Raw genomic sequence first — 60,948 nt, 5'->3', positions numbered from 1 at the left:
AACAGCCCAAGGGCAATTAGTTCGTGAATGCATCTAGGTATAACTTATGTAAATGTCATGTTGGATTCTTCGACGAGAGTACGCCACAGTGAGCGTAGATCTTGATAGGATTTCATTACAGACCATATCGAACATTTAGCCATTTTTTTTTATTAATTCCCATTATATGTCTACTTTTAATCTGGCTGCCGTTTTATAGGCTAACTTACAACCCTTTAGATTCGTTGCTGAATATGCAAGGTTTTTTTGTAAGGTTCAATAACCAGGATAACTTTTACTTACTAGAGCATAACATTACTTACAATTATGTGAAGGATGCCTCTTGTAGCTAAGCAAGTCTATACTTTTATCACATTTCTGCTTTGCACATTCGCAATTCTGCTTTTGACTATTATACAGTGGTGCTGTATGTGAATATTGGCAGAGTCAATCTTCTATATATCCAGATCAGAGTTTAATAGTGAATGCATGCAATGCCCTTTATTCAATTTTCATCGATGATTTTGATCTCTGGCTTCGAGGCTATGTTCCTTTTGCGGGTCCAGGTTGACGATTGATCAAAGTTAACCAAAAACTGTCTATGATTTTACGGTGAAGGGAGGAGGGACGATTTCGCTTCGTTGTCGCCCAATATTTAATTTTGTGGTGATTTGTGTAAAAAATTTATAGTTGAACTAAAATTTGTGAAGTTATCTGGTGCATCTATGTATGAAAGTTACTTTATTCGGTTACCTTTTGCTCGTTTACCGTGAAAGATAACATACCGACCGCTCCCTAGGCGTAGATTTGTACGTCAGTCGCGTATTATTTTCCATGCCTGTTTGTACTGTCTACTAGCATTAGTAGGGGCCGTGATGGTAAAAGCTATTGGAAAGTGTACCCATTAATGAAACTTCGCGAAAATCGTATCCCACGTTCCGTTTTATGTGATTCTCGTGTTTAGTAGTTTAGAAGATTGTGGCCATTACGGTGAGTGCCTTCTACGTTGTGATATTTACGTGTCGTTTTACGATATTACATGTTGATGATTACTCGTCAGTTCAACAATAACATGAAATGAAATGCGAGTTTTCATAAATAACAAAACATGGCATATATCGCTCATGTGATAATCAGTGCAACAACTTAGTGGCTTGATCACTTATTTGAAACAATAATCATGGATTTTTTCTATTATCTTTTGATTTAAGTGCTCGAATTTATATAAAAATAAGATAACTTGTTTCCCTGTATCTTAAGATGGTTTTGCCTTTAAAACTCTGTCTAAAAATAATAAAAAAGAAATGTGTTACATAGTTATAGAACTCTTAGTAAAAATGTGTATAGTTCATAAAATTAACATTTTAATCTTTATTAAATTATTTTGAATATAAAACTAATATAATATATTAATTTGAATAATTGAAATTTGACTTTAAAATTGATGCACATAAAATTTTATTTTTTAATAGTATTAGGTAGCTTGTCCTACTGATATTGATGGACTGTAAGTACTGATATCTCATAGGCTTCATACAACAAAATACTTCAATTCAATCTTGTTTGGTGTCTTATCTCATAGTTTGACATTTCTAACCTTTTACAGTAGGTGTGATAATGAAAGATTGACCGAGGACTATTAGCTTTTGAGAGTTAGATTTTAGTTGTATCAAACAATTGTCCATTCTATATATCCCTGAGCTGCAACAGTTCTATTGAGAATAATAAATAGGTCACAGTCAAGATTAAGGCTCTTTCTTCATGGTATTTTTTATGCGCAAATTACACAGTCTGTCCTGGTTTTTCTATGTACATTTTAGCTCTGTCACTAGAATAAGCTTGTCTTGCTGTATTATTGAATAGAAATTTGAAGTACATATAATAACCAAAATTCAACCCACAAAATTAATGAAAAAGTTAGAGAAATTCATTTCTATAAGTTAAAATAAAAAAAATACACTTCATTCTTATTATCCAAGATTGATAGAACAGATAGCAAGCATTGACTGAGAAGTTTTATAGAAATATAATTCCTGATTTAGGAAAACTTTGAATAGAATGAAATGTTAAAAATTCATTGAATATGAAAGTGTGACTGCTATGTACATCACATATTTGTTTCAGATTAATTAAAAATAACTAAAATAAAATAAAGAAATTAATAATTAAAGTTAAAGGTGAATTAATTTATTTACATCTAAGCAGCCGCAAACTCAAATATTGAAATATTATGTTTATGTTGCAATCTTATTAATTTATGCTCTTTACAATACAAAGAAGTTTTTTTTTTCCAAATAATAAAATATTGGTTCTATAGATTCCCTTTCATAATATTTTTTTTCTGACAATTTCCAAGCAATTAGGAATCGAAAATATATTTTTTATTCTTAACAGTGTTTATTCTACAATATTTCAAAATGATATCTCAAGAACTATAACTATAACCTATAGAACTATAAATATATATAATACTTTGCTCAAAGAAATATTCATTAGATGTTTTTTCTAAATTAAATTTACATGATGGAACTGTCACCTTTGAAAAACAACTTTGTAGAAACCACTCAACTTTGAAATTTCATCTATATGAATGGTGCCAATGGATTCCAAGTAAAATTATTGGGACATTCAGGTGGAGGGACAGATATAATGAAATTATGAGGCGTTTTTTATTTACTAAATTTGTTACAGAACTATGGAGACCGAACCCAAAAATAGTTGATGAAAGCAAGTTCTGGCGAAAATAAATTTATTTAGGCTGTTGTTTAGTTCAATTATGTTTTTTATTTTGGTTCAAAAAAGTACGAAAAGAACGCGGTTTTTGTGTCTTTTAAGGTCATAAATTTGGCTATAGGAGAGTTGAGGAAAGATAATTTTGGTTAAAAATTTTAATAGTGGACTATCTCAGTAATGTCAATGCCAGGGTATAAGGTTTAGTATAATAGAGGGCATAGATAATATGTATGCGTACCCACAATAAATACATATAATATGTACTGATTGTAGACATATTTTATTTTTCCAATCACAGCTATCTCAAAACATACATTATGTTGTACTAAACTAATTACCGTCGCAGTTAACCGCGATAAGATGCATCGTTGTGAACGAAAGCCACTCGTTCCTTGAGTAAAGATGAAATAATACACAAGCATTGATTTGTTAGCCCAATTTTTATTTATTTATAAACAGACAAACTATAGAAGTCGTCGTGGCTTGAATGTCAAGACGCCTGGGGTTCTCGTATCAAACGATGCGAATTAACCGATGTTCGAATCCCGCAGGCAGACACCAATTTTTCAAGTGAAATACGTACTTAGCACACGTTCACATGAATTATTACTATGAAGAAATAACATCAATAGAGAGAGAGAGAGATCAATACTCGGTGTAATAAAAATCATACTCGAAAATTTACATTTAGCGTAATTACTATGAAATTGAGTCATTGACCTCAAGTCTTAAAACGGGTGGCGGCAATTAACGTTGGTGTTAAGTGGTTACCAGGCCCTGTAGTGATCAGAACTCAGAACGATAATGTTGCCATTCATCTTGAGATATAGCTTTACGGGTCTCAGTTGTAAAGTAACGCCTCTCCCACTCTTCGAACCAGAACGCATGGATCACGGTGTAAAGGCAATTATTTTTACAAATATCGACGATATTAGGCATTGACCAACGCGGGAACGCCATCCTGAACTCGAGACATTAAATTATAACTTGATTACAAAAGGAATACGTTTTTAAATGCACGTGAATTCAAAAATAGACAACCAAAACTTATTAGTGGTAAAAAACATGGTCTTCATCAGGTCTTTCATATCCATTAATCCATAGACACCCCACTGAGTTTCTCGCGAACCTTTTTAGTGGGTCGCGATTCCGATCTGGTGGTAGATTCGACGAAGCACTGCTCTTATTAGGGCTAGTATTAGCAAATTATCTCAGGTTGAGCCCGTGAGCTCACCTACCCGTCCGGACGTAACTGGAATAGCCTCTTAGGCTACCAGTGAATAGGTAGGGAAAAAAAAATGATTAGGTAAATTCTGGTGAGCTTAAAACTGGCGAGTTCACAGTTCTGGTTACAAATTCACTGAAATGAAAAATTTCCGACAAAGGGAAGAAATTTGTTTGACAATTGATGGCTAGTGACCCCGTAGCTCATAGACAACTGAAATATTCAGTTTTGACGAATAAAAAAATCGTTAACGAACGCACTCATCTTTTGAAAACCCGATCCTTTTTCTACTCACATATCAATAATTTCAAAGGTTACCAATTTGTGATATATATTTGTTTTAATAATTATATTATTACTAATTAACGTATTACAGCTTTGTAATTTATAGTCTGGTTGCTAATATCAATAAACGTATTGGCCTTTGAATTACTAACTCAAAATCCACTACGTTGATTTACTGACGACTTTAAAAATATTGTAAACGAGACAGATTGTTTTTGATTAATTCTTCTTTTACGCAGTAGCGGGTCTCACATTTTTTGCGATTCTTTGTGCTTCTGATAGTGACATTGGCAACTTTTTATCGTGAAAAAATGTCACGAGTTTCATTATATTTTATTTAAAAATATGTGCCGCATCTTGAGACAAGAAAATTGAGTACCCATACTTATTGTATCTTTGTTTAAATGCATCTGCAATGCAGAAGAAATATCTAAATTTCAGTGGAAACTGGTGGTAAGACTTCTTGTAAGTCCGCGCGGGAGCCTATAGATATCCACAACGTAAATGCGCCACCCACCCCGAGACAAGCTCTAAGGTCTCAAGTATAGTTACATACTCGTGTAATAAAAGTGAAACCCGCAAAATTATAATTTGCGTAATTACTGGTGGTAGGACCTGTTGTGAGTCCGCGCGGATAGGTACCACCACCCTGCCTATTTCCGCCGTGAAACAGTAATGCGTTTCGGTTTGAAGGGTGGGGCAGCCGTTGTAATTATACTTGAGACCTTAGAACTTATATCTCAAGGTGGGTGGCGCGTTTACGTCGTAGACGTCTATGGGCTCCAGTAACCACTTAACACCAGGTGGGCTGTGAGCTCGTCCACCCATCTAAGCAATAAAGAAAAAAAAAATAGAAACAAAATTCAAATGTTTTTTATAATTGAATATAGTACAAAAATTCGTTGAGTAATCATAAACGTTTTCAGGTGTCGGCTTGTCAGCGTTACTGTGCTATCGGGTTTGAAGCATAAAATGCCCTTATCGTTCAGTACACAAGCCGACTTTTAGACGGGCCGGTTGCCTAGTCATGATAATCATACCACATCAGAAATGGAAGGCGTGAAGAAAATACATTCGGGTACACTGTATCGGTGAGTTTTCATTATTTATCTTCTACTTCATTTGTCAAGAAATGGACAAAAACATTTTTAATTTTTTTTAAAAGTTTACTTGCATTATCTTTCTGTCGTTTAACATAACTCCCAAGAATAATCATTACTCAGAGATTTTTATTCATAACTAGTGGACCCAGCGAACTTCGTTCCGCCACACGGTTTGTTTCAAACACATCAACCGGTCAACTTCAAAATTCTACTATAATTAACCATAGAATATATTATGTTTAGCTGTCAGTTGCATTTTATTATTCCATATCAGTTGCGTTTTGTTATGCCACGTTTTATGTCACGTCCCATGGGAACGTGATAAAGTATCCTAGGGCCTTCTCCTGGTTCTAAGCTACCTCCTCACCAATTTTCAGCCAAATCAGTTCAGCCGTTCTTGAGTTATAAATAGTGTAACAAACACGACTTTCTTTTATATATATAGCTAGTCAGGTCATAAATTCTGTCACATGTTTAATGTAAAATAATTGAAACAAGTTTATTCATTATGTAACCATTCATATACCAAAATGAACTTAACAAAACCTAGATTCTTATGACACTAAAGTTTATTCAAAATGACCTCCGTGATTTTGAATACAGGCCTTCAATCTGCGCGGCCAGTCGTCTATCGCAGCACGAACGAGGTCCATGTCAATATCGGCGGCTGCCTTAATCAAGGATGTCTTGAGTGACTCCAAATTGGGATGAGGCTTTGAGCACGCCTTTTCCTCCAAGTGTTGCCATATTTTGTAATCTAACGAATTCAAATCTGGACTGGAGGAGGGCCAGTCTTCGTGCCGGATGAAGTCGATTTCACGCGCCTCCAGCCAGTCTTGTGTGCTCTTCGCTCTATGAGCTGGCGCCGAATCTTGTTGGAATACCCAGTGCCTGTTATTGAACATGGTATGAGAAACAGGTTCCACAAGGTTCGTCAGGACTGTATTTTGATACACAACTGCATTCGTTTTTACACCTTTCTCACAAAAATGTACCTCTGTTAAGCCCCAATAAGAAACTCCCAACCATACCATGAGCGATCTTCCGCCGCCGGATCTTCTCAGCGGGTCGCGATTCCGATCCGGTAGTAGATTCATTCGCGAAACAATTGCTCTTGAGTTGTTAGGTCTCCTTCGGAGGCGCTCGGGCAGTTGTTAGCAAATCCCACCCCTCTTGGCTGAGCCTTTGCTCGCCCACCTGTCCTGGTGAAACTGGAAAGGCCTTCGGGCCACCAGTAAACTTTCAATCATAAAAAAAAAAAAAAAAAACCATGAGCGAGGATGGAAAATAACCGCGTTGGACACGCGGAATACGGTTGCTCGCTTCTTCACTACTGTGTGCGTACACCTTATCATTTTGTTTGTTGTAGCTCTCTTCTACGGTAAAAATTTTTTCATCCGAAAAAATAATTTCCCGATATTTTTTTCCCGCGTACCGCTACAACAAAGCGCGGCATCTCTTCAGTCTCAGGTCCATTAGACGAGCATTCAAACGATGTCCTGTTTTTCTTCGATATGCCCGAAGCCCTAAGTCTTCATTTAACACCCTTTTCACCGTGGTTCTGCTTAACCCCATCTGAAGGGCCAACAGCTTCTGCTTACGTTTGGCATTTCTTTGAATTCGCGCCTTCACAGCTTTTATCACTGCTGGAGTCCTAACAGACCGAGGGCGACCACTTCTTGACCTGTCATCTACACTAGAGTCTTCATTGTATCGTTTGATGGTACGATAAACGAATCTTTTGATTACATTCAAATTTTTCAGTATGTTAAAAATTTGAATTGGCGCGTAACCGCAACGATGCAACGCAATAACTGCAACACGGTCTTCTTTAAGCGTCCACTCCATATTTAGGAAATGAGTAAAATTCTAAAAGTATACATTTTTATTTTCATGAACAATTCGAAATTCGAATTCAATAAACTTTTTTGTGGCCAGCATTCTAAAAGAAAAGTTTTTACTGTGTGACAATACTTATGACCTGACTAGGTAGATAATAATGATAATAAATTAAACAACGTAACCAGTACAACTGTCATTCGCCGTTTCCACGACTCATGCCGAAGGACATTCGGCCAAATGATACAGGTCAATCGTCTCAGAGGTCCTTTGAGGACGTATAATGAAGTAGTTAGTAAATCCTTTGTTATATATAGACCCCCTGTATGTATTAATGTATTTAAAAAAAACTAATTGAACAAAATCATTAATGAAAAAAGAAATGGCTTGATTATTATTGAACAAATAAAATGTGTATTTTTAATTCGATAATTGAATACTTGTTCTCATTTAGTTATCAAGAAAATTAACTAGAATTTATATTGTGTACAATAATGTATTTATTAATCACAAGCGGCCCGCTCCGGCTCCGCTCGGGTTTTTAACAAAAATTTCAACGATATTTGACTTTTTTTACATAAAAGAACACTTATTGCGGCATAACTATTATTAGTTAGACATATGCTGTTGCGAAACTTTTTGTAAATAATAATGTGTTCTACAAAGTCATCTACATTATTTTATTCTATCATCAATAGTTTTCACAGGGCACGCGATGTAAAGAATATTTTAACTAATTTTTTTACACCTTGGGTTACATTATTGGAGTTTTAGTAAGGATCCCTAATTTTTTTCAAAAAAGATAGCCTATGTCTTATAATATATATATAATAATATTAGTATAGATGTATATATTATACTACTTGCAAAAAGTAGAAAGTAAATGTATTGGGAACCGTGGTTGCCAAACTGATCTGCTATATTATCATCATGATGGTGATATCAATCGTTGTAGCTTTCTACCATACGTCCGATAAATAATTTATCTCTAGTCTTCAATACATATATGTATCTCAGTTGGAATAAATAAAAATAAAAACTACAAACCATTGATTTTTAGGTATTTTTATATGACAAAAAATATTTTTTCACGACAACGACGGAAGCTAGAGATTTTTTTTTCCACAAAAAATACAAGCACCTGTGTTATAAATAACGCCAACTTCGTACAGTGGAATAACAAACCGGTCGTCGATGTATCGCGATCCGACCTGGAGGGCTGGTTCTGACTAAGTGGGGTATCCTGGGACACCAGCGGAACCGTACCGCGGAGACCGGTGTCGTTGATTGTTGATGATCGCCTCGACGATCCGTCGATCGGTCGTCCTCGGGATGGCGCCGTGAGTCTGGTTGTAGTGTTGACAGCGGAAACCCTCCTCCTCTGTCCGGGTTCTGACCCCGGCCGGAAATCGGTCGTCAAATGAGAGAGTGCAAAGAAAGTCATTTGGTGGGTAATACCCTCTATACCCGATTATGTGGACCGAATGCTAAACAGTCGACGTCGCCCTAAGGACGTCATTACGGAACCGCCCGATCTATTAACGGTGCTTTTAGGTACCACAAGCACCGGTCACCGTCCGTTAATTCACTCGTCGAACCCGTCGCTTGCGACGAAGGGCTCGACGAGTGAATTAACCGACAGACAAAGCCCACTGAGTTTCTCGCCGGATTTTCTCAGTGGCTCGGCTTTCCGATCCGGTGGTATGTTCTGCGAAGCACTGCTCTTGCTAGGGCCAGTGTTAGCAACACTCCCGGTTTGAGCCCCGTGAGCTCACCTATACGTTAAGGAGGATCTGAAATAGCCTCTCAAGGCTATCAGCATAGGTAGGATAAAAAAAACACCCTAAAATATTCTTGGTTCCGCGGTCTGCTCTCAATATCTGCAGATAGTAAAGAACCATATATCCCGCACGCCCCCTAGGCGCGCAAACCTCGAGGTTGGCCCGACCTCTGCTCGAAAAACAAGTCTTCTCACACCTGGGGGACGAGTAGGCAAATGTTGGAGTGTGCAATTGGGACGAGGAACTTTCAGCATTGGACTTTAAATCAGCTTTCATGATGATATATTGGTGAAAGAGCGCCCTTGAAACACTTCAAACTACTCGCTACTCGCTGTTCACACCAAACAGATAGAGTCTACAAACTACACAAAGCCGGCGGGGTGGGGTACTCCACGGTGGTAACCCAAACCATCAGCGACACAAGTCTAATCTACTATTACTACTAAGTATGAATTCCGTATTAAAAAAAAACACTCAACATTTTGTTCGTTTGAGAACGATTTCTAAATTAAATTCCTATTAGTTTGATCCGAAGCTGCGAAGGTAAGGTTTTTTTTTTTTTTATTGCCCTTGTAGGCAGACGAGCATACGGCCCGGCCCACCTGATGGTGAGTGGTTACCGTCACCCATGGACTTCAGCAATGCTAGGGGTAGAGCCAAGCCGCTGCCTACTGCTAATTTAATACATATGAATTTGATTATGGATAGGTGAATTATAACACTTATGATATCTTTGTAGGGAATTAATGAACGCTTACCATGAATAATGAAAGTTATATTTAAAAGTAGAATTGTCGCAGGCGCGTTGAGTTTTCTTGTTGAGTAGCGCGGTCCACAGCTATTTGCTATAAAATCAGCAATTCTAATGCAATTGAGAATACGTGTCTCATGGCAGATATTTTCAATGGGCTGCGTTAAACGCTAACACAATTGATTCGCAGGTTCATGTACAGAGCTTTGCAAATAAACATGTCGTTCTACTCACACATTAAATTAATTGCTTGAAGCATCATTATTAAATTGTAACATAGTTGGTTCTCGGTTTTGCGTTTACCCATTTCTAAGAATATTTGCTTTGGGTCTAAAAGTCTAAATCCGGACAGAAAAATCGGTCAGTGATTTTAGAAACGAATGCCCTGTGTCAACTTTACCCGTAATCATATAAGTTATGAATTTCGGTGAGTTTCATTATTGGAAACGGACGAAAACTTTCGATGGCTTGGATGGATGATCTCTTCAACATAATTCAGTATGTACGAAGTATTTTATGCGAGTTATATATTCGCATTTCTACCAATATTTTTTCGTGAATTTCTTCAATATTAGACTCACAAGATAGATGAACTTCAAATTTGGTGCTAGAGAAAAATGCTCGGGATGATTTCGAATTCCGCACCGATAAGTCCGTTTTTCAAAGCTGAAAATAATCGAGCGCTTCTCGTGCACAGGGTGGTCTTGTGGCCTAACATTTTCTTGGATTTATGCCACGCATTGTGGATCATTTGTGCCTGGTAGTACAGGGCAAAGTAGAGGGTGCCAGACCGCGAGGAAGACCTCCGGTAAAGCCGACTGACCAAGCTATAACGAATTGTCCTACATCTAAGCAACAAGATTGGAGCTTGAAAAGAGCAGTTGTGTTGGATTGTAGAATTATTAACTAAACACATGACGACCATGATGACTGTCAAGAGTGTAAAGACAAAGAAGAAGAAGCCTTAAACACTTTGCTTTCAGTTTTATATTAAATTAAAGCTATTATAATAATTGATACCTGAAAACGGTACGGTACGAGAGGTATACTCTAGCGACTTATTAGCGTTGCATTAGTATTCTTAATGGCACGGGCGGCGTTTGCAATTAATACTCGGAAAGGTAGCTTCCTCTTCTAGCACCGCCTAAGTTAATAAATAACAAAAAAATCGTTTTTTTTTTCATTGCAGAATTTTAAGTAGTTCTTTCGTTTTATCAACGACTGAAATGTGTATTTTATCAACTTTTCTGACACAATCACCAGTGAGTTATTATTACCTGTCCTCGGATATAACAGAACGTTGTCTTCGGACATTGCGATACTTTAAGATTTATCGTGTTGTCAAATCGGGGCAGATTTAACGCGAGGCGAATAAACAAAAAAATACCCGACAGTTCAAAAATAATTTGATACAACATTAACGAGACAGTTTCAGTGGAAGTTTGTGAGGTGGCGCCCCAGTTGTGTTCATTCCGTACAATGGACACCGAATCTATTCAGGCGACGTGGGAGCGTCAGAAGTTGTCTCCACAATAGGAAATTGACTCTAGCTTGTGACAATCGCCATTCTGCATTGCATCAAACTAGTTTGCAGTTGTTTCTAGTAAAGCTGTGAATTTTATTAAACGAAAACTGTCGTGAATTTATATGTTAATTGAGAATTCAAACTACCAGTACACTGTCAAAGTTAAATGCTGATTAAATATCTATACTAATATTATAAAGCTGAAGGGTTTGTTTGTTTGTTTGTTTGATTGGTTTTTTTTTTTTTGGTTTGTTTGTTTATTTGTTTGAATGCGCCCATTTATCGAGGAAGGCTATATAGGCTATATAACAGCACGCTAAGACCAGCAATTTGGAACGCCTTGTGGTGACCGGTAAAATAGAGGGAAAAAGGCCTAGGGGTAGAGGTCCCAAACGATGGTCGGACCAAATAGCGGAGGAACTGGGGATACCTATCAGCGACGCACTCCACCGGGCTGCAGGGCGGGATCGATGGAGACAGTTGGTTGACGAAATCGGACGGAGTCACGATCCTCAGCAGTGAGGAACCGATCGAAGAGAGAGAGAGAAGACCAATACAAGCGGAGCACCAATAAAGAATGTTTCAAAATCGGGTTTTTTTTCCTTTTGAGAGCTTCCGCTGCGTGCGCTGCAGAAACGGTTAAAGTTTCGCTAAAATAATATATGACAGAATTGTTTCCCTTTAAAAGATCTAAAGAAAAGTCCGCGACACGACAGGTTTTTTTTTTACATTTTCTTGGGCCTGATGATATCCTCATGGATTCTCAAAGGCCCGGGCCAAAGGGCATGCCCAACTCCACTCCAAAAACATTATTTGTGAACTATTCTAGGCGGACGAAGTCGCGGGCAAAAGCTAGTAATAATAATAAACGAAAGACAATAAATGTTTGATTGTAAAGCATTGTGAGCTGAAATGACGTTAATGATCTTCATCATGATGATCAATGACGTTTGACGTAAATTAATTATTGATCCCCTTTTGAAATTGAGATACTCACCTATCTGATATAACATATACCAATATTCTATTAAATACCCCAGATGTTGTTTCGAATGAGAAACGTAGACGGGACAAGATTTAAACCCACTCTGATTTTTCATTACGAATTTTCACGGTAATTTTAACGCGCATTCCCTCCTCAAAGCATCCGGAGCGTTTGAAGTTCGCAAACCAAACACGACAATGGACCATTATGTGCTGTGCGGGTTGAAGTTAGATTCCCGTACATAAAAACAATAACTGTGCGCTGAGATAGACGTTCCATTTACCAACCACACCCCATCTCGTTGTTCGATCATTGAACATACAATAACATTCTATGCTTTGGGCTCGGAATATTGATCTTATAATACGAATAGGTGGCAAATGGTTTTGATTAGATTTTTTTTTTATTGCTTATATGGGTGGACGAGCTCACAGCCCTGGTGTTAAGTGGTTACCGGAGCCCATAGACATCCACAACGTAAATGCACCACACCCACCTTGAGATATAAGTTCTAAGGTCTCAAGTATAGTTACAACGGCTGCCCCACTCTTCAAACCGAAACGCATTACTGCTTCACGGCAGAAATAGGCAGGGTGGTGGTACCCACCCGCGCGGACACATAAGAGGTCCTACCACGAGTAAAATTTTATTTATGTATTAAAGGAAATTGTAATAAAAACAGCTGAAGTCTCAGTAATTGTCTTTTAGAAATAACTAATTGTGCTAGCCACCTAGTGAAGGTCAGAAATTCTACGACCATTTGAATTTAATCTTATATTTACGTTTTTTTTCTATTACGCTCGTTTTAATAACAGAACTACCTGTAGTAACGTTCTAAAATTAATTTCTTTCTACGTTAAAAGTTCGCAATGAATTCTCGGAAGCCCTACAAGTCTGCAAGTAATCGAGTCCGAAAATAAACCAATCGTGTGGTTTATCGCATTGCGGAACGAACGTTCGACGGATCAAGAAAGAAAGAAAAAAAAAAACGTTTCATGCCAGAATTGGCATAAATTAGCATCGATATGACGTAAAATGGCATAAAGACTTCAAGGTTGCGAAAACATATTGTTATTCAGGAGAAAAAGTTCGATTTTCAAATTAATTTAAGTAGAACATGCTGACTAGTATCGTCCTTAGTAGCTTCAGAATTGGAAATTGGAACTAGTTAAAAAAACAAGAGTATTTTTAAAGCGAAAACTTCACTGGAAATCTTTGTTTATAAAGAATCTGAATTGCTACCAGTGAATTTATTGTACATTTAATATATTTTTCGACTTTCTATTTTTGTTTTATAGAACTCGATTTTAAGAGATACGTAAGAGCAATGATTTCACCACTGATTTGCAACTCACATACTAAACAGTGCTAATTACCACGCAATTTGCTGTTTCCTTTTAATTAAAGCAGTAGGCTCAATTTAAACTCTCGAGCCTCGTATCAGTATTTAAAATATTCCCTTTTACTAACAAGTTTACTTGACGTACGTTCTTTGCGATGGTAAACAAATAATTTGCATTAAAAGGCCCTTACGTGTTTGTGTAGGTACATTGTTTTATCACGTTTGTTTGAGATCGCATTTAATGCGATTCGACTATTGAGGGATTTGGTAAGCGACCTACGCACATACCAGGGACGCAGGGATTAAAGTTGTTCGTTTTCTGCTTTGATTGGCTGTTTGTTTTTCTATCATCCAAAACCGGGGGACATGTGTTGGGTACGTAAATTTTTCGCACGATCATAATGTCTATTATTGTTGAAGACTGTGAGCGTTTATGGTCGTATTTTTTATAAATATACATTACGCTGTTTACGTTAGGTTCATGGTTCTTTACCCGGTTTTTTTCCCCGACCTATTTGCTGGTAGCCTAAGGAGCCATTTCAGCTACGCCCGGATAGGTAAGTGGGCTTACGGGCTCAACCTTATAGAATTTGCTAGCACTAGCCCCTACCAAGAACAGTGCTTCGCAGAATCTACCACCGGATCGGAACCGCGGCCCACTGGTAAGATCCGGCGATAAACTCAGTGGGGCCGGGAAATGAACGCCATATTGTCATTTCTGAACAATATTTATTTTCTTAGTCCTAAGTAATGCTAAGGGTTTGTATTTTTTAAATGAAATCTAAAATCGTAGCTGTTTTCATATTCGTATTGGTTTCTATTTGGCGAACACAGATTTTTGTGCTTTTTTTCTTGTACAAAGGGAATTTTATAGATCTGTGCTGTATCGAGATTGTATCGTATATTTGGAGGTGCACGGAAAAAAACGCGTTTACAAATAATATATTGTGTTCGCGACCTGCCCTGCTATCGGTTAATTAGACCGTAGTTACGCAAACCGCAATATTGTGGATGTCTGTCATGCACGTGATAAGATTAGATTGTAAGGTGTAGTGGAATGTATTTATAGAAGGTTTTGTAATACCTGCATCTGTTGGACATTGGATCGTATGATTTCGGTTTGATTTTCGCGTATTGTTCATACAAAAAAGCACCACACTCTAAGGCATAAATTGGTTTATATATTTTAACTAGCGAAAAAAACTAACTTATTGTAAGTGTGTAAGGATGTGATAAATGAGTGAAAGAGGCATGTAGCGCTGTGATCTGTGAGGCAATATAAAAATAACAAAACCTCATTCAACGACATAATGCCTCATTATAACAATTTATTTTTGTGAAAAAATAAAAAAATAATGTTAGGGGTGGACAACCCTAATCACTTAGGGGTATGAAAAATAGATTGTAGGCGATTTTCAGACCTATTGAACATGCATATATTTCATAAAAATCGGTCAAACCGTTTTAGAGGAGTATGGTAACTAACATTGTGACACTAGAATTTCATATATAAGATAACGTTTTTTATTATTATCGTAGTAGGCTGATGAGCATACGGCTAATCTGGTGGAAAGTAGTCACTGTCGGTCATGTTCGTCACAAACGCCTGGAGCACTCAGCCAAGCCGCTGCTAAAATACTTCTAGTTTGGCTACGGTACCCTATACCTTAATGAGGCACGTATTCAAGAGTTAGAAAAGTGTTTTGCGAGAAGCAACGAGTGAGCAATTATTATCCGCAACTCCCTTGGTTTAAACGTAAACGGAAACAGGTATAAAATAACCTACAGAACTTACGATACGGTCATGTCGTACAACATTTACCATAAATTTTATAAATAACTAGCTGTAGCCGTCCGCTTTGCTAGGCATTTAAAATTAACATTATTATTTCTCACCCCCAGAAAGATTCTCATCATTAACGCCCCCGCAACTGGTGTAGGGAGTCCAACACTCATATAAATATTACCCTATCCATTAAGTACATGTATTTTCTACAGGGATACCAAGTTTCAAGTCAATCGGATGCATGGTTCAGTAGTTATAACGGAACATCCGTAAAAACCACTGCAGATATATATATTAGTATAGATTATATTACACCAAATGAAAAATAGTGCGTAATATATAGGCTGAGTACAAGAAGTTGTAATGAAGTTTTATCGTAGCTCTACAATAATCTTATCTCTTCGGTTATAAGGCGGAGTTCTAACTGTTTATCCTTCATTCATAGTTGCAAACTTTCTTTCGAAATTAGATTTGTACTGGCATGCAGGAAACTGGATAGTACAATTTCTGAACTGGATTTTATTTAGTTTAAATCAGATCGTCTAGTCTAATAGAAGAAAACGTGTTTCCGAGCATGTCTTCATTGGGAATTCTGCGATCTGGTGTGAAATATATCAAATTAAATAGACGGATCGGATGGACTCAGGCAAAATACGAGTTACGGTTTCCTTCATTGTAAGAGATGATTGGGGTTGGTAGACACCAAAACAGAGATGCTAGAGCAGGTGTTCTGCCAAATCGTAACGCGATAAAATTAGACTTGCATACCTTAAAGAGAATTGCATCCCAGCTCACAATACCTTCCACCAAGGGTAAAAATCCATTTCCTGAAATGGAATAACTTCGTCAGTGGTCGCAAATTCACTAAAATCGGACGATGGCTGTAAATGAACACGAAAGCTAAAAAATATGCTCTGTTTCTTGTTGCAATGCTATAATAGTCTTTATTGTATATGGAGGTTTTTTTGTTAATGTTTGCGACCAAAATGTTGAAGCAAAAAATTTAGGCATCATTGGCAAAGGCATCATTGGCTTACGTCGCTTGGACGGTTTTACGTGGTCTAAAAGCATAATTCTCTAATTCGTGTTGTTATTTTGCTTTTCCTCAGCCTCACCCAGACTATAGGTCAGAATATAGGTAAAGCTTATTGAAGTAACTTGTTGTTACGAGTTCACAACCGCTCCTATCGGCTTTGACCTTTGCCGCCACGATTAACTCAAGTGATTCATGTATTCGCTACAATTGTCAATTAGAGCATCATAGGTCAGTGTTTCCGTTTAGCAATCACAAAACACGTGTGTTAGTATCCATTATTTTCAATATTTGTGGACGATGGATTCATTATACATATCGACGCTTGAAAGGCAAACGTGACTAAGCGACAAAGCATGAACTTTACCGTAGTCTAATTTAAAGTTGAAATACCTGAAAACAAAATTTATTTTAACGAATGTAGCTGTTGTAGAATCTAGCTAGTAGCTGTAGGATTGAAATTATTTTAATAGACCTAGAAATGTATATTTTTTGCGCATCGAATATGGTTATTGCCTATAATTAATGTACAAAGCAGTTATTGTCGCTTAGTCATGTTTGCCTTTCAAGCGTCGATATATACAAATGTATTTTCCAAGTTTTACACAGACGATTTGTTGAGTCTTCCGAGTAAGTAATCTAATAGATAGTTTGGAATTGCTACTTACTTATCTTAACTACATAATTTACAATTTCAATTTATGAATGAATTTTGTCCGATCGAAATGCATTTTTTTTAATAATTGGAGCATTACTGGTGATCCGGAGGCCTTGCCAGTTTCTCCAGGACAAGTGGGCGAGCAAAGGCCCAGCCCATGTGTAGTGCATCTGCATGTGTGGGTGCGCGTTCGTGTGGTTGGTAAATGATTGTTCAAATCTTAAATAAGTGGTTATCAAACAGCACAAGGAATTTGATACTGCATTTCACCGTCTCGGATCCAGAAGACCGAGTGAGAAAACGTAGTGCTGAAAGTCATGAGTGAATTAAAAGTTTCCCAAGACGATGTTGATGATAGAGCTAAGGGGAGAACTGGAATATTGCTCAGTTTTACATCATGTTTAGTCAGCTTTTTTTTCCCCTTTGCCCAAAATAATCCATGTGAAGTAAAAACAATGATAAGAAACATCGAACGTGTTTTATTTGTGGTGTATGTGTTAACGGAGAATTCGTGATTTGGAATTTGTATCGTATGTCCTGTCGTTTGGTTTAAGAAGATTGGCTTTTGTTTTTCCTTTAACTTGTCCTAACTATTTAGTCTATAGTAGGACCGTTTATTTTTCATTTCGTTAAGAAATACCCGAGATCATATATGTCTAGTGCAGTGATTCTCAACCTTTTTTTTGTTGCGGCACATATTTAACGATTCAAAATTTGGCGGCACACAAAAAAAAAAAGAAAAATTATTTACTTACAACACACTGCATAAATAGTTTATCAAAAAATTTTAATATACGAAATAAACTAAAGTATACTATAATTTTTTTTCTGTGGATTTCAATATATATTCATGTTTAAAATATTTTATTTTCAAATGATATAATTTAATAATATTAACATTATTATATATTCGCAAAATTTGGCGGCACACTTTTGAAATTTGGCGGCACACAAAAGTGTCGCGGAACAGTGGTTGAGAATCACTGGTCTAGTGGATACACAGATATTGACATAATCAAGTTCAACCTTCGCAACCATTTATCGTTTGACGTACAAAGGAAATCAGAACAGTTCAGAAAAGTTTTTAGAACTTATTGAAGTTTATCTACCATGAAGTAATTATGCCTTCCGGTTTCAAGGATACGACGGAAAATTCTAACAAGAAAATACAATGCCCGTCAAAAGCGATCATTTCCAGGAAATCGTTTGATAGATAAGAATCATTGCAGAATGTAGTATAATTTGAAATAATATATTTAAAGGAATGAGATGAATTAGTAAGCATCTGAGTTTATCATGTGTCGGGTGAAAAAAACGCTATTCTGTTAATACAATAAATATATTCAAAAAAGGAATTTCACCTCGTAACCCCGAACGCAACAACACAATTCTACAAGTTATAAAAACAATTTAGTATCTATAAACTGTTTTTTTTTTAATGCGCTTAATTAAAGCAATGTTCAAAAGTATACTGCATTACCGGTAACATTCATTTTATATTCGAAGCAAGATTCACCGTTGACAGTAACGGCCAGAACGATATAATCGCTCATTGATTAAATATCTGAGGCAACTATATACATCGCATATGAGTGCATACAAAATTATCTATTAATAACAAATAGGATAAATATATTATGTATAATGCGCTCTATTAATTATTCAGCAGAATGTACTTAAGGAGCGAATTTCACCAAAATCTGATTATTTGGATTATTTACTAGTGTTTTTTACTGTAAATAAAAAATTTTGTTCGGCTGTTGTAGCATTGACTTATTTCACTGGTGCTAGGACCTCTTGTGAGTCCGCGCGGGTAGGTACCACCACCCTGCCTATTTCTGCCGTGAAGCACTAATGCGTTTCGGATTGAAGGGTGGAACCATACTTGAGACCTTAGAGCTTATAACTCAAGGTGGGTGGCGCATTTACGTCGTAGATGTCTATGGGCTCCAGTAACCACTTAACACCAGGTGGGCTGTGAGCTCGTCCACCCATCTAAGTAATAAAAAAAACATTAGAACAAATTTTTAATACACATTACAAATTACAATTTTCCTATAATATCAATTAAAAGGAAATCTGTTAACTTTGCCGCAGAGGGAGGAATTACGCAATTAGATTTCGCTTCGGAATGAAGGCATATCCAAAGTTTGTCCCGTTTCAAATCAGACGGAAGACGGACAAAGATTTCCTTCTACAGATTTACTATAATTGAGAAGAGTGAAGTTTTGTTTGAAATTCCGAATCTTATCTCATAATGGTCTACCTATACCAAGACGTTTGCACTTTCTGCATTAATTGTTTTAACTTCTGCTTTTGAGATTTTCGTATAAAGTATTCTGTAGAATATTTCTATTTCTATATATTTTGGCTTAATTTCGTAATAAGCTAACGCTAGCGTGATTGACCAAATACATGATCAATTTGTAACTTTGATACAAAAATATGTTTCAATTATTGTTGATTGCTTTGTTTATATTTCTTGACAACATTCGGCCATTAATTTGAATTTACGGAATTCATTAAAATCAAATGCACATTTGAAGTTGCATGTATTCTATTAAATTAACATTGACAAATAATCGTCGTTTCTGTTTTCATTCAACTAATTAGGTTATCAAACTTGAATTGTTTATTTCATTAATCCCTGTTGTCACTGTTGGTATGTTATGTTTTTAATTGGCCTTTTAATTATGTTGGAGTACCAATACGACTTGTTACAGCATTTGTTCCTTCAGTACCATCGTTACTTGAAAAGGATAGCCGTTTTTACACGCCTTATATTAAGCTTCACTTGTTTGTATGTTTGTAACTGACTCCTTTAAACGCGATTTTGACCCACTTTAAACGGTCAGATTTCATTTAAACTTTGTAGATTTATCGAGGACCGATGACAATACTACTAATTTGATAAGATTATTCCATTATTCAATTTGCAAAAAAAATTAACTAAAAATGAAAAATAAATAATAGTTTAAAAAACTAAAAATCATGCTTTAAGTATATAAAATTCAACTAAAAATAGAAAATAAATTTTAATAAATTTAAATTGAAGATAGTGTAAAAAAATATATAATTTATTGTAAAAAAAGCGTGGGGTGCATGTGGTTATTAGTTATAAATATTTTTCTGACAGATATGAGTAGAAGAATTATTATTTCAATAATATCTTAAAAAAGCACCCCTATTTTTTAGTTAATTTTATATAAAGCGTGTTTTTCAGTTTTTTTAACTTTTTTTTTTTAAGATTAACTAAAATATTTCTTATGAAACCGTTATAAATTCTAACTCCATTTCAAACATAAAAGTATTTCGAAGGCCACGTTCACCACAAATTTTCATCCAATATTCCGGAACAAGATTTTGTCTCGTGAATTTTTATTCCGTTCGTGCGTCTGCTATCTTTTTGAGGATGGGAATGCAGCGTGCATTTTAAACTTGGCTCTTACGACGAAAATAAAATCATGAACTGTCTGGCCAGAGTAGTAGTACTACGGTATAAATTCGTACAAACTGGAATCGATACTACGGACGTAGTCTAGATATTAATATCTCGAACTGGGTATGTGTTTTTTTTTAAATAGCATTTCGTTTCTTCTAACTCTAGTTATTTTTAATAGCATTAACTCCAAAAGTGATAAAGTATATTTCGGAATAGTGATTATAAATTATGGATTTGTAACATAATTACTATTTGGAATCCCCTCCTGGCTGAGCCTTTGCTCGCCCACCTGTCCTGGTGAAACTGGAAAGGCCTTCGGGCCAACAGTAATCCTTCAATCATAAAAAAAAAACTATTTGGAATTTATGTCTCTAGTTGTCTCAAATCTTTAAAGTCGTCGTGGCCTAAAGGATAAGACGTCCGGTGCATTCGAATTCAGCGATGCACCGGTGTTCAAATCCCGCAGGTGGGTACCAATTTCTCTAATGAAATACGTACTTAACAAATGTTCACGATTGACTACCACGGTGAAAGAATAACATCGTGTAGTAAAAATCAAACCCGCAAAATTATAATTTGCGTAATTACTGGTGGTAGGACCTCTTGTGAGTCCGCACGGGTAGGTACCACCACCCTGCCTATTTCTGCCGTGAAGCAGTAATGCGTTTCGGTTTGAAGGGTGGGGTAGCCGTTGTAACTATACTGAGGCTTTAGAACTTATATCTCAAGATAGGTGGCGGCATTTACGTTGTAGATGTCTATGGGCTCCGGTAACTGCCTAACACCAGGCTGGCTATGAGTTAGTCCACCCGAGTAAGCAATAAAAAAAAAAAGGGGGTTTACGTTGTGATATCTACATCCCCGATAACCAGCCATCACGTAGTACCTTAGGCCGCGAGTTCATTCGTATGTCTATGCGTTAAAAAATGATTAAACGATAAACCTCCGCATAAATAAATGTCCTTGGGAAATTATAGTAAAGACTCTCCGAATTATAGTGAATTTTTTTGATCGTTTTACCACTTACGAGTTTGCTGATTATGCAGGGTTGGATTCGATGAATTTTCGCACTTTCGAACCTACACGCACTAAGATAAAGCATGTATTGTATTAATTTTTGGTCTTTGCCCAAATCAGGCACGAAATCTTCCAACCTTAAAATATATTATGTACGTGTATTTGTTAAAGCCACAAACACTACTTTATGTTATTAGGACACTGGCTGTTCCCATTTGATAGAGACTTGCTGTTTGAATTGTCGGGTATACCGAATTTTTTGGGGAAGATTGGAGCTTTTGGGGCTACACTTTAGTACCTACAGACATACGGAAGCGTTTAGGGTCTCTGCATAATTCTGGATGAACTTTGAAATGGCAACGACCTGGCTTTTTATCGTCGCATCAATCACTAAGGGAATCAAATTCGTACCTTTTCTTTGTTATTAAATTTTGTGGCGAAAAGCGGCTCCTTCTTCTTTTAACAATACATGCTCTTGCTCGGGTCCTTAGGTGACCGTAATAATTTGCCATTTGATATTTTGATTTGGTAATTATTATTGTTTACTGTCTACGTCGTATATTGGTATAAAAATTAAAAAAGTTTTATGCCGAGAGGTTTAAGTGTGATTCGATGACGTCATAGGACGAAGAATGCGACTGACCGCAGATTGTTCGCTTGATGGCACGTATTTGGCTTTTTAATTTTATTGTGTTTCCGTTTTGTGTTGTTAACTTTTGAACAACGCATGTGGTGTCTGTGCATTTAAAATACTTGTAACTTTTAAAGACACCATTTATATTGTGGTTAATAATTGAACTAATTCATATGAATAATTTTACTCGTGGTAGGACCAATTGTGAGTCCGCACGGGTAGGTACCACCACCCTGCCTATTTCTGCCTTGAAGCAGTATTGCGTTTCGGTTTGAAGGGTGGGGCAGCTGTTGTAATTAAACTGAGACCTTAGAACTCATATCTGAAGGTGGGTGGAGTCATTTACGTTGTAAATGTGTATGGGCTCCGGTAACCACTTAACATCAGGTGGGCCGTGAGCTCGTCCACCCATCTAAGCAATAAAAAAAAAAATTGATGATTTATAGTATTCATTGCTTAGTAGTTTCTCATCGCGGAGTATATAAAGTCACGGTAGGTAACACACGGTCTAGTCTGAAAACGTCAGATTATATCTATATCTATACTAATATATAAATCTACAGTGGTTTTTACGGATGTTCCGTTATAACTACTGAACCATTCATCCGATTGACTTGAAACTTGGTATCCATGTAGAAAATACATGTACTTAATGGATAGGCTAATATTTATATGAGTGTTGAACTCCCTACACCAGTTGCGGGGGCGTTAATGATGAGAATCTTAGTGGGGGTGAGAAATAATAATGTAAATTTTAAATGCCCAGCGAAGCGGACGGGTACAGCTAGTAAGGAAATAAAACGCACAAATGTTTTACACACAGTGTTTTACAACAGAAGTTTAATTGTCTATGTTGAACGACGGTAGCTAGGTTTGTCTCAGGTGAACCGTATTCTCGTCTTGCTACGCGAGCATAAAAAAAAAGTTTAACTCTTACCTTATCCGACTTGTAAACTGCGAGATTCCCCTTGAGTGACGTCACGGTTTATTCGTCGAAAAAAAAGAATAATCCAAACTTTTTGCATGGAATTCGAATTGGTTATTCCAGCGGATGCTTGGAGCTTATGGATTTATTAAAAAAAAGAAAACCGGTTTCGATTCTTAGAATTTTTGTTAATTGAGTTGAAAGAGTATTAGGCTTTTTATGGACCGAGAGGGCTGGTGGTCGTGGCGCCGACGACCGCCGGTCCGGCGTCCTGAGGGGGAGGGTGATGGGAGAGATGTGCTCCGCATTAAACGCTTCACTCTCCCTCCTTTTCCTATTCATGAGTTCTGTCTCATACGAGGGTCGGACGTGGGTTGTTGAGCGACAGGAGGTTTTAGTCGGTTCGATTCCGACATACCCCGCCCGCCAACCCCAGTGGACGGTAGGAGACCGACGCTTTCCTCCTGACAAAAAAAAAGGCTTTTTATGTCTTACATAAACATAACATGCCTAAAATGGACGCATGTTAACATTAGTAGTAGCACACAATGTCGCCGTTTTATAGCGGTGTGTTACGTCTATTAAACACTAATCTGAATTACAATAGAGCGTAGTAGGCAATTAATTCAACAACCGTGAATGTCTAATTTCCAGTTAGTATTTGCGGTACCTTGCAGTAATTATAAAAGTATTATAGTTTGTGTACCCACAGATTATAACACGAACGATAAATATAGGTACATATCTGGGTTCATAATCCTTAAAATATGGTCTAAAATTATATTTGGCTAAAAAAAAAGTATGTTTAATCTTTTTCAGTGAAAATTTTTCGTCAAATTTTTCTTGTTATTATACGAACAAAATTATGGTCTAAGCTCTTCTCGAACTATACAAGATTAATATCAAGCGGTGATCGGATAACAATTAATATATTAATCGCTTCCAAAAGTAGTCTTCATTCAAATTCAACATGCATTTCATCTATACTAATATTATAAAGAGGAAAGATTTGTTTGTTTGTTTGTTTCGAATAGGCTCCGAAACTACTGGACCGATTTGAAAAAATCTTTTTCCATTAGAAGCCGACATTGTCCCTGATGAACATAGGCTACTTTTTAAAAAAAAAAAAAAAAAATATTTTTTTGGTTTCATGTGTGTTTTAATGTTTCCGAAGCGAAGCGAGGGCGGGTCGCTAGTATGTTAATAACTTTATAAAAAATATTAGAAGTATTTATTTCAGTCTTCTTTGTTTTTAGAAATGGTAGCTCATATATAATCAGGCAGCGCAGGACCGGTCTTTGTGGCGAGGCTTGGGGGAGGGCTATGTCCAGCAGTGAACGTCTGTGAGCTGATAAGAAGATATAATTTCAGTTGTAATCATCTTTCCATAAACCTTTTCAAAAGAAATCATAGATCTTTAAACGAGCAATTCTGAATCTGAATCTGAATCTCTTCTGAATCTCGAAAACGGCTCCAACGATTTTCATAAAATTTAGTATACAGGGGTTTTCGGGGGCGATAAATCGATCTAGCTACGATTTATTTTCAGAAAATGTTGTTTTATTCGTGTTTTCAATAATCAACTTTATCGATAATTTTGATTTTTTCTTTAAATAACCAGTTCATATTTTTTTTTGTGAGTAAGATCGAAAAATACTATTCATATTTCATCATTTTATGAACACGTTATTGGTATTCAAATATAATTTCTGAAAACACCAGGTCATTTAGTTACTGATAATTGAGGTTTCCAATAGAACTTATCAATATTACGTTCGTAAAGGTAATTCTAAATTACCACTGCACGATTGAGGACTTCGTCTCTTATAGATAGATTCTCGTAAAATATTTTAAGGATTCGTTGTACGTAACGTTGGAAGCACCGGGTAAGCAAGAGTCTGAAACGACGCTAGTACGTTACTTTAGATAAATATTAAATTAGCATGGGAAAAGTTTGTGCGTTCGTCGGCGCGGATATGCCGATGTATGCAGATTAGACGGTTCCGGTTCAGCTGTGAATATAATTAAATTATTGATTTATTCTTGTACGAAGTTTTGATCGCTCCTCTTTGCGTTTGTTCGGTGTTCAGATGTACCTCGTGTCTTGGCTGGTTACCCTGAAAACAGTCTTTTAAGGTTTAGAGGTTGCTATTTGATGACAGAAATGGGCCAAACATGTCACATGTCCTTCTTCAAACGAGGCTTGTGGAGAGTATTAAGCGGTAGGCAGCGGCTTGGCTCTGCTCTTGGCATTGCTGAAGTCCATTGGCGACGGTAACCACTCACCATCAGGTGGGCCGTGTGCTCGTCTGCCCACAAAGGCAATAAAAAAGACGTCGGTTGTAGTAAAGGTGCAATTATACATTCATTAAAATTCCACGATTCCAATTTCTGTATCGTGAAATGATGGTTTTTTTCAGCGGCAATGTACGGGCTATTTCATGTGTACTTGGTGCTATACTCTTAATGTAGTCCACAAAAATGGCAATGTGATGGTAAAACTCACGTTGCGCCAACTGGTTAGAAATTAACGTGAGAGAATTTGCTAACACTAGTCCTGCGAAGCACTAGGTACTCTTGCTAGGGCTAGTGTTAGAAAATTCTCTAAGGTTGAGCCCGTGAGCTCATCTACCCGTCCGCGCGTAGCTGGTATAGCCTCTTAGCCTACCAGGGAATCGGTAGGAGAAAAAAAATTCAGTCGAAGTCTCAGTTGCAATGTGAGCGGATAGGAACCAATGACTTTAACGGCAGATACATTTAAATATGATATGTGGAAAGGTTTAAGCATAGTGAAGTCGTCATAGCGTAAAGGATAAGGCGCCCGGTGTATTCGTATGAAGCGATGCGACTATGCCACTGCTCAAATCTCGCAAAACGGTACCAGTTATTCTAATCAACTATACGTAGTTAGGTACTCCTTACTCATGTTCTTGAACAACTAATGAGTAAAATTTTATAATTTACTTTTTTTTTCTTGCAAGATGGGTGGACGACCTTACAGCCCACCTGGTGTTAAGTGGTTACCGGAGCCCATAGATATCTACAACGTAAATGCCGCCACCCACCTTGAGATATGAGTTCTAAGGTCTCAGTATGGTTACAACGGCTGCCCCACCCTTCAAACCGAAACGCATTACTGCTTCAAGGCAGAAATACGCAGGGTGGTAGTACTTATCCGTGCGGACTCACAAAACTTCCTACCACCAGTCATTACGATATAATTACGTAATAGATATCAAGTTTCGAGGTGGCATTGGCTATGGTGGCAGTGGTTAAGGGCTTCAGTTACCACTTAATAGCGGGTTTCCGTGAGCTCGTGCTTATCCAATGTTACAAAAAAGTACCTTCCAACGTTATAACTACAATTGAACTTTTCAGTAAAAGACATTGGTCAAACGCTAATGAAAGCTCATCTAAATCGTTTCAAAAGTTTTCGTTGGTTAATTTTAATGGTTTCATCAATGAGTTTAAGATTGACCTTTAGATTGGAAATAGGCGTTAGCTTTCCACTTTTCACAAAAAAAAAAAAAATTAAAGTCAGTATGGTTGGTAAGCTAGATTGTCAATGTTGTTTTTTTCGTTGTCGGCTTAATAATGTTTCGGTCCTCGTTTTCCAAGTTGTATAAACGTTGAAGCTTATGTGTGACGCGCGCTTCCTACTTATTATTTTGGCAGTTAACCCGTCTGCCCTGCCCGGGGCCAATAAAAGCAGAACGTTAACGGCCCAAAAATGCGGAGGTGCCTTTTATTTTATGCGTTTCCGTGTTTATATTGCAGGGTTTGCATTAGTCGTTATCGATTGATTAAACTTTGGGAGTTGTTCGGTAGCTGCGACGGAGATGTTTTCTTTCAAGATTGTGACGTCATGCGTCATTGGTATTCGGGGCCTTGTATTTGGTGTTCTAGGAATAGGTAGTTCAAGTTGAGTCTCACAATAATGCAAATTAGTTTTTCCTCAAAGTATTACCGAATAATTTTACTGCGCGAAGGTCAGTAGTTTTAAGTATTTTTCGGTTCTTTGACAGTGACGATTTTATAATTATTATTATGTTTAGTTATTTCGGTTTTAATTTTAAAATAGGGCGCGCTGACGTAAATCAGTAAAATATGTAAGAACAAATTACCTATTCTATTAAATGCCAATTGTTTGCTTATTGTCTGTGAGCGTCAATTTCTCAAATGATTCTCACATAAAATATTACTTATTGTCGTCGAGGCAAAAACTCACATTCACTCAGCCTACTTTCGAGCGAAGTTTCATATTACATAAGCGTCCAACTTGTTGTGTTCATCAAAAAGTACTTTAGAAACACGAATCTTATCGTATACAATTCATAAATACACGACAAGTACATAGTCCGTACAATCTAATGAAATTGGGAGTGGCTGTGAATTTAAAATGAGTTATTCGCGCGCATCCGAAACAAAATCTTCCTTTTTTTTATTATATCTCAGATTTTTTGTACGAAATTGAACCTATGATGTGACGAGGCTCGGCAGGTAGACTTCCGAATAGCTTAGACTGCTTTTTGTTCCAGAACTATTTAAGGTTCCTGCGTGAAATTGAGAAATCTTTATAAATTAGAATCGATGGTTCTAAAATTAATTATATTTTTATTTTTTTATTGCTTAGATGGGTGGAGTTCATAGCCCACCTGGTGTTAAGTGGTTACTGGAGCCCATAGACATCTACAACGTAAATGCGCCACCCACCTTGAGATATAAGTTCTAAGGTCTCAAGTATAGTTACAACGGCTGCCCCACCCTTCAAACCGAAACGCATTACTGCTTCACGGCAGAAATAAGCAGGGCGGTGGTACCTACCCGCGCGGACTCACAAGAGGTCGTACCACCAGTAACCTTCGAGCTCTATCCATAAAATTCGCAAAAAACTGCCAATATAACTTAGGTAACAGTACGGTTTATTTGAACTAATCGAGGTCTTAGTAGGCTTAGCATTATCGATAATGAGAACAATATTGATTCGTTTATTTTAAGCCTTCAACCTATCTATGAATGTGAATGACATTTGAATTGTTAAGTAATGTATCGTGTTTGCCGACATAATAATCTATCTATATATATAAAAATGAATTGCTGTTCGTTAGTCTCGCTAAAACTCGAGAACGGCTGGACCGATTTGGCTAACTTTGGTCTTGAATCATTTGTGGAAGTCCAGGGAAGGTTTAAAAGGTAGATAAAGATGAAAATGCTCGGAATTAAATAAAAATAACAATTTTGTTTTCCCTTTGATGTGTCTCCCGTCGGACGGATTCCTTTTGTTTGTTTTATGTTTATTTTATACAAAAGTTTAAGTCTTTTATTTATCGATTGAGGCACTACGAAGTCTGCCGGGTCAGCTAGTACTGTATATAATTTGTGTTAGTTTCATGTATTTTATGCATTTTATATATATTTTGTACTTTCTGTACTTGCCTTAATAACAAGCACTTTTTATTTCCGTAAATCTAAGAATCAGCTCATGGCTCATATTGTGTTGTGTGATTGCGGAATCCCATAGACATAACAACATTATTGTCGTCATCCATCTTGAGACGTGATGCGGGAGTTTAAAATTGTATTTCATAAAGTCTGTCTAGCCCCTTCAAAACGGAGCGAATGATTGTTTATTGGCAGGAATACATAGGATTGATAGAACAGTTTTTTTATTGCATGTAAATCCGTTGCTAAACTGTCGGTGGGCATGTGTTAGGAAGTTATTAAGGAAATAAGATTTGAACTCCAACTATCTCGCATCATTCGATACGAGTACCACTATTCTACGGAAGTTTCATTTCTAATATCGATACTAGAACTCTCATTAACCGTCGGCCATATAACAGTTTACGGGTCATTCGATCTTAAGTTGTTGCCATCGGAAATAACAAGCTTCAATGTCTACTAAAGCTCTCCTTATCTAAGTTTGAAAGAGCCCATTCAATATGAGAACTAAAAAAAAACTCGAGTTCGACTTGCGATAAACAGAGCAAAGTTATTATCTTGATCGGGAAATATCCTCTGAGAATATCTCGAACGCTTAGCCTTTTTGCCGCGTTTGAAAAGCCATTGTTTCCTCATATTTTGCTTCGAGCGCCCTCAGTTCGAAAGGTACTCGAAACTGCTTATTTAGCCCTCCAGCATATACCCTTTTGGGGTTAAAGAGCTGATCAAGTTTCCAGGTTTTTGCCGTAGACGTTTGCTTGTTATTTGTTTATTTTCTATCGAACTAGTCGAAGGGTTCTAAACGAAAATCGGTCGAGCAAATAACATGTACAGTTAGATAATTTTCTGAGAAATAACTTTGTTTAGTTTTTCGTTCGAAGCATCTGTATGTATTCGAACTTATACACACATAATTGTTTATATAAATTTGTCGTAAGCAAATAAGCCTGGTTTATTTATCTATGTGTTGTATATAATAGATTGTGTTGTAAAAAACTGTAGTACTTTGTGATCATTACCAAAGTCGCCTAAATGAGAAGGAAAGTTGTGGTTTTCGATTCTCCTTTTTTTCCCCTACCTAATCTGAGAGCCTTGAGAGGCTATTTCAGCGTAACCTTAACTAGTAGGTGGGCTCACGGGGCTCAAACCTGACGACGTTGCTAACACGAACCCTAGCAAGAGCCGTGCTTCGCAGAATCTATCACCGGATCGGAAACGCGACCCACTGAGAAGATCCGGCGAGTAATTCAGTGGGCTGTGTGTGAGGGTTAATTTACTCGTCGAGCCCTTCGTCGCAAGCGACGGGTTCGACGAGAACGATGACCAGTGCTTGAGCTGTGCTGAAATATACTATTATTTAAAATGAAATGTATTGTTACAGGAACGGTCCCGTGGAGGGTGCGTACGGTTCGCAACACAGTCCCGTGTCGCGATCGGACGCCTCCACAGAGGACGCAGAGCTGTCAGCGGCGTTAGCGCATCAACACCATCTAGCTATGCAGGTAAGTTTACGTAATTGCTTGTCGACACAGTGTGCTCAGTGCCAGTTTTTTTAACTTTTAACTTTTCGATCGCGTAAAAGTAAACTCGAATTTGTACGGGGCTGGAACAGCGCCCCTAGCGGCAAACGCAGCGAAGATGTTACAGCTCTATACAAATTTGACTTTACATTGATAAATTACTTTTTGGATTGCTATGTTATTGGTGTCTTATCTAATAACATAGAGGACTCTCAATAAATAAAAAAAAAAACATTCGAATCCGTTAAAATTAAAATCTCAACATAAGCAGCCTTGAAAATAAATATTTGTCATTTGCTACTAATACTAAAAAATCTATTTGGAAACATAAATGTGATTTGAAAATCCATCACCAGGCTGGTGACTATCCCCCGATGAGCAGCGGCGTCGATCCTGACTACGGGCAGTACGTGTCGTCGCCGGCAGCTCACTACAACCACATGGGGCATTTGACTATGGCGCCCTCGCAGAAATATCCGCATGTTAGTATACGAAAGGTTAAACGGAAAACGTTGCCAGACATTTAACATTACTGGTAACACTGGTATTTTGTGTTTAAGGGTAATTATTGATAGATTAATAGGTGCTTGTTGTCATAAAATTTTTGTTGTGATGTGATTAAATACTGAAAGTCGTCGTAGCCTAAAGGATAAGATAAGACGCATTCGTGTTGAGCGATGCATCGGTGTTCGAATCCCAGGCGGGTACAAATTTTTCTAATGAAATACGTACTCAACAAATGTTCACGATTGACTTCCACGGTGAAGGAATCACATCGTGTAATAAAAATCAAACCCACATAATTTTATTTGCCTAATTACTGGTGGTAGGACCTCTTGTGAGTCCGCACGGGTAGGTACCACCGCCCCGTCTATTTCTGCCGTGAAGCAGTAAGGCGTTTCGGTTTGAAGGGTGGGGCAGCCGTTGTTACTTGAGACCTTAGAACTGATATTTAAAGGTGGGTGGCGCATTTATGTCGTAGATGTCTATGGGCTCCAGTAACCACTTAACAACAGGTGGGCTCTGAGCTCATCCAAACATCTAAACAAAAAAAAAACTTTTAGTTGTGATGTGATTAAATACTGAAACCGGTAGACACCAAAAAGGTCATTGCTGCTGCCCAAACTGAGAAATGCGATAGAAAACTATAGCGACAACGGTTAAGGGAAATAATAATGAATAAATAACTGGGAAAAAACACGTACGGTCATCCGTCTCCTAATTAAGATCCCCTGTGATATGGGTATTAGAGACTGACATAGATACTTATATAATTTTAAATATGTACTATAAATAATCACTCATAGAAAAAGCAAACCTGTTAATCACACGAATGTTTGCCCGATGTGGGGGAATCGAACCCCCGACCCTCGGCGCAACAGCCAGATGCGTTAACTATTGCACCACCGTGTCAATCAGGGAATGGAACGAGGAAAGATCTTCCATTGAAATATTGTCTTTGTTCGATTTTGTTCATGTTGTATACAAGCTTATAAGTGTCAATACGCGGTTTAAGTATAAACCGCATTTCTATTATATGATACGCCACCGCTATAACTCAAACGTAAAGTAATATTATTGTAAAATAATAACAACAACATACACTACCTATCAATACCTCACATGTGTGCGATCCCGGTTGCCTCTTCTAACTTCTTCTTCTTTATGTTTTGGCTCCGGCACGGTTTGTGCATTAGCCAGCGTCAAGTAATAAGGTTGTTTTTAATTCGCCGTTTTAATCATTTACAATTTATGAATAATAAAAAACGAAGGAAACTTAATCAATTGGCATGAAATTAAATGAAATGAGATGATATGGCATGAAATGTAATCTCAGTAAAATGGTGGTCATTTACTGAGACTTATCCAGTGGACTTTTTGGAGGATCTCGAGAAGTTACGTTCAGCGGCTTTGTTTAATTTTCCCACATTTGTGCACTTTCACAGATACTAAACGGTTAATAAACCACCGTTATTACACATTTAAGCCTGAAGAAACACTAAATAGACAAAATAAAACGAAACACACAACTTCACTCCTCGCGAAGTCCATGCCTCGTAACTGTTTCTATGTTCCCTTAAACCAGGGGATTCTCAAACTTATTTCGTCTACTGCCCACATTGAGAATTCGGTATTTTTTAGCGCCCCCATTTTTTCGCTTACTTATAAACCATTATAGCGAGAGCTCAGTCGGTATCTAAAAGTCTCTCCTAGATGAAATTACAAATCACCTCCCAAGCCTCTACACAACGCCATTTTTTTCTGGGTCTTTTACCGCCCCCCTTTAGGCCTGCAGCGACCACAAGGGGGCGTTATCGCTCACTTTGGGAATGGCTGCCTTGAACCATTTGTAGTGTGGATCTGCACGGTCACGTTGATGCGTTCTGATTGTTTCGGGTCAGCGTGTTCAGTGTAACGTGCCACGAGGGCGGTGCACGAATAAACAAAAGACAATTCCGACCTGAATGCGGCCACGAGAATCGTTTAGATTCATCACAGTGAAAATGTTATTCATTCAGTATTCTGTTGTAGCTTTAACTTAAAAAAATACGGTATAAAGAATTACGCCTCAACTGAGGTCGTACAGTACTGATCTCGATTACTTTTTCGTCCTTACAAATAAGGCGTTTTCCTGCTCCCGCTTGTAATTTGCTAATGGTAGAGCTTATTTACGGATGGATTTTTTGTTTTTGAAAAGTATATATCTATTTTTTTAATTCATATGCTAGCGGTCCGATTCCTACTGTACTTTTGTTGCGATGCATTCGTACGCACCGATCTAAAGGGCAAGGACGCCTCATAAGGACCCACCAATGGTGTTATTCATGTTGTGACATGTTTGGGTTTTGACAACCACTTCACAACGGGGGCTAAGCTCGTTGACTCGACTAAAGCAATAAATAAAATAAATAAATAATATATTAAACGTTGAAGCGAGTCAGAACTAGCTTTAATGATTATCTACTGTATCACATATTTTAGTTTTTCTTTTAGTTTTTTTAATTATTTATTTGGGAAACCAACAGTACAAAATAAATTTATAATATTTAAAAAAATATCCAAAACAATAATCAAACATGTTTCCACCATCAAAACAGTGGAGAGAGAACAAAGAAAAAAAAGAGAAATTTAGAAATTTAAGTTTACACAAAAACAAACAAAAAAAGCAACATAATAAGCACGTATAATTATGTACATCAACTTACACTATAAAGCTTAATAATACTCATTGTACTAAATCACCTCATAAGTATTCCAAGTTTTATTTTTATTTTTCTAGGTAATGGATTCGGTGTCGGTGAGCGGGGGCGGGAGCTATGCGGGAGTGGGGGGCGCGGGGGGCGCGGGCCACTACGGCACGTACGGGCACTACGGCGCGGCCGCCTACCCACAGCCCGCCTACATGGTCGATCCGGCCCAAGTACCGCCTTATATGGCACAGGTAACAGTGGCTCAAACAGCATCAGATTTTACATTTATTTATCGAGATGGGATTGATAAGTGACAATCAACCCTGCTTTTTTTATTGCTGATATGGGTGGATGAGCTCACAGCTCACCTGGCTTTAAGTGGTTATTGGAGCTCGTAGACATCTACAACGTAAATGCGTCACCCACCTTGAGATATACGTTCTAAGGTCTCACTTTAATTGCAACGGTTTCCCCACCCTTCAAACCGTAACCCATTACTGCTTCACGGCAGAAATAGGCAGGGTGGTGGTACCTACCCGTGCCTACTCACAAGAGGTCCAACCACCAGTGCTTGGTAAAGCACTCGCTCAAAGGCCGGAATAATCTTTGCTTCTATTTTCGTATAGTAATTTTTTATATATTTATTATAACAGAATAATAACAACTGTTTGTCCTTAAATAAAGCTGTATACTAATGATGAGATCAAATACAAGCAGATCATCGGAGTGAAAAATTAAATTGATTTGATATTGTGTTATATTATTATTTTGGAAACTAAAATTGCAATAAGGAACCCTTTTAAAAAGAAATTGAGTAAATTATCTAGTGTCCGTGCACTGTTCGGTTTATCTAACACTAAGTGCGTCCACGGCTTCGTCAGCAACAAAATGCAATATATTATTAAAACATTAAAGCCATTATACAATTCAGAAAGATAATCTCGTAAGACAATTTTAGGTGAACACACATACATTCTCTTTTATACACATATATATAGATGTTATTATACAGTCATTTTATAACTTATGCATTATGTTAAGGTAACTTATATTACGTTAAATTAAGTCAGTGGCAATTTCCTGAATATCAAATTTGGAATAATGAGGAACAGACAATTTTGCTTAAATCTCATAACAGATTCACTCCAAATGATTTTTCGACTTTATGCAACATATACTTATAACTCTAAATTAGTTAAAAACATTGTTAAAACTGACAATAGAAAGGTGTGGTGAACATTGATAAACCGTACAACTAACAGTGGGGATTTCATTCAATCAAACATTAAATTACATTGAAACTCCTTACATATCGTTTATCATTTTATCGATAAATGACAAACGAATGTCAAAAACCAAAGATAAGATTAAGACTGTCAAGTAAATAGTAATTTTCATTGTTTACATTAGGAGTACGTCGAGGGAGGAGGTAGTGCGTCACCCAGGAGTGCTTCACCTGGTGCATTGCCGCAACACAATCTACATCTGCAACAGAGGTAAAAAAAAATTCAAGCAAAATAGAATTTTTTTTATTTATTTATTTAATTGTGCTCGAGGGCTATGACATGTCCTTCTTCAAACGAGGCTTGTGGAGAGTATTAAGCGGTAGGCAGCGGCTTGGCTCTGCCCCTGGCATTGCTGAAGTCCATGGGCGACGGTAACCACTTACCCATCAGGTGGGCCGTATGCTCGTCTGCCTACAAGGGCAATAAAAAAAAAACCAACAAAGTGATCATCAATACAAAACATTGACAAATTGACAGTAAGTATATGGCGGATGTTACTTCAATTATTATTATAGGTGCAATGGACAATGTCATGAAATTACAAAAGTTAAAATACAATGAGTAATTTCAAGAAATATGAAATCCAGAATAACACTGTGACAAAGCAACACAATATCTCATATCTACATCTATTAGAAAGTAAAGCTTGATTATTATATATTATTTGTTTAATTATGATTAGGTTATATTTAGTTGGGAAATGATCTGCGCCTGATTTTTCCTGTATGTTGTAAGACAATTAGAAAAAACATCTATTTGTGATCTATCTGTGTGTGTTCTATCATCTTATTGTGACATTGCAAATTATCTACTAAGTATTGTTGGATTGATTTCCGTTTAAATACTTTATTGCATATCTTATTAAGATATTTTATTTAAAAATATCTTTTTCCATGTGGTTTCGTCTCTATGTTCTATGGTTTCCATTTGGGATTACGCCCTTGAACTTTTATATCAATCATATAAAGTTACCCGCGTAATAGATAAACCTAGAGGTCCCGCAGTATTCGAAATTCGACTATAATTAATTGGAATTGTAAGTTTGTACACTATTATAATTGTATTTTTTACTTCTATAATCACAAATTTCGCCAAGACTACACTATAAAAATATTAACAAAGACAAACAATATTTAATCTTAATTTGACAACAGACGTCAAGAACAAAAGTTTGACAATAAATAGTATGCATGCGTGTGTGCGTCAAATACATGGTATGTAGTGTGTGTAATGTTTTCTTTATTGATTTAATGTATCTTTTATGCATTATGTAAAAAAAAATAGCATTGTGCACTTCTTCTCTATATTCTCTATAAGTGTGGAAAATTTCATGCTCCTCCGTCCGCGCAATTTTCGTAAAAAGGGATACAAAGTTTTTGATTCACGTATTAATATATAGATAACAAAAAAAAAACATAAAAAAAATTAAATATAGGAATGGATGTCATTAACGAGATACTCTGTGCAGGTACGACTCGGCGTCTCTGGAGCAGTTGGGGCGTCATTACTGCGTGACGTCACCGCGGGGCGAGTACGCAACGGACGCGTACGGCTATCAACACTACCCCGCCGCGTACGACCCGCCGCATCAACCGCCGCCTTTCAAGGTAAAGGGAAAATCAACTCATATACACTATCTTTTTTTCAATCATTTGTATTGGTTTTTTTTTTATTGCTTAGATGGGTGGACGAGCTCACAGCCCACCTGGTGTGAAGATATTACTGGAGCCCATAGACATCTACGACGAAAATGCGTCACCCACCTTGAGATATAAGTTTTAAGGTCTCAAGTATAGTTACATCGGCTGCCCCACCCTTCAAACCGAAACGAATTATTGCTTCACGGCAGAAATAGGCAGGGTGGTGGTACCTACCCGCGCGGACTCACAAGAGATCCTACTACCAGTATACATGATTTTTGGTCATTGATCAATAGAAAGGTTCAATTAGTGATCGGATCACCAAACGATTTGCTCGTTGCATTATTGTTTGGTTTGAAGTCAAAAGTCTTATACCATTGTGCTATGGGAGTTAAATCTCAATTTCAATATACAAACAGTAGGGATTAATGGATTTTTTACATGTCTCATGTAAAGAAAACATAAGGCAGTAGGCATCAGTAGGCAGCGGCTTGGCTCTGCCCCTGGCATTGCCGAAGTCCACGGGCGACGGTAACCACTCACCATCAGGTGGGCCGTATGCTCGTCTGCCTACAAGGGCAATAAAAAAAAAAACATAAATATTTGAAATTGTTTTAGGACTCACAAAACGGACTAAGCATGGGTAGCGCTGGAGGACAATCAATGTATGGAGACGAGGAGGAATTGCAGAAACAAATGGCTAGCATGGCTTTAGGTAAATAAAAAAAATCAAATGATATGGTAAACTAAAGATTTTTTTTCTCAGTGGGTCACGTTTCCGAGCCGGTGGTAGATTCTGCGAAGCACGGCTCTTGCTAGGGTTCGTGTTAGCAACGTCGTCAGGTGTGTGCCCCGTGAGCTCATCTACTAGTTCGGTGAATCTAGAATAACCCCTCGAGGTTACTAGAATAAGTGCTCTGAGGAATTGTTCGAGATGATACCGTCATCTCGTTTTTACCATCGCACCGCCCGCCACCGGAGCAGAGTTCATCCATACTACCTGGAGCCACTGCGGTCATCCACAGTGCGTTTCTAGAGATCTTTTTTGCCACGTACCATCCGGCTATGGAATGAGCTCCCTTCCACGGTGTTTTCCGAGCGCTATGACATGTCTTTCTTCAAACGAGGTTTGTGGAGAGTATTAAGCGGTAGGCAGCGGCTTGGCTCTGTCCCTGGCATTGCTGAAGTCCACGGGCGACGGTAACCACTCACCATCAGGTGGGCCGTATGTTCATCTGCCTACAAGGGCAATGTAGGAAAAAAAAAACTAAATTTTGTGAACTCTTTTAAATTACTTTAGAACTTTTGCAGCTATTGTTTTAATGCTGTCTTCGTATATTCCAGTACACGGAGGTCGTGAAGACGGAGGCGGGCTGCAGTGGCGCGATCCGAACCTACCGGAGGTGATCGGCTTCCTGAACTCTCCGTCGGATGTCGTCAAAGCTAACGCCGCAGCCTATCTACAGCACCTGACCTATATGGACGACCCTAACAAACAGAAGACCAGAAGTTTAGGTATTATATGCTTTATAGTAATTGCAGTAAGGAATGTATTTCTTTGAATGACTGATACACAATGTTGATTATATTGTTTTTATTCTTAAAAAACATTTATACGCTTTAGTTTGGGTTTATTGTGAGGAGGCCACATAGGAATTGATACTATCCGCTTATTTCCGCTGTAAATCATGTCATTCTGAACTATGTGGGGTGAGCGCCGAATGTCCTTTTTTCCATTCAGGCCTATCATATGTCATCTCGGTGAATTTTATTACTGGTTGTAGGACGTCTAGTAAGTCCGCATGGTTGGGTACCACCATTTTGCCTATTTCTGCCGTGAAGCAGCAATGCGTTTCGGTTTGAAGGATGGAGCAGCCGTTGTAACTATACTGAGACCTTAGAACTTATATCTCAAGGTGGGTGGCGCATTTACGTTGTAGATGGGTTCCAGTAACCTCTTAACATCAGGCTGTGAGCCCGTCCACCCGTCTAAGCAATAAAAATAATTTAAAATAAATAATAGTTTAAAAAACTAAAAAACACGCTTTATATAAAATTCAACTAAAAAATAGAAAATAACTTTTAATAAATTTAAATTGAAAATAGTGTAAAATATATTTTATTGTAAAAAAAGCGAGGGGTGCATGGTGTTATTAGTTATAAATATTTTTCTGACAGATATGAGTAGAAGAATTATTACTTCAATAATATCTTAAAAAGCACGCCACGCTTTTTTTTTAATTAAATTTATTTTACACTATTTTCAATTTAAATTTATTAAAATTTATTTTCTATTTTTTAGTTGAATTTTATATAAAGCGTGTTTTTTAGTTTTTTTAAACTATTATTTATTTTTAAATTTTTAGTTATTTTTTTTATAAAAGCGTATTTTTAAAACTATTAAGTACTTTAATATCAATTCCTGCCTTATCGACTATAGATAAAAATTGTATAAATTGGCAAAAATCTTATTTTGCACATTGAATAATGGAATAATCTTATCAAATTAGTGTATTGTCATCGGTCCTCGATAAATCTAAAAAGTTTGAATGAAATCTGGCCGTTTAAAGTGGGTCAGAATCGCGTCTAAAGGAGTCAGTTACAAACATACATACAATTGAAGCTAATATAAAGCGTGTAAAAAAGTACGTCATGTAATGTTGTGCGTGTTGCAGGCGGCATCCCGCCCCTTGTGCGGCTGGTGTCGCACGAGAACCCGGAGGTGTGTCGTAACGCGTGCGGCGCGCTCCGCAACCTGTCGTACGGGCGCCAGAACGACGAGAACAAGCGCGCCATCTGCGACGCCAACGGCATCCCCGCGCTCATGGCGCTCTTGTGTCGAGCAACCGACATGGAGGTTACATTATCTATTACTTACGTCATTATTCGCCCCTACTTGTCCCTATTCACCCAGGCGTTGGTGAATCGGGTCGCTTGAGGGGTTAATAGAGATTTTCGATAAGGCTGGCACTATTTAGTTGTTACGTAGGTCCATCAGTAAGTATCTGCAGTCGGCGTCCATGCGCCACTTCGATAAAGCGGCACGACACGAGAACCCTCTCATTGTGGCCGCCGGTAACTACATTCCCGATCCTGCGGACAGAATGGAAAGCAGTCGACGTCGCCCAAAACACGTCATCTCGGATCCTCCCGATCCACTAACGGTGCTTTTAGGGCTTCAAGCACCGGTCACCGTTCTCGTCGAACCCGTCGCCTGCGACGAAGGGCTCGACGAGCAAATTAACTCTCAGACACAGCCCACTGAGTTTCTCGCCGGATCTTCTCAGTGGGTCGCGTTTCCGATCCGGTGGTAGATTCTGCGAAGCACGGCTCTTGCTAGGGTTCGTGTTAGCAACATCGTCAGGTTTGAGCCCCGTGAGCTCACCTACTAAAGTTAGGGTTACGCTGACATAGCCTCTCAAGGCTATCAGCTTAGGTAGGAAAAAAAAAAAAATGTTAAGTAGGTACCCAACTTTAGGTATTAACTATTTAATACCTTTAATAAGTTATAAAACTTTGATAACTAAATTAAACTATTTAATGTTCTTAAACATTAAATAAAAGCCAGTTTCAGTTCAACAAAGTTTCATCTAACAACTCCACAAAAGTATTGTGACATTCCAGACTTGTCATTATTCTACCTCTAGTTCCCATTCCCCCCAATCTACTGTAGTGGAAATTCTTCAATAATTAATTGACATTATAACTTTGAACATTATTAAGGTTCTATTGTCAAAGACTATAATTTTAATTTTATAGTCTGACTAATTCTATAATCACAAATTTCGCCAAGTCTACACTATGGACAAATAATATTAAAGATAAACAATATTCTCATTTTGACCACAGACTTTAAACACTAACAATTTTTTTAAATAAACAAAAGAGTATATATGCGTGTGTATGTCAAATACATGGTAGTATGTGTAATGCTTTTTTTATTCATTTAATGTATTTTTATGCATAATAAAAAAAAATGCATTCTGCACTTCTTCTCTATATTATCTATGAGCGTGGGAAATGTTATACTCCTTAGTCCGCGCAATTTAAAAAGGGGTACAAAGTTTTTGCTTCAGGTATTATCTAATATAATCTATATGATTATGTTTTGAAAAAAAAAACATAGAGTAGTTGTTAAAAAAATAAACCATAAAAACCACATTCCGACTTATATAAATGTATAAATTTTTGTTTTGATACAGGTTAAGGAATTAGTTACCGGTGTTATATGGAATATGTCATCGTGCGAGGACCTCAAGCAGTCGATAATCGATGACGCGGCTCAGGTCATTGTGAACAAAGTTATCATACCGCATTCTGGCTGGCATCCCACCAACCCTGGAGATACTTATTGGTCTACCGGTAAGTTTTATGCTCTTATCAGGACTTTTTTTTTTGTTTTGTTATCCTACCTATATATCTATATCGCTATATCAGCCGAAAGAGTAGGTGAACTCATGGTGCTCAAACCTGGCGAAGTTGCTAACACTGACTCTAGTAAGAGCAGTGCTTCGCAGAATCTACCACCAGATCGGAAACGCGACCCACTGAGAAGATCCGGCGAGAAACTCAGTGGGCTGTGTCTGTGGGTTAGTTTACTCGCCAAGCCCTTCGTCTCACGCTACGGGTTCGACAATAGCTAATATAAATCTTTAGATTTACCGTTTTGGGCGAGTGTAAAAACAAATCTTTGTATTCGAAAAATTCTCCACGTATTTTGCTGTGCTACATTTCTGTGCCTTTGTCACACACACGTAGGGAAGCGACATAGTTCATAAAAACATCGCTCTTATAGATCGATATAACATTTATTTTCATAACGAATAACTTAAAAATACAACAAGGATAACTCAGTAACCGGTTTTAATAACAACGATTTATCGCTTGCATCCCGAGTTGTAAGGAGCGTCGTTCACACTATAATGTTACTTTTGATTACTCGACATACCTTTACCGTACCTCGAGTTATGAGGACGAAGCCTCAGTCGGATCTTGTAACGATTCCCAAAGAGATCACAAGTCGTCGTGGCCTAACGGATAAGACGTCCGGTGCATTCGTGTTGAGCAATGCACCGGTGTTCGAATCTCAGGCGGGTACCAATTTTTCTAATGAAATACGTACTCAACAAATGTTCACGATTGACTTCCACGGTGAAGGAATAACATCGTGTAATAAAAATGAAACCCGCAAAATTATAATTTGCGTAATTACTGGTGGTAGGACCTCTTGTGAGTCCGCGCGGATAGGTACCACCGCCCTGCCTATTTCTGCCGTGAAGCAGTAATGCGTTTCGGTTTGAAGGGTGGGGCAGCCGTTGTAACTATACTGAGACCTTAGAACTTATATCTCAAGGTGGGTGGCGCATTTACGTTGTGGATGTCTATGGGCTCCAGTAACCACTTAACACCAGGTGAGCTGTGAGCTCGTCCACCCATCTAAGCAATAAAAAAAAAAAAAAAAAAGATTTCTCTACTTATACACATAGTAACTTAGCGTACCGTGAAGTTTTGAAATTGGTAGTTTGTTTGTTTTAATAAGCTATGGAGGTCTGAGGTAACAGTTCATTTTTGAAAAGGGGTCACTTGCCTCACAATTTTTTTTTTCTTTCTGGCCGGGGCCTAACCTCCTACAAGGTACCCGTGCCTAGGGGGCGCGCGGGGTATGTGAGACTCAACGATCTGCAGGTGTTGAGAGCAGATAGCCGTTCGGGGTCAGAACCCAGTCAGAGTAGGGGGGTTCTCTCGGTCAACACTACAACCAGACACGCGGCGCCACCCCGAGGACGCCCGACCGACGGGTCGTCGAGGCGATAGTCGACGATCAACGACGTAGGTGTCCGCGGTACGGCGGCCCTACCAGGCCGCCCGGGCGATGCCGCTGGTGTTCCGGGATACCCCGCTGGGCCAGAACCAGCCTGCCGGGTCGGAACGCGATACACCGCCGACCGGGTTGCTCTTCCACATTATGTTCGGCGACGACAGCGACGACGAGAATGCGAACCGCATCGCAGTCCGCAGCCGCCGACGCGTCGTTCCGTCCTCTGGTGCCAGCGCGCTAGAGTGACGGTAGCGTGCGGCGCAGCCTCAACCCCCTTAGGTCGCCTCGTGACCATCACCGGGAGGATACTGCCTCGTCATAGGGGCCGGAGCTGGAAAAATGCCCTCCTCTGGCCCCCGTTTCGGCGGCGGCGGCACAGCGCCGAGAGGGAAAAAGAGCTCTCCCTCTCCCGTTCCGCCGCCTCCTTCTGCGAGATGGTGGACTCGCAGAAGTCGAGCATCGCCTGCCAGGACTCGTCGCTGCCGAGCATCGTACCCACGACGGTCGGAAGCGACAAGTCCGGTCCTATTTTTGCAACGAGGATGCGGCGCTGCTTCGCGAAAGCGGGGCAGTATGCGAGCGTGTGCTCCGCCGTGTCCTTGTTGCAACCACTGCAGTGGTGGCACTTCGGCGTCGGCTCCCTCCGGGATATGTTCCAAGGCCTGTTCCAACCGAAACCCTCAACAACATCAATGCATGAATAACGATATCTGTTCGAAGTATTGTATTAATTGCCTTTGTAGGCAGATGAGCATATGGCCAACCTGATGGTAAGTGGTTACCGTTGCTTAAGGACGTTAGCAATGCCATGAGCAGAGCCAAATGGCTGCCTACCGTTAAGTACTCTCCGCAAGCCTCGTTTGAAGAAGGTCATGTGTCAGGGCTCGGGAAACACCGTGGGAGCTTATCCCAAAGCCGGATGGTACCTGGCAGAAAAGATCTTTGGAAACGCACTGTCGATGAACGCAGCGGTTCCAAATAATATGGATGAAATCTACTCCGCGGGAGGTGCGATGAAAAAAAGGAGATGAGGAATCATCTCGAATAATTCTTCTGAGCATTCTTTGTACTTTAGCCAAATAAGTGTAAGAGTAAGGCTAAGTTCATATGACCTCGCCGAACTACTTACCGTGCGGTAGAAGATCAATGTAAACAGTGCTTAATGTTCACATAACCGCTGCGTTCGCTGCGACCCGCGCGCAAGTTCTTGTACTTATCAGGTCTACAAAACTGTATCGACCTTTTCAGTTTATCGCAACGCAATCATATAAAAAAACAAAAGATGCAACTGACATACTAAAGTAGTAAAAAAAATTCTTCGTATATTCTCAGGTCGGGATATACAGTTACAAAAGAAAAGTTTTTCATTTAAAATAGGATGCACCCATTATCGTCTTTTTCTTCTTTTCCGACGTTTCAGATTTCGGTATAAAATCCGTAAGCAAATTGCCTGTTCCACGTTCATACGTTCACGGTCTAATCATAGTGCCTTTCGATAGCAGTGTGAAAATTTAAAAGTATTAAGATATCGAGTGATTCAGGTGTGGCATTGTATAAGCATGAGTATTTTCTAACAAATTCTATAAATTTTTCGGGGATTATCCAGTATTTTAATACACATTCACTCGGACTCTAAAATGAAATTTGTAAAAAATTACAACGCCTGACGTCAAAGCGTCCTAGTGCCGCGACAGAGCGTTGCGTACTTATAGCGCTGGGGCTCTGTTTGACGGTATTTTACTATAGTAGTACAACACATCTCAGCGTCATAGCGCGCCGTCAGTTCAGCACTCTGAAGCGCGCTAAGTACGCGTTCTGTTTGACGAAGCCTTAAGAGAGTGCGTGTTGTTAGTATTCCGCAACGCGTCGGGCGCGCTGCGCAACGCGTCGAGTGCGGGCGAGTACGCGCGGCGCCGCCTGCGCTGCCTGGCGGGGCTGGCGGAGGCGCTGCTGCACGCGGTGCGCACGGCGCTGCACGTCAACGCGATCGGCACCAAGGTCGTCGAGAACTGCGTCTGCGTGCTACGGAACCTCTCCTACAGGTACGGGCGGCTTATTTCTGTACCTGTGTTTCTGATGTACAGAAGAAAACAATGTGTCATCTATTCCCGATCCTGCGGAAAGAATGAAAAGCAGTTGACGTCGCCCCAAACACGTCATTTCGGATTCTCCCGATCCACTAACGGTGCTTTTAGGTACCTCAAGCATCGGTCATCCTTCTCGTCGAACCCGTCGCTTGCGACGAAGGGCTCGACGAGTAAATTAACCCTCAGACACAGCCCACTGTGTTTCTCGCCGGATCTTCTCAGTGGGTCGCGTTTCCGATCCGGTGGTAGATTCTGCGAAGCACGGCTCTTGCTAGGGTTCGTGCTAGCAACGTCGTCAGGTTTGAGCCCCGTGAGCTCACCTACTAGTTAAGGTTCCGCTGAAATAGCCTCTCAATGCTATCAGCTTAGGTAGGAAAAAAAAATGTGTCATCAACTCACACTTGTCGACTGCTGGACATGGTTTCTCGTAATAATTTTGAACCCGGTAGAACGATTTTCATTTTGTTTATTATTTTGGTATTATTTTTATAGCTTAGATGAGTGGTCACGGCAAACTTTATGCTAAGTGGTTACCGGAGCTCATAGACATCTTCTACAACGTAAATGCCGCCAACCACCCTGAGACATGAGTTGTAAGGTCTCACTTTTAACAGTACAACGGCTGCCCCACCCTTCAAACCGAAACGCATTACTGCTTTACTGCGGAAATAGTATAAAAATAATAAATGTTAAATATTATATTGGTAAATTATTTATATGTAGTACTGTTAGTCAAGTCTATGTAAGATAATTTTTTTTATTTTTATTTTTATTTTTTATTGCTTAGATGGGTGGACGAGCTCACAGCCCACCTGATGTTAAGTGGTTACTGGAGCCCATGGACATCTATAACGTAAATGCGCCACCCACCTTGAGATATAAGTTCTAAGATCTCAGTATAGTTACAACGGTTGCCCCACCCTTCAAACCGAAACGCATTCCTGCTTCACGGCAGAAATAGGCAGGGTGGTGGTACCTACCCGCGCGGACTCACAAGAGGCCCTACCACCAGTAAAAAATCATCGGCCACATCTAGTCCACCAGCTTTGTGTAAATTCTAATCATTTATGAATAATGTAAAGGAGACTGAAACGATTACATACATTTTTGGGCCCGAATGTAACGTGATGAAACTAATATGAATTAATAGATTCAGATTTATCAGTACCTTGCTGAAAATTATAAAAGTTTTCTCAATCTGAGAGCAGAGTTAATAAAGATTTAGTAAAAGTTAGGTTATGTTACAATCTCTTTAAAAGAGCTGAATAATAACTTATTTAAGCATAAGTAAATGTTTATTATATCCATTGGATAATCTTTTGAATGTCATATTGTGAATGACCATATATATCAGGTATGGAATATGGAATTGCTATCCCACATTTCACACAGCTGCCATAATTTCAACAGTATCCAATGCAACAATTTCAAGTCAAACGTGTGAGCGATCTTCGGTGTGCAGTGTAGAAGCAATTGTCGTACAAGGCTGGCAGAGTTGGAATCCGTTATAATAAAGCAGTGATCGTTGAAAATATAAAAACAGCCCGATAGATACACACTCAAAATGCGTCGAAGATACAAAACGAGTAAAGCAGAATAAACCAACAAGCGCCAAAAAATAATTGTATAATCTATGAACAAACGTCAGCTTACTGTCAAAGCTGTCATCAAAAATACAATCGATTTTAATCGATTTGAAATCGATAATCATATTACTTTGCTAAGTAATAATAGACTTTTTCTTCATTTATGCATATAATCGCAATTAAATCCGGCGCATACCGCACTTGTATATAACAAGTATAAATCGCTCATTTAATTACTTTGCATTAATTACCTAGTGCAATGTTTTTCTTTTTATAATCCTGTAATCGATTAATTAAATCGATCACACCGTTATACCGACAAAAACTAACTTTCTCATTTTTCTCCGGTCCCAGAAAGAGGATCAAGGTGATTTTTTATATTCTTATATAAAAAAATATGACAAATTTTTTAGACTACATTCCAAGTTATTACATTTTTGGCCCACGATTTTCCTTCTCCTTTATATAAATTTTGTCATGAAAATCAGTTAATAGTTACTTTTTTCCATCTCAAATGTAATAAAATCTCTCGATTAAATTAACACTAGCTTCTGATGATTTCTTTATCGATAAACTTGACAATTTATGTATTTCTGATGACAATGAAATAACGTAGTGCCAACAATCGGATCTAATAATGAACTTAGAACAGCTCTCGCTTAGTAACGCTGAGGCTCTAACTGATCACGCTTTCTTTCCAAAAAATTTCACAATGAAATTTTCGTAACGTTATTAAATTGTAATGTTAATCTGCTTCGAAGATGTCAAGAAATCGAAGACCCCCTGTACGACACTCGAGCACCTCCCACACAGTCGTCGGGACAAGCCAGAATACAGGCCAGCGCTTCGAAAGGTGAGGTTCTTGTTGTTCCACCATCGGTTGCTTTAAACCACGGTCGGTCAGATTTCAAAAACTGTCATCAATAACATCAGCTTTACATTTATCGATAAACTTACACCACAACACTAGTAACATGTAAGTGAAAATTTGTGTAGTTTTTTTTTATTGCCCTTGTAGGGATTGCCTTACGGCCCACCTGATGGTGAGTGGTTACCGTCGCCCATGGACTTCAGCAATGCCAGGGGCAGAGCCAAGCCGCTGCCTACCGCTAGTTATTTCGAAATATATTAGACTAGATATGAACACTGTTTTTGTTTTATTTTATTGCATAGTTGGATGTTCGAGCCCACGGCCCATCTATTGTTAAGTGTACCTGTATCGGAGCCCAGAGACATACATCACTTTGAGAATACTTGTAATAACGCCTTTCCTAACCTCTTGAACTGGAATGCATGGTTGTTTCTCAGTGGAAATTGTCAGGGTACTGGTACTCATTACAAGCCCCTATCACCAGTAATTTCGAAAAAAAATTGTTAGGGTTTTTTTTAAATTATTCGATTATATTCTTTCACTGTTATTTTTTTTCGCGGAAACATATTCAATACCTATTTCTTAGAGCACTTGGTACCAGTCTGTGGGATTCGAACATTGGCACAGTAGCATTGCTCGATACGATTGTAACGGACGCTTTATCCTTTAGGCCACGACGACTTCAAATGTAATATTAATTGTCCTTTTTTATTGGAAAGAATGACAGAACTTAATCGTATTAATTTTAACTAGAACTCACAAAAGCTTGCACGTATTTAGTGTTATGTTTTCCGCAAGGAGAAAACCTCGGCTGTTTCGGAGGAAGTAAAAAGAAAAAGGAAGGTTCCTCGTCGTCGAACTCGACCAGTCCACTGGGGAAGTCCGAGCCCGAACCGCAGCCCGTCGAGAACAACACCCAGCTAGGTTACTCCGTACCCAAGGGAACGGAGATGCTCTGGTCTCCGGAGGTATGTGACACACCTTACTGTGGTAATGGCGTCAAGTGGCTATTAGACACTCATTCCGGTCATCGACCTCGAACCCGTCGTTTGTGACGAATGGCTCGGCGAGTAAATTAACCCGCAGACACAGCCCACTGAGTTTTTCGTCGGATCTTCTCAGTGGGTCGCGTTTCCGATCCGGTGGTAGATTCTGCGAAGCTCGGCTCTTGCTAAGGTTCGTGTTAGCAACTCACCTACTAGCCCGGTGATGGTGACATGGTCTCTCTAGACCATCAGCTTAGGTAGGAAAAAAAAGACACTAACATAACGCACCTTGAGATATGAGGTCAAAGTTCCGATTTGCTCGCGGCACGAAGCCGGTACGACGTCCTGTCCCTGCGAGAGAGAGTGAGAGTGAGCGTGTGCTTGCAGGTGGTCCCGCTGTACATGGCGCTGCTGCAGACGTGCTCCAACCCGGAGACGCTGGAGGCGGCGGCCGGCGCGCTGCAGAACCTCGCCGCCTGCTACTGGCAGCCCTCCATCGACATACGCGCCGCCGTCAGGAAAGAAAAAGGTACAGGACTCGCGCCGAGATGTCCAGCCAGGCGCCAGGCTGGCGGGCCATAATGTTGTCGAATAGGGCCGAAAATCCAAATGTCATTAGAAATGTCTATGTAACGGTAGGAAGCGGCTCGGCTTATGCCCTTAGCATTGCTGAAGTCCATGGGCGACGGTAACCACTCACCATCAGGTGGGCCGTACGCTCGTCTGCCTACAAGGGCAATTAAAAAAATAAAAAAAGATGTGACGCGCGTCAGTAGTATTCCATGCTTTAAAAATCTTAATATATGTAATACTTTTGTTCGTGTGTATGTTAGTGAACTCCTAAACGGTTGGACCGATTTTGATGAAATTTTTCGTGTTTGTTCCAGTGAATTTGAGAATGTTTTAGATTCTCAAATCAAACCATATAATTTTTGGATTTACAATTAGGAAAACGTCTGTCGGGTCCGCAAGTGATTTTACAAATTTCTTACATCATTAATTTCATCATCTTTGGAGTTTGTTTGGATCATAAAATATTTTAACGCAAGTTTTTCGTAAATCTTTAATCGTCGTAACAAATGTATTCGGACAGGGTTACCGATCCTGGTGGAACTGCTACGTATGGAAGTGGACCGCGTGGTGTGCGCCGTGGCCACGGCTCTACGTAACCTGGCCATCGACCAACGCAACAAGGAGCTCATCGGAAAGTACGCGATGCGCGACCTCGTGCAGAAGCTGCCCAGCGGGAACCAGCAGCACGATCAGGTGAGGGAATAGCGACTTTAAGACTTAATAATAGGGTCTTTAATTTAAATATACAGTGATATATATATATTTATATAAAGGAATCGATTAACACAATTTTTATGATATAAAGGCATCCAAGTCTCAGTTTAAAAATTTGCAAACCTATCAAGGATCATTGACGACACAGAGACGACGCTCCCCTTTTTTTATTGCTTAGATCGGTGGACGAGCTCACAGCCCAACTGGTGTTAAGTATTTATTGGAGCCCATAGACATCCACAACGTAAATGCGCCACCCACCTTGAGATATAAGTTCTAAGGTCTCAAGTATAGTTACAACGGCTGCCCCACCCTTCAAACCGAAACGCATTACTGCTTCACGGCAGAAATAGGCAGGGTGGTGGTACCCGACCGCGCGGACTCATAAGAGGTTCTACCACCAGTAAAAAGAAATAGCATAGCGAGCATATCGGAACTTCGTTCTCATATCTTAAGTTAGTGTCTTTTTCCCATAGGGGAAATGAAAGATATATAATAATAATAATTAATTAAAAAGTAAAGATAATTAATTATATATGTATTTAGTTTGGCTTGTTACTAGAGCAGGTTTTTTTAGTATATGTCTCTAAAAACTAATCATTTTTTTATTGGTCGTTTATGAATATATTGAAATTCAAAATATAACAAAAAGTAAGTATCCTTGATGGTACGGAAATTAAAACAAAATCACTCTAGTATTTGACACATTTATTGCACAAGCGCCAATGTAAAGATCGTCTAATAAAGGTTAAATTAAAGTTTAATTTCACGAATCCAGGGTACTTCGGACGACACAATAGCTGCCGTGCTGGCGACCCTCAACGAAGTGATAAAGAAGAGTGGCGAGTTCTCGCGGTCGCTGCTGGAGGCGGGCGGCGTGGAGCGGCTCCTCAACCTCACCAAGCAGCGCCACCGGCACACGCCCAGGGTCCTCAAGTTCGCAGGTCACCAGCCAAAACTTATACGACTCTCCGTAAACGCATTACTGGTGGTAGGACCTCTTGTCGTGGTCAACCACGACCTAAGTCGTCGTGGCCTAACGGATAAGACGTCCGGTGCATTCGTGTTGAGCGATGCACCGGTGTTTGAATCTCAGCTGGGTACCAAATTACCACTGGATCGGAAACGCGACCCACTGAGAAGATCCGGCGAGAAACTCACTGGGCTGTGTTAATTTACTCGCCGAGCCCTTCGTCGCAAGCGACGGGTTCGGCGAGGAAGGGAACCGGTGCTTCAGGTACCTGAAAGCACCGTTTATACGACAAGGGATGATGATCAAGAACCAAAGACAAATTCAATAGGGAGGTGCGAAAATTATTTCAACGCACGAGTTATTCGAAATACGAAGCGAATAATTATGTATTAGTATTGCTGAATTGTTGAAATTCGACAACTGACACACTATATTTATATATTCTTTAAAAAAATATTTAAAGATAGACAAAGTTGAGAGTGGGTATTTAACAATTTTGTCTTTGCCTATAAATACAGATTCTCTTCACTTAGATTCGACGTGAGTGTTCTTCGCACATCCCTGCCCTACCCAACCTACGTGATACTTAGATACGTCTGACTGGGCTTTTGCTCGCCCTCTTGTCCTGGTGAAACTGGAAAGACCTCTGGGCCACCAGTAATCCTTCAATCATAAAAAAAACTTAGATGCGTACAATAAGTCCCGGCCGAGCTGAAGTCCCCGTGCTGTTCCAGGTCAAGTTCTGATGACGATGTGGTCCCACGCGGAGCTGCGCGAGGTGTACCGCAAGCACGGCTGGCGCGAGGCCGACTTCCTGACGCCGGCGCGCGCCGCCCAGCAGAGGTCGTCCTCGGGCAGCAGCGGTTAGTGTTGCCTTACATCTGTACGAGAGATTCGATCAACTCGAAAACTGAATATTCATGAGTGAAGCTTGCATTTTTATAATAAGGAAATTTAGTCTAAGAAGAAAATTAGCTTCAATATGACATATAAATAAGAAATATACATTATAAACGTATAAATTTCACAAAATCATACCTGTTTAGATTGTAATTTTTTTAGAATCTTCATATAAATGTAGACGTTATTTTATAAAAAAAAAAAAAACGAATTTTTTTACCAAAAATCAATTAAAAATAATTTAATTAAAAATAATGGCGGCCAAATTTTGATAGGCACCCTAGTAAATATATATTCTCCTAATTGTAAATAAACATAAAAATTTGGTTTTAAGCAAAAAATCGATGAACGCACCAATCCTGCAGCGAGATCTCGCACTAATTAGCGTTTTCATTATCGTTAACCGTTTGACTGCTGTGTGGGTCACCGGTGTCATACGCGGCGCCCTGAAGTAATTATATTGATTTCTGTAATTAAGCGTCTAGATTGCCTAACTTTGCCTTCTTATGTTTGTTAATGTATGCTTTAGTCTTGTAGGTCTCTTTGAAATAGATTCATTCTCAGTATCTTAGAATTCGCCTTTCCCAGAGTCTACTAGATATTCTGGTGCCTAAGTAATAAGATCGAAGACGAAAACCAAAATAATTATTTCGTGCGCCACGTAGAGCATCGGTAACCCAAAAGGCAGTCAAAGGATTAATTGACTCAGAGCTTAAAGCGTCCGCTCCTGATCAAAGTTCGATTGAGTATCTTACTGGTTCATTTAATAAATAAACATACAATTCGATCGAAATTCAGAGATAAATTTTAAAAGATAAACTCATTTTGTTGTTGCGTTGAATGTTATATTAACACACTCAGTCTCTCGTAATTGCAGCTTTGTTCATGATATTCAATGTGTATGTACATATCGATGTTACGTGTACATTTGTGTATATGTTGTGTATAAATGTGTGCATTGTGTATAAATGTTCGTTGAGCCGTTTCATTCTTGTCTTTTTAATCGTAATCAATCGAATGTATCGTCAATTGTTAAATAATTCGTATCGAAATATTTACTATATTCAAATTAGATGTCTTGCGTACATGTGAAAAATCATAATGTGAGGCGAAATGAGTTGAAATTGAATCATAGAGACTAATTGATCGGGATGATAGAATGAATGGAGGTGGAATGAAATTCTCAGTAAAGTTCATAGTAAAATTCTCAATAAAATGTTAGTTATTTACTGAAACTTTAGTGAACTTTTACGAAGAACTCTAGAGACCACTTCCAGTGTTTTTATTTCATTCTCCCACATTTGTGCACTATCACAGACATCTTGAACGGCTGATGAACCATCGTTATTACACATTTAAACATTAAGTTTACAAAATGAAACAATTGACACAACTTCGCTCCTTGGACTCCTGCTATAATGACAAAATAAGAAGTGTTTCTAATGTATTTTCATTCCATTTTTTATAATCCAAAATGTCAGTATGGAATTACATAAATTGAAATAACATTACACATCTCAAACGAGACAAGATTGAAACGAGCCATGTATATATTTGATAACACAGTTTTTCATACAATAACCATTCCAAAGATAAAGAAAAGTATTGGTTTTGAGTTATTCAAAAATATTATTAGAGTATTAGAGTCGCTGTAAAAATTGCCAATACTAGTGGTGGATTCCGTTGTGAGGAGACAGAAGGATTGATGGCACCGTACTGTTTTATAGTAAATGCTATATAGCAATCATATTTTTACGTTTGAAATATAGAAAGATAGTTTTCTATTAATGCAATTTGGTGTCTAATGGTCAAAATCTATTATTGCATGAAATGATTTTTTTATGAGCATCATTGATGAGACGAACTTAAGGCCTAACTGGTATTAAGTTGTCATCGGAGCTCACAGACGCCAGAAAAAGTGAACGCCACCTCGCTGAAGGCAATAAGGTCGAAAATCGCAATTTCACTGGAACAATTACTATTCTGATTTCGTCTTCTCGCATTAAAACTGTATAATCTCAAAACTTACTAATTTTACAGGAGAGTGTTTTAAAGGTTTAACATGTGATATTTTTAATATGAATCATCTTTGCAACGTTGATTTTTTATTTTTTACCACTTACATTCACTTACGTCTTTTAAAGTAGGATAAAATTATGTATTAATTTTGTTAATAGTAGGCAAAACAAGTAAACTAAAAAAGAAAAAAACTAAAACTAAACTATACTCTTTTGACAGTATTTATGAGAAAAATAATGGTCAAATCATTCCGCATATTAACTCAATTTTGAATATTTTTGGAAATTTTACACTTTTAATGCGAAAAGACGATATACGAATTGAAATGTATAATTACACTAGAAGTACGGTTGGTGTTACCAACTCGTATCGACTCCTCACACGCCCATACACTAGCAGTTGACAAAATTAAGGCGAGAATATCGTAAAGTTCATTGAACTGGGTATACCCGGTCAGATTGTGACGTTTGGTTATTGTACGTTAATCGTGTGACGGTCGTGTGTAACGTGTGTGGGGCGCGCAGCGGGTCCGGGGGCCGCGTCGGGCGCGCCGCACTCGCCCGGGCACGCCAACAGCACGCTCAGCCGGCCCATGGCCTCGACCGGCGGCACCAGATACGAGGACCGCACCATCCGCAGGCATCGCGAGGTACCCCCACTCTAACTCACCCATCTAAAGGCTTCGTCAAACAGAACGCGTACTTAGCACGCGTCAGAACGCTAAACTGACGGCGCGCTATGACGCCGAGATTGGTTGTACTACTTTGGTAATAAACTGTGAAACAGAGCGCCAGCGCTATAACTACGTAACGCTCTGTCGCGGCGTTAGGACGCTTTGACGTAATTTTTTACAAATTTTATTTTAGCGTCCGAGTTAATGTGTATTAAAATACTAGATAATGCCCGAAAAATTGATAGAATTAGTTAGAAAATACTTATGCATCTGAATCACTTGACATCTTAATACTTTTAAATTTTCACACTGCTATCGAAAGGCACTATGATTTGGCGTATGTTACGTTGCGTCAAGGAGCGTTGGACTCATCTAGTCAATTTGTGTGACATGAAAAGACAGCGACGTTAAAACGCAGCGCTAAATACGCGTTTTGTTTGACGAAGCCTTTACTCACCCATCTAACCAAACCGAGCCGTCTTGATACTTTTAGCACGGTCGATCGATTTTGCTATTAATCCCGCACGATCGCTCACCGCCGGGCCATGACTTGTCTTGTAACTATACTGAGACCTCAGAACTCATATCTCAAGGTGGGTAGCGGCATCTATGTTGTAGATGTCTATGGGCTCTAGTAACCACTTAACACCAGGTGGGCTGTGAGCTCGTCCATTCACCTAAGCAATAAGAAAAAAGAAAAATAACTCTCTTTTGGTCCCAAATATGAAAACGACCCCAACGCGGTCAATCTGAGCAATTTACCAAAACGCTATACATCGATGCTACATACAATACGGCTTTGTAGATCGCAAACTCGCAAGCAGCGTGGAGTCTTCTCTACTTCAACCACACTGGCTCGTACGACTGTAACTGTAGTGTAAATGATTTGGGTCTACTCTGCGTTTCGATAACATAATGTTAAACACTTTAAAATGAATCCGACACATTTTCATTTTTTTCGGGGTAGTTTTCACTTTTATATACACATGTATAAATACATTTAGTAATTTATTGCATTGTAATTTATCACCCAGGCTAATTCGAGATTAATATTGCCAACAAGAATACGGTTCCAGAATATGGTTTTGTAAAATAATTGTTCCTGAAAGCTTTTGTGCTGTGTTCGCGCCGTGTTTGTTTCGATTAACTGTATCCTCATTCATTTGCTTAAGATCATATTAAACACAAACGTGATGCTTTTCTTAAAATCATAATATATTAATAACGTGTAAAAAAATGACGATGAATCATGTCTATAGTAATATATAAATATAAGTGAAAGTTTGTATGTTTAAATATTTTTTCTGGAAGCAACTTAATTTTTATCTGGATAGGATGTTTTTGTTATGACAATAATCGTGACCCGGGCACCGCTTTGTATATTAGCTATAATGAATACGACAGTTTGTTTCGCTGCTTCGTTCAACATCAACGATCTATAAATGGACCAGAGAATGCAAATCAAGCATTTCTATATTCCGGGAAAATGTAATATTCCTGAATTATAAGTGTATAGTTGTTAAAACCGAGAGGAACATTTAGTTCTCTATACTATAATATTATAAAGAGGAAAGATTTGTTTGTTTGTTTGTTTATATTGAATAGGCTCTGAAACTACTCAACCGATTTGAAAAATTCTTTCACTGTTTGGAAGTTACACTATTCCCGAGTGACATATATAATATGCTTTTGAAAAAACGAAAGCGAAAACTATTGATGATAGAAAAAAAAAATACTACGACATTGTAGAACACACATTATTATTAACAAAAAGTTCATTTTGTGTCTAACTATTATAGTTATGCCGCAATAAGTGTTTTTTTTTATTTAAAAAAATAAAACAACGTCAAATATCGTTGAAATTTTTGATAAAGACTCGAGTGGAGCGGGCCGCTAGTTTCCATTAAAATGATCGAACACTATGTTTTTTTTTTGTGTAATTTTTTTCTTTTTTTTTTGCTTTGCTCAGAACGATGACGTGCCGCCGATGGATGCGAACAACTACCAAGAGGGGATAGGCATGGGCAATCCGAACGGCCGGCCAATGAACCTGCAGGGCGTGCAGGCTCAGATGCCAATGCCGCCCAGCAGTCGCTAGCTACACCTGACGTCTGACGATTCACAGCGATGATCATATCAGGGAATCGAGAGAATATTTTTGTGTTTCATTCAAAATTTTATTGATAAGCCACTGACAGCAGGAATCTATATAGAGATGTAAAGGTGTGTCCAAACATAGAGCGGCAGGCGCACGGCAGTAACACTTTACTGGTGGTAGGACCTGTTGTTAGTCCTCTTAGAACTTATATGTCAAGGTGGGTGGCGAATTTGCGTCGTAAATGTTTATGGGCTCCAGTAACCACTTAACACCAGGTGGGCTGTGAGCTCGTCCACCCATCTAAGCAATAAATAAAAAACGCGGTATTTGCAGGACACGGCACAAGCGAAACACGCGGCGCTCTTCATTTGATATCAAAACTAAAATGAAAGCGGTTGCTTATTATTATGATAATCCTTATGGCGAGGATCACGTAACTCATTGAAAGAGCCATATATTTCAATGAAGCGAACTGATGTTTCAATATTTATCTTTTTGTATGTGTGTATACACGTCCAGACACGATCAACGACCAATACACAAACCTACAAATATTCGCGCGCGACAGACTTCCGATCTATGTTCGTACACACCTTTATGTGTTGTTGTGTTCCTAATATATTTAAATTTTATTGACAAGTCAATTGACAACAGCAACAAGTATCTGCCAGGAAAAGGGAAAAATAATTTTAAATTGAAAGCAAATATTTACTTTAAAACGTCTTATACAATATGAGTAGCGCACTAGACCGATTGTATTTGTTTTCACATTAAAACACCACATTAGATATTGCACGATCTAAGATTTTCCAATATAATCATCAATATGAATCGTAACGAATATAATATATTTATTAGGCTTTGTGAGAATTACATCATTAAACAAATAAGTTTCACGTATAATTTAAAGTATTCTTACAAAGTCAATAGCTGTAGTATGATGACATTATCTGCACGAGTATTTATGTTAAGAAAGACAAAAGTAGCTCCTTCAGTGTTGAAATTTAGATGTGAATGTAACGTTCCAGTGTACAGTTATCAACAAAATTCGAAAATGAAAAAAATATAAAAATAATACTGGAATCATCAATTTCTGTTTTTAGTATTAACATATTTATACACTTTCAATGTGTAAGAAGGTATTGTTTTTATTTTTTAAATTAAATTAATATTATTTAATTTCTATTTTGGATTAGTGTCGGTAACTGTACATTTTTTTTTTTAATGTAAACGTTTATAGGCCTAAATACCGAAATGTATTTCATTTGAATTCGGCCATCATTAATATATTAATTACGTTTTGTATATTATCATGTCAATTCCCTTGTGTATATAGTTGTGCCATCTTCTGTATTAATATAATAATAATACTAATAATAATAAAGTTTTTTGTAGTTGTTGTGACGTATCTATGTCTAAATAAGTAAAACGTCTTTTTTTTTATCCATATATATTTTTTGCCACGTACGTACGGTTCAGTGTTCGTAATGAAAAAGCTAATATTTGTATTGGAATTTGCGAAATGTATCGTGTTTTTTTTTATTAAATTAACAATGTATACATTCTAATAAATAAATATCGGTTGTATATAGAGAGGTGCTGACAAACGCGATCCATCAAAGAAACTCGATAATAATGATAAAGATCGAAATTCACTCTTCTTCTGAACAGCAAACTGAATAATATTCATTTATTGGGAAACGAACAAAGAATGAATTGAAACACTATATACATGTATATAAATGATTCCTTAAATTAGATCCGGCACAGGTACGCTATATACAATCGATATTGTAACGATTAAAGATTACAATTAAAATGCATCGAGCACTGGTAATGTAAAAAAAAAATATACATTATAGATAACCACGATTTGAATATTGTAGCATTGTCTAATTTGTATGACGTTAACTACTATTTACAGAAAAATATCTAACGTGAAAATTATTTCTTGGATCGTTCGATAGAGGAATAATTTGCTGACGTTTCTATTAGGTTGAATGGACAGTTAAATGACCAGAACATTTGTGTCGGTCTTACGGCATAGTTAAAGTTTAGAATTCGAAGCTTAGTCCTGAATTGAGTTTTTCTTTTCAAGCGTTTCATAAGAAATTATTTGTATTAAAACTTCACATCAACAAAGATAAATGAGTCGACTATTATCAAAGGCGGCAATCTGACTTTTGGACAATGATTGGTAAATCAGAAAAACGAATTATTGACTTTGTATTCCATTGGCAGTCACAAAACTCTTCGGAACGACATCTTAGATAAATAACAGGTTAACTATTAACCTTTATTTAATGCAGGTTTTGAACCGTATTCTTTGAAGGAGACGATTATATTCAAATAAATCTGTATTGACATATCAATAAAAATTTTTTGTCCAAATGTACAGATTGCCGCCTTTGATAATAGACGACTCAAATAATGTATTTGTAAATTCAGAAAAAACACTCTCCATTCTCAGTCCATTCAACCCTAAATAGTGATTTAATATAATAAAATATAATTTTTGTAATGTTTTATATCCATTCCACGTCTTTTTACGGTTTAATATATAAAAATAGGTTCTATTGTCCTTATAAACTTAATAAGATAAGGAATATCCGTCTTATATAATTATAGCATTAAGATGCATAATCGTTTACCGCGTTTTTGTTCTTATCATGACAATTTTCAAACGGAAGTTGCTTGAACGCAATATTCATAAAAAAAGTATAATTTAGTGGGTTGTACTCTAAAACACCATAATAGATTTTAGTTCACAATACTTTGGTATCGAACAAACGATATATCGATTCCGTAGAATTTGATATGCCACGATACGATAAATCGTGAAAGAGATATGATTTTTATGTATCGAGATTTTTATATCGATTGTTATGATTGGCCGGTTATATGGGCCCGATATGATTTCGTTTTGATGTTGTGATTTAATTGTATAATTAGGGTGTTCATCTTGTGAACGACGTCGTCCTTTCCTAGTACAATGGCTGATAGACTCTGACGTTACCCGTCACACAACGACCCATCGTGAAGTGTTTATAGATTTTTAGAAAATTAACAAACAAATAACAACAGACAATTAAATAAATTGTGATATTTTTTTTTGTTTTCTCTCATATATAATTAACAATAGTTGTGAATCCGTGAAAGACGGTAGCTTTAAAAGTCCATATTATTAATGTTTTTTTTTAATGTTTCCCTCCGCATATTATGATTTTAGTGGTAGTGTTTTATTTATTTGACACGTTTATCTAGGTTAGTTTTAGGAGTAAGTCTCGGCGTGACCTTACATGCACAAGAATGCATTTCATAGAGTTGGAAATGGGCTTACATCGACTGAATAATCCTTGTACAAATTACCCTCAAAACAGTGCATTATAATGATTTAAGTACGTGTAAGTTTTTTGTATGATATTATAAAGGTTTTGTACAAGATCGCAACTTGCCGGACCCAGGTCGCTTCCATGAAGCGATCGATTGATTTTCGTTGTTGGCCGAAGCGTTTTATATGAAGACTTTTTGTATTTAGATTTAAGATGATTATTTAATCACTTCTTATTTATCAACTAGATAAGTATATACAAAGTTAGGAATTATTATATTGTTTTTGTGTTGTCTCATAAATTTTATGTAACCACTGTAGCATAGGATTTTTTGTAGCATATATATTTTTTTTGTATCATTTTATCGGAAACTTCCATTTCATACTATAAAGATCTCTAGTTCTTTCCAAATTTTATGTTTTTTTAGATTAGTGAATTGAAGTAGATATATTGTATTGTCTGTGGTTAACCATAGACTAAGTTAAGGAGTCCTTGCACGATAGGAAAGGTAAAGCAAAAAAAAACTTCTGTAAAAAAGACATTTCATTGCTCTGTTTCATGTTGTATGAGAAAAGTCATTTTGAAGGGTTAGTGGTGTTTTGATTCTATTAAAAATACGCAATGAAATTTATGAGAACAGTTAGAGGAAACTATTCAAATATAGGAGTGAGGGTATGGTACAAAATTGTTGCTAAATTTTTTCAAAAAGAATAGCGTAATTTAAAAAAAAAATACATTTTACAAGCGTTCTTACTATTTATAAAATAATTCAATAATGTTATTCAAACATAAGTACTCCTAACAGTAGAGAATTGCCTGTATTTTAGTTCATGAATAACACGACGATTATTCCACATTTAATATATACACTCCTTGATTATAGACGCCTGATAGAAATTAGACTTTATCGAAATGTTACTTCACAAGACATTGAATCGAATCTAGGCTTTTCGAGTTTCTTCAATCAATTATCATATTTAATTAGCCCACATAATCCGCTGTTGGATCTTACAGATACAGCATCCAGGGGTTTCCCCTTTAACATCCCATCAGCTCCTATTATGGTAAGCCTACCCACGCTCTGTTTTCCGGTACGGAAATATTTGCGGTTGCCGCTCCAGTCCTTTTTGGATTTAGCAGCTATTTATTCTTTGAGCAATGTGCCCTACCCGCGGCCATTCCCTGCCAAACTCTCATTCCTTCGGCTATGTCAGCTATCTCCGTTCTTCTGGGAATCTCCTCATTCCTGAACCGATGGCGCAGACAAACTCCAAGTATAGCCCTCTCTATTGCTCCACGACTTTGAGCCTTCTAATTATCTGCGACCACGTCTCAGTGTCATACGTCATTACTATTGTTACAGGCATTTTCGATCAATATTTGATTTGAATTAAAACCCGAAATACTGATTTATTTGTTTTATTTTCAGCTATTTTAGAAAATGCCTTTGATAGTAAATCATGTTATTTACGCGATTTTTTTGGATTACATAGTTATATAATGTCGTCCGTTTGTTCACTTCACTGAATAATGAGTAAGAATGAGCAAATTTTTTGGAAACAACATAAAGTCCGTTTCTCTATTTCAAATTGAATTTTGTGGTGTTTTCAAAACACATTTAGATTTTTACAAACATACTTTACTGGTATTATTGTAATTTTCTATTCTATTCTTTAATAATAATCTATTATAAATATCAGGCTAATATTAAAATATAGTGAATTTAATTAAGTACTACAGAGCTTGAAAATGGAGATATGAAACTTTAGTATGGCAATTTCTCTACCGGTTAATCTTATGTAATTGTTTTTTGATTTTATTTGTATTCTATGATTTTTTTGCAGACACATTAGTAAGTTTATCTAAAACCTTTGGATGTCTTCATGCAATAAGAACGAAGTAATAAACAATTTTAACTTTTAATAATTCAGGCTTTTCCGACTTTGAAATTGTAACAGAAAATACTCTTTTATTTATGTTTCTTAATATATTAGGTAAATACTATATTTTATACTGTGAAATTATTTAAACGGGAAGATTTTTAGTTTGTCGCTGCGACAAAACTAGTTTTATAGTTTTAAAAATCACTGTGTAGATTAGAATATTATTCCCTTAATACATGAATATAATTATAATTATTGAAAAATATTATATTATTATCACAGAGAAATTAAATTAATGATTTTTATTTTGTTT

The 60,948-nt window shown here is 37.9% G+C and overlaps 1 protein-coding gene across 4 annotated transcripts; it reads left to right on the top strand.

Moving 5' to 3' along the window:
• Positions 1-575: 575 nt before the first annotated feature.
• p120ctn (adherens junction protein p120) lies at positions 576-56,492 on the top strand. Of its 4 annotated transcripts, none has more exons than XM_028169943.2 (20): positions 576-969; positions 5,149-5,313; positions 29,867-29,987; positions 30,362-30,487; positions 33,286-33,447; positions 34,607-34,692; positions 35,951-36,089; positions 36,741-36,837; positions 37,467-37,637; positions 38,798-38,979; positions 40,325-40,484; positions 43,793-43,982; positions 46,375-46,466; positions 47,286-47,452; positions 47,858-47,999; positions 48,564-48,736; positions 49,536-49,701; positions 50,465-50,593; positions 53,174-53,298; positions 55,292-56,492. In XM_028169943.2, the coding sequence occupies exons 2-20, from the start codon at positions 5,273-5,275 to the stop codon at positions 55,418-55,420; spliced, it is 2,598 nt and encodes an 865-aa protein (XP_028025744.2). In that variant the 5' UTR covers positions 576-969; positions 5,149-5,272; the 3' UTR covers positions 55,421-56,492. The 4 variants fall into 4 exon arrangements, with proteins under 4 accessions (XP_028025744.2, XP_028025743.2, XP_028025742.2 ...); XM_028169942.2 differs by having other exon boundaries at positions 47,283-47,452; XM_028169941.2 differs by having other exon boundaries at positions 47,265-47,452.
• Positions 56,493-60,948: the final 4,456 nt, after the last annotated feature.

Source organism: Bombyx mandarina, chromosome A1 (assembly GCF_030267445.1).
Source record: "Bombyx mandarina strain Sakado chromosome A1, ASM3026744v2".
Taxonomy (NCBI): Eukaryota; Metazoa; Arthropoda; class Insecta; order Lepidoptera; family Bombycidae; genus Bombyx; species Bombyx mandarina.
This window is presented reverse-complemented; position numbering and strand designations above follow the sequence as displayed.

Bases quoted from the DNA above. Each gene is read 5' to 3' on its own strand.
- p120ctn (XM_028169941.2), top strand. From the start codon at position 5,273: ATGGAAGGCGTGAAGAAAATACATTCGGGTACACTGTATCG. The intron at 33,448-34,606 runs GTAACAGTGGCT...TGTTTACATTAG, and splicing joins TACCGCCTTATATGGCACAG to GAGTACGTCGAGGGAGGAGG. The intron at 48,737-49,535 runs GTGAGGGAATAG...TCACGAATCCAG, and splicing joins GGAACCAGCAGCACGATCAG to GGTACTTCGGACGACACAAT.